Genomic DNA, 71835 nt, shown 5'->3' with positions numbered 1-71835 from the left:
AGGATCCGAATTTAGCAACGAAAATCTTGCCCTCAGATCTGTGATAGAAGGTGTACCCAATAGTCTCTTTTGGGTATCCTATGAAGACACATTTCTCCGATTTGGGTTCGAGCTTATCTGGTTGAAGTTTCTTCACATAAGCATCGCAGCCCCAAACTTTAAGAAACGACAACTTTGGTTTCTTGCCAAACCACAGTTCATAAGGCGTCGTCTCAACGGATTTTGATGGTGCCCTATTTAACGTGAATGCGGACGTCTCTAAAGCATAACCCCAAAACAATAGCGGTAAATCAGTAAGAGACATCATAGATCGCACCATATCCAGTAAAGTACGATTACGACGTTCAGACACACCATTTCGTTGTGGTGTTCCGGGTGGCATGAGTTGCGAAACTATTCCGCATTGTTTCAAATGTAAACCAAACTCGTAACTCAAATATTCTCCTCCACGATCAGATCGTAGAAATTTTATTTTCTTGTTACGATGATTTTCCACTTCACTCTGAAATTCTTTGAACTTTTCAAATGTTTCAGACTTGTGTTTCATCAAGTAGATATACCCATATCTGCTCAAATCATCTGTGAAGGTGAGAAAATAACGATACCCGCCGCGAGCCTCAATATTCATTCGACCACATACATCAGTATGTATGATTTCCAATAAATCAGTTGCTCGCTCCATAGTTCCGGAGAACGGCGTTTTAGTCATCTTGCCCATGAGGCACGGTTCGCAAGTACCAAGTGATTCATAATCAAGTGATTCCAAAATTCCATTAGTATGGAGTTTCTTCATGCGCTTTATACCGATATGACCTAAACGGCAGTGCCACAAATAAGTTGCACTATCATTATTAACTCTGCATCTTTTGGCTTCAACATTATGAATATGTGTATCACTACTATCGAGATTTAATAAAAATAGACCACTCTGTAAGTGTGCATGACCATAAAAGATGTTACTCATATAAATAGAACAATCATTATTCTCTGATTTAAATGAATAACCGTATCGCATCAAACAAGATCCAGATATAATGTTCATGCTCAACGCTGCACAAAATAACAATTATTTAGGTCTAAAACTAATCCCGATGGTAGATGTAGAGGTAGCGTGCCGACCGCGATCACATCGACTTTGGAACCATTTCCCACACGCATCGTCACCTCGTCCTTAGCCAATCTTCGCCTATTCCGTAGTCCCTGTTTCGAGCTGCCAATATTAGCAACAGAACCAGTATCAAATACTCAGGTACTACTGCGAGCATTAGTAAGGTACACATCAATAACATGTATATCACATATACCTTTGTTCACTTTGCCATCCTTCTTATCCGCCAAATACTTGGGGCAGTTCTGCTTCCAGTGTCCAGTCTGCTTGCAGTAGAAGCACTCAGTCTTACGCTTAGGTCGAGACTTGGGTTTCTTCTATTGAGTAGCAACTTGTTTGATGTTCTTCTTGAAGTTCCCCTTCTTCTTTCCTTTGCCCTTTTTCTTGAAACTGGTGGTCTTATTGACCATCAACACTTGATGCTCCTTCTTGATTTCTATTCCGCAGCTTTTAGCATTGCGAAGAGCTCGGGTATAGTCTTGTCCATCCCTTGCATATTATAGTTCATCACGAAGCTCTTGTAGCTTGGTGGCAGTGATTGAAGAATTCTGTCAATGACACTATCATCAGGAAGATTAACTCCCAGTTGAATCAAGTGATTATTATACCCAGACATTTTGAGTATGTGTTCACTGACAGAACTATTCTCCTCCATCTTACAGCTATAGAACTTATTGGAGACTTCATATCTCTCAATCCGGGCATTTGCTTGAAATATTAACTTCAACTCTTGGAACATCTCATATGCTCCATGACGTTCAAAACGTCGTTGAATACCCGGTTCCAAACCGTAAAGCATGGCACACTGAACTATTGAGTAGTCATCAGCTTTGCTCTGCCAGATGTTCTTAACGTCGTCAGTTGCATCTACAGCAGGCCTGGCACCCAGCGGTGCTTCCAGGACGTAATTCTTCTGTGCAGCAATGAGGATAATCCTCAGGTTACGGACCCAGTCCGTGTAATTGCTACCATCATCTTTCAACTTAGCTTTCTCAAGGAACGCATTAAAATTCAACAGAACAACAGCACGAGCCATCTATCTACAACAAACATAGACAAGCAAAAATACTATCAGGTACTAAGTTCATGATAAATTTAAGTTCAATTAATCATATTACTTAAGAACTCCCACTTAGACAGACATCTCTCTAGTCATCTAAGTGATCACGTGATCCAAATCAACTAAACCATGTCTGATCATCACGTGAGATGGAATAGTTTTGAATGGTGAACATCACTATGTTGATCATATCTACTATATGATTCACGCTTGACCTTTCGGTCTCTGTGTTCCGAGGCCATATCTGTATATGCTAGGCTCGTCAAGTTTTAACCTGAGTATTTTGCGTGTGCAACTATTTTTCACCTGTTGTGTTTGAACGTAGAGCCTATCACACCCGATCATCACGTGGTGTCTCAGCACGAAGAACTTTCACAACGGTGCATACTCAGGGAGAACACTTCTTGATAATTTAGTGAGAGATCATCTTAAAATGCTACCGGCAATCAAAGCAAGATAAGATGCATAAAGGATAAACATCACATGCAATCAATATAAGTGATATGATATGGCCATCATCATCTTGTACTTGTTATCTCCATCTCCGAAGCATCATCGTGATCACCATCGTCACCGACGAACACCTGATCTCCATAGTAGCATCATTGTCGTTACGCCATCTATTGCTTCTACGACTATCGCTACCGCTTAGTGATAAAGTAAAGCAATTACAGGGCATTTGCATTTCATACAATAAAGCGACAACCATATGGCTCCTGCCAGCTGCCGATAACTTCGGTTACAAAACATGATCATCTCATACAATAAAATATAGCATCACGTCTTGACCATATCACATCACAACATGCCCTGCAAAAACAAGTTAGACGTCCTCTACTTTGTTGTTTGCAAATTTTACGTGGCTGCTACGGGCTGAGCAAGAACCGTTCTTACCTACGCATCAAAACCACAACGATAGTTCGTCAAGTTAGTGCTGTTTTAACCTTCTCAAGGACCGGGCGTAGCCACACTCGGTTCAAATAAACTTGGAGAAACAGACACCCGCTAGTCACCTGTGTGCGAAGCACGACGGTAAATCCAGTCCCGCATAAGCATACGCGTAATGTTGGTCTGGGCCGCTTCATCCAACAATACCGCCGAACCAAAGTATGACATGCTGGTAAGCAGTATGACTTGTATCGCCCGCAACTCACTTGTGTTCTACTCGTGCATATAACATCAACGCATAAAACCTACGCTCGGATGCCACTGTTGGGGAACGTAGTAATTTAAAAAAAAATCCTACGCATACGCAAGATCATGGTGATGCATAGCAACGAGAGGGGAGAGTGTTGTCCATGTACCCTCGTAGACCGAAAGCAGAAGCGTTATGACAACGCGGTTGATGTAGTCGTACGTCTTCACGATCCGACCGATCCGAGTATCGAACGTACGGCACCTCCGAGTTCAGCACACGTTCAACTCGATGACGATCTCCGGACTCCAATCCAGCAGGGTGTCGGGGATGAGTTCCGTCAGCACGACAGCGTGATGACGATGATGATGTTCTACCAAAGCAGGGCTTCGCCTAAGCACCGCTACGATATGACCGAGGTGGAATATGGTGGAGGGAGCACCGCACACGGCTAAGGAACGATCACGAAGATCAACTTGTGTGTTCTGGGGTACCCCCTGCCCCCGTATATAAAGGAGCAAGGGGGGAGGCCGGCCGGCCCTAGGAGGCGCGCCAAGGAGGGGGGGAGTCCTCCTCCTAGTGGGAGTAGGAATCCCCTTTCCTAGTCCAACTAGGAAGGAGGAAGGGGGAAGGAAAGAGAGGGAGAGGGAGAGGGAAAGAGGGCCCCCCCTCCCCTTGTCCAATTCAGACTCCCTATGGGAGGGGGCGCGCCACCTCCTGGGCTGCTGCCCTCTCTCTCCCCTCAGGCCCACTAAGGCCCAATACTTCCCCGGGGGGTTCGAGTAACCCCTCCGGCACTCCGGTTTTCTCCGAAATCACCCGGAACACTTCCGGTGTCCGAATATAGTCGTCCAATATATCAATCTTTATGTCTCGACCATTTAGAGACTCCTCGTCATGTCTGTGATCACATCCGGGACTCCGAACAACCTTCGGTACATCAAAACTTATAAACTCATAATAAAACTATCATCGTAACGTTAAGCATGCGGACCCTACGGGTTCGAGAACTATGTAGACATGACCTAGAACTGTTTCCGGTCAATAACCAATAGCGGAACCTGGATGCTCATATTGGCTCCTACATATTCTACGAAGATCTTTATCGGTCAAACCGCATAACAACATATGTTGTTCCCTTTGTCATCGATATGTTACTTGCCTGAGATTCGATCGTCGGTATCTAATACCTAGTTCAATATCGTTACCGGCAAGTCTCTTTACTCGTTACGTAATGCATCATTCCGCAACCAACTCATTGGCCACATTGCTTGCAAGTCTTATAGTGATGTGCATTACCGAGAGGGCCCAGAGATACCTCTCCGTCAATCGGAGTGACAAAAACCTAATCTCGAAATACGCCAACCCAACATGTACCTTTGGAGACACCTGTAGAGCTCCTTTATAATCACCCAGTTACGTTGTGACGTTTGGTAGCACACAAAGTGTTCCTCCGGTAAACGGGAGTTGCATAATCTCATAGTTGTAGGAACTTTGTATAAGTCATGAAGAAAGCAATAGCAACATACTAAACGATCAAGTGCTAGGCTAACGTAATGGGTCAAGTCAATCACATCATTCTCCTAATGATGTGATCCCGTTAATCAAATGACAACACATGTCTATGGTTAGGAAACATAACCATCTTTAATTAATGAGCTAGTCAAGTAGAGGCACACTAGTGACATTATGTTTGTCTATGTACTCACACATGTATTATGTTTCCGGTTAATACAATTCTAGCATGAATAATAAACATTTATCATGATATGAGGAAATAAATAATAACTTTATTATTGCCTCTAGGGCATATTTCCTTTAGTATCCTTGCAACATCAATCAAAATACTAGAAAGGAAACTAACATCCATGCTCTTCAAAAAAATAAAAAACTAACTTCCTTGCTAATGCATCTCAATGATTAGCAGATCAGAGCTCATATTTACATCACAACTGAAGACAAAGTTGTGAGAAGGTGTTAAATTAAAATTGATCCATGCTTTCATTGGCAGCAACTTCCCCCCAGCTCTGTCTAAATCAACAAGGCATGTTGGGAAAAAGTAGTTGTCAGGAGCATGCAACATCACGATCATTTTGTGCAGTTACACTAAAATAGAGTTGAGCGTCCCTGTTCCAAGGATATTAAGTGTGATTACAATAACAGAGGACTATTGATGAAACAATAAACACACAAATAAAAGCCGGACACCTTTGTAGTCTCTCTTAAGACTAACTAGTTGGAGAAGATTAAGCAAATAGTTGGAGAAAATTAGGTTCGGAGTTGGATGAGGAGGATAGAGCAAAACCAATCTCCCTTTGTGCAATCACACTAAAATGTAGAGACGTTGCCTGTGTGACATCTTAGTAGAACCGCAAAAAACACTCTTAAGAAAAAAGGGATTTGCGTCGTTCACCAAAAGGTCGCTAAAGCAATGAGGTGAAATGGATAGCTCTGTTTGCAAAAAAAGGTAGCAAGGAAACAATTACTGGCCAATAACAGTTGATGACACATACGACGACAAAAAAGAAGCATATTCCTTTTCCTAAGGGAAGATAATAGCATGGTTGTGTTTATCTAAAACGGTGTGAGGACGAGATTTTAATATGAAAAGTACGCTGGACGAGCTACGTTTTGGGCAAAGAACTAGGGAAGATCCACATGCAAGATTTTCCTCATGCAGCGACGTGGGAAGATGCGCAATGGAGCAAGGCTGGAGGGGAGGAAGTTGTACTTGGGGTCATTGGGATATAACTAGGAGGGCGGCGGCGGGCGGGATCTGCCCATACCGCGGTAGCGAGCAAGTGGTATAGGTAGTACCACGTCGGAGCTTGGTCAGAGAGAATGGAGGGTACCGCAGATCAGGACATGCTGCCTCAACGCCATCAAATATAGAAACGATGCACATCCTCCCTTTCTGCCAGCGGACAGGATGCGGCCAGATCAGTGACCAATGGTGAGAGAGAGAGGCCACCGACGCCTTGTGTGAGATAGTGTGACGAGAGACAAACCCCGACAGGCGGGCTCCATTGTATAGTGGAGCGGATTTATTTTTTCTCGATGACAATCTTTTTATATTCTGTATGTGCTATTGAGGAATATAACTTTATTTAATACTAACACAACAACTCGAACTTTGTTTCGTGTACGCATGGTACACGACCCTCCTTCAAGTAAACAACTGCTACACGCATCAAATTATCACGTGGCCTGCTTTTTCATACAGAAATGAGCTCAACCGTGTACCCGCACGGGTGTGGTCGGGAACGAGAGGTGAGTACGTGCGTCATGCGTGCACCTCTTCTTTACGTGCAGGTACACACGTGGGTATCTGTGAGAGAGATGGTTTGTGCGAAATAGAGGCAATGTGTCGATGACATCTCAAACAAAAAATGTAACATATACAATGTGTGTGAAGCAGAGGCCTAGATATATCATATATAGAGGGAGCGATCCACGAGAAGAGAGTGGAGGGACCATCAGCGTGAGATATCGATAGAATCGAAAACAGGGATGAAGTGTGTGGGTGCGCGATCGATGAAGAGTGTCGTCGAATTTGTGTTTGCCCATGTCAAAGATACATGGCGCTGGCCTACTAGAATGTGAGAGGGCAGAGGTGCAGTTTGTCTCTGTGGCATGGATTCCTACCTACAGTGTTCGACTATCGGTGTGTGTGGGGAGGGGGAGGGGCCATAGAACTAACTATAGAGAGGTAGATCGACTGGTATGTGCGTGGAGAAGGAGAGAGACCTAGCATGTATTGAGGGAGATCGATCGGCATCCATGCATATGTGTAGCAGAGGAATAAGGTTGGGAGGGAGACAAAGGTAGAGTGTTGGAGGGTTGTGGTGGAGTTGTTTCTCACAAATGGTGCGACAGGCCTGCTAGACAAATGAAGGGTATGATTGCAACATTAATAAGAGAGGGGATGTATGCCTGTCTGTGCACGTGCGTGTGAGAGATGGGTCGGGAGGCATGCAAGGATGATGAGGGGGGACAATATGGTTGTGATAAGCAGGCGTAACTACATAGGAAGATCAATCATCGTGTGTCAGAGAAAGGGAGAGACATAACTAGTGAGGTACGTCGATCGTTGCGTGGGGAAAAAGACTTATAGTCGACCTAGCTATATGTAGGGAGATCGGTAGATATACCTGCATGCATGTGTTAGAAGCAAATAAGGTCCAGAGAGACGGACAGAGAGAGAGAGGGATGCAGCTATGTGGTGGTGTGGGAGGCCTACTATATCGAGGGGGAGGAGCGTGCGAGTATGAGATCGATGAAAAGAGGGGAGGGAGTGTGCACGTGCGTGGAACAGTATTGGACATAGGGGCATGGATGGTGAGAAGAGAAGAGGGAAAGTGTGTGTTTGTGGTAGGCACACTTGGCTAGAGAGGTATATCGACCGGTGTGTGCCGGAAAGAAGGAGCCGGGGGGCCTACACACACTGCGAGTTAATGACCTAAAGAGAAATAACGAATGTGCGCGATGGAGGGGACGCTGAGGGGGCGTGAGAGGGGGGCTGGCGTGTGCATGCACGAGAGGAAGTTAGCTCTAGATACAAAGAAAAGAGGATTGTGTGGGTGTAAAAGACAACCATAGATCATAATTCATTATAAAAAGTGGATTCGGATATTTGAACAAGAGATCATAGTGATTTAAACCGACACATGCATGAATATATATAATGGTGATACACATGGTGTGGTTAAGAGCATGTTATACTACATATAAAATATAGAACACTAGCAAGAGGTCCATGCGTTGCACAGAACATCAATATGCATTTATACAAGTTTTTTATTTTGTGGGAGACGAAGATGAACGAGGGAAGGCCTTATCTGCAAATGTGGAGAGGGGTGCGGGTATCTTTTTGTATATTTGCCATAGTTTTCTTTCTATCCGTCAGATATAGATCAGACGGTCTATATTGCAGGATGGCAGGCACACCATCATCACCAACTCGTTTTTTTATAAGAGTAGAGATTTATTTGAATTTGTGATAATGTGTGGCTTTTGCAACTCAGGGCTAAATACTTGTCATAATGTAGGGGGTGGGGCACTATACTTTGTGGGATAAACACAGTGTACGTATGAAACATGGTTTAGATTATGAAGATCTAGTTAGTACATCAAATGTACTACTATTTGGAATCAACATCAAGTGTATTAAAAATTTTGAATTCGAGTTCATATAGTACACATAGTTCAAATATTCTCTATAGTAATCATGTGGTGTGTTGTTAAGATAATATACGGATGATGGTTTAACTTGGCAACAATCATGATTGTAGATTCTTATTCAAATAGAAAAATGATGACCCACAAGTATAGGGGATCAATCGTAGTCCTTTTGATAAGTAAGAGTGTCGAACCCAATGAGGAGCAGAAGGAAATGACAAGTGTTTTTTAGCAAGGTAATATCTGCAAGCACTGAAATTGTAGGTAACAAGTTGTTTGATAACAAGATAATTTGTAACAAGCAAGTAACTTTAACGGTAACAAAAGAGCAACAAGATAGCCCAATCCTTTTAAGGCAAAGCACAGGCCAAAACGGTCTCTTATGATAAGCAAAGCGTTCTTGAGGTCACACGGGAATTTCATCTAGTCACTTTCATCATGTTGGCTTAATTCATGTTCACTACTTTGATAATTTGATATGTGGGTGGATCGGTGCTTAGGTGTTGTTCTTACTTGAACAAACCCCCTACTTATGATTACCCCCCTCGCAAGCATTCGCAACTACGAGAAAAGTATTAAGATAAAATCTAACCATAGCATTAAACTTTTGGATCCAAATCGGTCCCTTATGAAGTAGCGCATAAACTAGGGTTTAAGCTTTTGTCACTCTAGCAACCCATCATCTAATAAATACTCCACAATGCATTCCCTTAGGCCCTAATAAGGTGAAGTGTCATGTAGTCGACGTTCACATGACACCACTAAGGGAATCACAACATACATATCAATATAGAACACATATCAAGTTCACATGATTACTTGCAACATGACTTCTCCTATGATCTCAAGAACAAAAGTAACTACTCACAAATGATAATCATGCTCAACATCAAAGGGGTATTGAATAGAATAATGGATCTGAACATATAATCTTCCACCAAATAAACCATATAGTAATCAACTACAAGATGTAATCAACACTACTAGTCACCCACAAGCACCAATCTAAGGTTCCGGTACAAATATTGAACACAAGAGATGAACTAGGGTTTGAGAGGAGATGGTGTTGTTGAACATGTTTATGGAGATAGCCCTCCCAAAGATGGGAGAGTTGTTGGTGATGATGATGATGATGATTTCCCCCTCCGGGAAGGAAGTTTCCCCGGCGGAATCGCTCCGTCGGAGGGCAAAACTGCTCCTGCCCAAGTTCCTCCTCGAGACGGTGGCGCTTAATCCCGAAAGTACCCCCTCCCCCTCATTTTATCTAGGTCAAAATGACTTATATACCACAAGAGGGGCACCGAAGGTGGGCCGAGGAGGGCACAACCCACCAGGGCGCGCCTGGGCTCCCTGGCGCGCCCAGGTGGGTTGTGCCCACCTGGTAGGCCCCCTTTGGTAGTTATTTGCTCCAATAATTCTTAAATAATCCATAAAAAATCTCTGTGAAGTTTCAGCTTATTTGGAATTGTGAAGAATTGGTAGCTCTAATGTGCTTTGTCAGGTCTAGATTTTCAGCTGCCGATATTCTCCCTCTTTGTGTAAACCTTGCATATTATGAGAGAAAAGGCATTAGAATTACTCCCAAAAGCATTATTGTGCATAAAAACATTATAAATAGCAGTAAGAAAACATGACGCAAAATGGACGTATCAACTCCCCAAGCTTAGACCTTGCTTGTCCTCAAGCGAAAACCGAAATCGCAAAACATGTCCAGATGCTTGGAGAGAGAGGTGTCGATAAAAACAAAATACAGACGTAGAAGCATCATGCATATTATTGTAACAACAAAGAAATTTAACATAAAACTTTATCAAATAACTTTTATCACATAACTTCTATCATATTGCTCCTCATGAACAAGTAACAATTCATCACAACATCGAAGTATACAGCATAAACCTTATTGAAAACCACCAAACTATGTTCTCAATCAACTTTGCAACTACAATTCATTATATTTTCAGGAAGGGTCACATATCGGAGCCTTTAGGCAAGTCCATATACTCAACCATCATTTAATCTTCTATGATTGCTAACACTCACAACGTAGCCATGAACAAAAAGTTTCAACCGAACACATAGAAAGATAGGGGCTTATAATTTTGCCTCCCAATGTATTCACCTTTGATGTCACCAATAATAACTCATGCCTACTCATATCTAACTGGATATATGTGCCTAGATCTTTCCTCACCACCTGATGATTGCAAAAAAATAAAAATAAAAAGGAATAGGGAAGAAAACTTTGACTCTTCATAAAAGTAAATGCATAAAAGTAAAGGATAGGCCCCAGAGGTTGTCATGGGCTTATTTGTTTGTATGCCAAATCCCTTAATGCAAAAGAATGTCATGTTATATTTCCCCTTATGATAGCAACCTTTATATGTGGTTTGTCGCTTTTATTCTTTGCCATCACAAGTTCGTACAACGCTCAATTTTCTCTTACACTAAATGATCCAACACTTTTAGAGGCAATTTTTATTTCCTTATTGCACTGATGAAAATTTACTTGAAAGATATGGTGGACTCTCAAAATAAGATTTGGGTTAAGGGTTTTTGGATGCACAAGTAGTATCTTTACTTAGTGCGGAATTTTTGGCTAGAAAAGTTATTGAGCAAGCACCACATGTTAAAGGATCTATGACAATATAACTTCTATGTGAGTATGAACAAACATAAATCATTATGTTGTCTTCCTTGTCCAACATCAACTATTTTGACACAAAATATTTAATGGGGGCTCACAATCATAAAAGATGTCCATGATAGTGTATTTTCATGTGAATCTTCTCTTCCCTTATTAATTCTTTCATGAGTTGCATCATTGACCAATGCTATGTTTGTCAATCTCCAAGAAATTTTATCACTTGTACTTTTCCTTATGTGATGTCATTACTTACTATAAGATTAGCATATGATCTTTTTCATTTATTTTCCTTTCCTTTATTGAAACATTAAAGTAAAGAAACAACACTCAAACTACTCTTTATTATATATCTCGAACGCGATTACATCAAAAGATCGCTAAGCAAGCACTCAAAAAGAAAGGATCGAACTAAACTTTTATTCAACTAAATCATAGGAAAACTAAAGATCAAACTAAAATAGATGAAACCAAAGATAGTGGTGGTGATACGATACAGGGACACCTCCCCCAAGCTTGGCACGAGCCAAGGGGAGTGTTCATACCATGAACTCAAGTCTCCTTTGGTGATGAAGAAGGTGGTGGTGGTGATGAAGTAGTAGTGGGCTTATCCTTTTCCTCCAGCTTGCATCAGAGAATAAAATTATCTATCCTCAAATCATCATTCTCCATCTCAAACTTTATTATCCTCTTGCATAATGCCTCCTAGCTTTCTTGCTCGAACCAAGGAGGGACTGGCTCGTCTTCATCTTCCTCATCGGTGAACCATATATAGGGATAGGTGTCCTTGAAGATATTTTTATCTAAAGGCTGGTAAGAAATTGGGCTCTCCTCCTCTAAATCTTGAGACGGCATATTTTTAGATCTGCCAGAAAACAGCGAGAAAGAAAAATATAAGATTTCTCCGTGATATGGTGTTCAATACATTCGGGGGGGGCATATAAAGATTTTTTATCTTGGGAAACAAGCAAACGGGAGGAAAACGAAGTCGGGAAGGTTCCCGAGGTGGGCACAACCTACTTGGGAGCGCCGGGGGGCCCTGGCACGCCCTAGTGTCTTGTGCCCTCCTCGGGTGCCTTCCTGGTTGTTTCTTATTTCCCTAATTTTCAAAATATTCCAAAACTGACTGGAAATATTTTTGCGGACTTTTCAGAGTCCGTTTACTTACCCAATCACGTACATCCTCCTTTTTAATCATTCTGGAGTGTTCCGGAAGGTCTCCTTTATGTGTTCCTCAGGTGCCATAGTTTGAATAATATTGCTTTCAACATTAATAGGCGTACCTGAGATATAGTGTTTAAATTCTTTGACCATTGACCACCTTCGGGGTAGTACCCTCGGCATTATTGATTTTGACAGCTCTAGAGTGGCAAACCTCCTCGATGATATATGCTCCTTCCCATTTAGAGAGAAGTTTTCCTGCAAAGAATCTGAAATGCGACTTGTATAGAAGAACATATTCTCCAACTTTGAATTCCCGCTTTTGGATTCTTCTATCATGCCGTCTTTTAACCTTTTCTTTAAATAGTTTGGCATTTTCATAGGCTTGGGTTCTCCATTCATCTAGTGAGCTAATATCAAATAACCTCTTTTCACCGGCAAGTTTGAAATCATAGTTGAGTTCTTTAATTGCTCAATATGCTTTATGTTCTAACTCAAGAGGCAAATGACAAGCTTTACCATAGACCATTTTGTAGGGAGACATACCCATAGGATTTTTATATGTTGTTAGATAGGCCCAAAGTGCATCATCCAATTTCTTGGACCAATTCTTTCAGGACCTATTAACAGTTTTCTGTAATATTAGTTTTATTTCTCTATTTCTAAGTTCAGCTTGACCACTAGATTGAGGATGATAGGGTGATGCAATTCTATGGTTAACATCATATTTAGCAAACATTTTACGGGAAACACCATGGATAAAGTGTGAACCACCATCAGTCATTAAATATCTAGGGACTCCAAACCTTGGGAAAACAACTCCTTTAAGCATTTTAAAGGAAGTGTTATGATCAGCACTACTAGTTGGAATCGCTTCTACCCACTTAGTTACATAATCAATAGCAACCAAAATATGTGTATACCCATTAGAGGAAGGAAAAGGTCCCATATAATCAAAACCCCAAACATCAAATGGCTCAACATCAAGTGTATAATTCATAGGCATTTCTTAACGCTTACCAATATTACCAATTCGCTGACATTCATTACAAGACAAGACAAACTTACGAGCATCCTTGAAGAGAGTGTGCCAATAAAAACCGGATTGCAATACCTTATGTGCAGTTCTATCTCCAGCGTGGTGTCCTCCGTAAGCCTCGGAGTGACACCTACGTAGGATCTGTTCCTGTTCATGCTCAGGTACACAACGTCTAATAACACCATCTACTCCTTCTTTATAAAGGTGTGGGTCATCCCAAAAGTAATGTCTTAAATCATAGAAGATTTTTTTTCTTTTATTGGTATGTGAAACTAGGTGGTATGTATTTAGCAACAATGTAATTAGCATAATTAGCATACCAAGGATGTTATGAGAAACATTTATTGCGGCTAATTGTTCATCAGGGAAGCTATCATCAATGGGTAGCGGGTCATCAAGGATATTCTCTAACCTAGATAAGTTATCACCTACGGAGTGCTCAACTCCTTTTCTATCAGTTATATGTAAATCAAATTCTTGTAGCAAGAGAACCCACCTAATGAGTCTAGGTTTAGCATCTTTCTTTTCCATAAGATATTTAATAGCAGCATGATCGGTGTGAACAGTGACTTTAGAGTCAATAATGTAAGATCTGAATTTGTCACAAGCAAACACAACTGCTATTTTTTTAGTGGTAGCATAATTTCTTTGGGCACTTTCTAGAGTTTCGCTAGCATAATGAATAACATTTAATTTCCTATCAACTCTTTGTCCTAGAACAGCACCGACAATATAATCACTAGCATCACACATAATTTCAAAGGGCAAGTTCCTATCAGGTGGTTGGACAATAGGTGCAGAAGTTAAGGCTTTCTTAAGTGTTTCAATGGCTTCTACACAATCATCATCAAAAACAAATGGAACATCCTTTTCTAAAAGATTTGTAAGAGGCCTAGAAATTTTAGATAAGTCTTTAATAAATCTCCTATAGAAACCAACATGACCAATGAAACTACGAATACCTTTAATATCCCTAGGACATGGCATTTTCTCAGTTGCATTAGCTTTAGCTTTATCCACTTCAATGCCCCGTTCAGAAATTTTATGCCCCAAGACAATACCTTCATTAACCATAAAGTGTCACTTCTCCCAATTCAAGACAAGATTAGTTTTCTCACATCTCTGCAAAACTCGATCAAGGTTGCTGAAGCAATCATCAAAAGAAGATCCATATACAGAAAAAGCATCCATGAAAACCTCAACCATCTTTTCAAAAAAATTAGAGAATATAGCAGTCATACATATTTGAAAGGTAGCAGGTGCATTGCATAAACCAAAAGGCATACGTCTATAAGCATAAGTTCCAAAAGGACAAGTAAAGGTGGTTTTCTCTTGGTCAGGTTATGAAACAGGTATTTGAGAAAAACCAAAATATCCATCAAGAAAGCAAAAGTGTGTATGGTTAGATAATCTTTCCAACATTTGATTGATAAAAGGCAAAGGGTAATGATCTTTTCTAAGTTTTGTTATGTCTTAAGGCTGATGTTTCCTTGTACTAACAATGCAGCTGAATATGAGGCTTTGCTTCATGGCCTCAGAATGGCTAAAGAGATGAACTTAAGCCAGGTCGGGTGTTTTGGTGACTCAGATTTGGTGGCTCAGCAAGTTTCAGGCACTTGGGATTCTAAAGACCCGCTCATGGCGGCTTATCACCGGGTGGTTGATAATATCGCTGGTCACTTCAAAGGTTATCATGTCGAGCATCTTTATAGAAGGAAGAATGAGGCGGCCGATGCTTTAAGCCTGCTTGGTTCTTAGCATAAGCTGGTACCCCGCTAATGTTTTCCTTGACGTGTTGAATAATCCTTTAGTCAAATTGCCGCCAGAAGAGGATCTTGATATTCCTGATCCGGAGGCACAACTATTGGTGGCTCTCCATGTAATCCCTGATTGGACAGTTCCATATTTGGCTTATATGACCGGGGTGAGTTGCCCGAGGACGAAACTTTGTCCAGGCAGATAACCCCGCGGTCTAAGTCCATGACCATTGTTAATGGACTGTTACACCAACGCAGTGTCACGGGCGTGTTCCAGCATTGCGTTTCTCCTGAAGAAGGTCATGAGATTCTAAGGAAAATCCATGTCATCACGATGTTTCTAAATATCCGATAGCTAAAGCTTTTCGTCATGGATTTTATTGGTTGACGGCTCATGCTGATGCAGAGGACCTTGTTAGTAAGTGTGATGGTTGTCAGAAATTTTCTTGACAAGCTCATGTGCCGGCTCAAGAATTGCAGATGATTCCAATCACTTGGTTGTTTGCAGTCTGGGGGCTTGATATGGTTGGGCCTTTCAAAAGGTCTAAAGACAAAAAAACACCTCTTGGTGGCGGTTGACAAATTTACCAAGTGGGTTGAGGTAGAGCCGATCAGAAAGTGTGATGCGGCAACGACGGTTCAATTCATCAAGAAAGTAATCTTCCGTTTTGGCTTTCCTCATAGTATCATAACTGACAATGGTACAAATCTATCCAAAGGTGCTATGAGAGAGTTCTATCAAATAGAGCATATTCGTCTTGATGTCTAGTCAGTAGCTCACCCACAGTCCAATGGTCAAGCTCAGAGGGCCAATCAGGAAATTTTGAGAGGTATAAAGCCCCGGCTTATGGTTCCATTACAGAGAACGCCAGGTTGTTGGGTTGAGGAGTTACCTCAGTAATTTGGAGCATCAGTACTACTCCCAACAGGTCAACAGGCTATAAGCCCTTCTTCATGGTATATGGGGTAGAGGCGGTTCTTCCAAGTGATATCTGTCATGACTCGTCCCGTGTGGTGGCTTATGTTGAAGCTGTTACTGAAAAAGCATGTCAGGATGCAGTTGATGTGTTGGATGAGGAGCGTGACCTTGTGATGGCTCATTCGGCGATATACCAGCAAGATCTGAGACACTATCATACCCGTCGGGTTAAGACCCAGACCTTTCAAGAAGGTGACCTGGTACTCCGGTTAATCCAAGATAAAACAGATATGCATAAGTTATCCCCACCTTGGGAAGGACCTTTTGTGATTAGCAAGAATCTGAACAATGGGTCATATTACCTCATTGATATACAAGAACATAAAGAGTCGTGTCAGCCGAAGGAGGAGACCCGCCGGCCATGGAATATTGCCCATCTTCGGCCTTATTACACTTGAGCCACTAGCTCTTATGTTGTACATACTTCTTTCACTGTATATATTATGATCAATATAATAAAGTCCACATCCCTGATAATTTAGGGACTCTATCATTTCATTTATAAGCATCTAAGTCTTTGTTATTTGTTCATAAGGTTACTTGGGGGCTTCCAATCCAGTGGGTTTAGCTTTCTTACCCTCTTGACCAGGCATAAAACGCTAAATCCCGAGTTTTGACCTGCCTGTCTGCTTGATACTTCTCCACCAGTTAAATCTGAATGACCCGTTCTACTCTTAACAATCAATCTTTTAAACAAGACCCTGAACTCGCTAAGGTTAAAACGGTGGTTTGTCATGTGAGGGTCGGCTTACAGTAAGAGAGGACGACTCTAAGGCTGTGCGGCCTATGAAAGCACTCGAATCTTAGCGGCTGTACGACCCATGAAACCACTTGAATTTTAAGGTTGTGCGGCCTATGAAAGCACTTGAATATTTTCTGAATTTCTTTTCTGGACATTTTGGATTTGCACTCCCTGCAGATTTTTTTGCTTAAGTGTACTTTGTACAATTTAGGCCACGTAGCCTTGATTATCTGACTCATAATTGAGCATATTTGGGTTTGATAACCCTCCCTAATAGCGGATCATAAGCCGCCAGGATATTTGCCTTGAGCAATCAACATCATGATATTTCGTGTCTACTGCTTATCATTATCAAAGGAGTTACCATGATATCAATCTACAGGTATGTTTTTCTATGATGATATGAATATTAAGGGTTTGGTAAACTGCCCTGATTTTTGACTTTAAGTCGCTAGCATATTTCCGGCTTAAATATCCTTTATTATAGTCAAAGATTATTATATCAGGATTTGTTACCCGCCTTGGCTTAAACTGCCAGGGCGTACACTGCTTACCTTGTATGCAGAAAATATGCATACATCGATCTGTCCCACATGGATGATGATACTATGAAAAGGAGCAGCGGCAAATCATTAAATGATTATACTGGCGGTTCAAAAGTTAAATGGCTAAAATATGCACGATGGCATAACAGATCATGGTTTGTAAACCTAGGCTATTACAAGGCCACAGTGGACCTACAAAATGGGACTTAAGTGTTTTTCAACACATTGTGCTCATGCTCTAATCTAAGAGCCACCTGGTATCAATGGACTTCTTCATGGCGGGTTGATGTCTCCGAGGTATCCTGCTCCGGCTCTTCTTCTTCGCCGGTCTGGGGGTCAGGAAACATCTAGTCGATGCCAGTTAAGGCTTCAAACACAGCTTCATCATTCATAATTGGTGAAGAATCGACATCAGGAGCAAAAGAATGCTTACTGTTGGAGGGGTGAGATCCACGATATCATAAGCCGGCGCTTTCACCTTCGCATTTTCCATAGTGTAAGCCGTCTGGTACCTGGATAGGTCGGTTTCCTCAGCCAGTTTGCACACCAAGGGATGCATCTCCTTCACGCACTTAGCAAAAGTCTGTCTGGTCGAAAGGAGGCCCATCTTCTTTAAGGTAGGACAACTGGTGACCATCTCTAGTGGGTCTAACTCTGCTTGCCATGCTTTGGCCCGGGTTAGAGCTGTAATAGCACCAGCACGGGCGGCTGATCGCTTTATTTCTTCCAGTTTTTTGGGCATTACAGATAGTTTATCTAGCACCTCCTTGAGGAGGGTAGGTGCTCGTTTGCCATTGGAGATAGCCACCATAGTATGTTGTGTGCCAGTGTATAACTACTCCACCAGAGTATAAACCGCCTTCAACTTCAGCAGCATGTCTTGCCCAAGATTGGAGCTCTTGGGGCCTATTGAGTAAAACATACAGGTGAGTCGTCGAGCGAGTTACAATTCAAAAGATTGAGAACGGTTAAAATGTTAAGAATTACTTACCGAAGATAACAGATGTCAGCGGTGAGATATGGCGTTGTAAGCCGGTCAGCTATGGAGTGGTCTCCTTCAAGGAAGCTTCAGCAGTTTCTGCCCTTTGCAATAAGGCGGCTTTTTCTTCCTCCCAGGCGGTTCTCTCCATGGAAAATCCGGCTTTGAGCTTCTTGTTCTCATCTAAGATAAACTTAAACTTGGATTCAGCTTTGCGTGTTTCAGCTTCTTGGTGCTCAAGACCTGCGAAGTTAAATTTAAGGCATCCTGCAAGAAAGCAACACATGGTTTAAACATATTGGTCAGGCCATAGTTTACAATCAAGTCCCAAGCACATTGCAAGCAAAGAACTTGGCACTTTGGGGCTAATGTATGAGGAAGTTCTTTTCACATTGCATTGCAGGAGATCCGGCTCATCTTTATCAGATATGCCGGCCTATGAGGGCTATGAGGTGAAGTTCTCCTTTGAAGATGGTAAAAATGATCCGGCTCATCTTTATCAAGACAAGCCAGTTCATGAGGGCTATGACTCGAAATTTGCAATGAAATATTGATTAAACTCTTAACCATACTCAATGAATCCTTTCCTATGGCTAAGACTTGGGGGTTGGATGACTGTATAGACAGAGGAAGCAGATGTTCATACCTTGTATTTCTGTCGCATTCTTTTGACTATGTTTGCTTCCAGATCATGACCAGTATGCAGACGGCTTAGATAGCCGGAATATAGCTCATTGACATCCAAGTTTGAGTAGCTCGCAATGTCAAATTTGGTTTTGCTCTTCTAAATTAATTCTTCCTTGGCAGAATGCTTAGCCAAAACAATGGGATTCCCCGGCTCTACATAGCTAGTGCTAGTAATCAAGACATCCTCAATATCTTCCTCGGCAGGCTTGATGGGTCTTGGCGGCTTAGCACTTGATGGATCAACGCTCATGGGATCCATGGGGGTGTCATGAGTCATCAACAGTGTCTTTAGAGTTCTGATTTGAAGCTTCTGATGTTGGGGTCTGATTCTCCAGCTCATGGACCTTGGGATCTTTGACCGGCTTGTCTACCTTCAACTTATTGCTTGGTTTGGCTATACCACTGAAAATAATACATATGAGGATGTGAATATATCAGTTTTAAAAGAGTTAAATCAAAGAAGTAAAAATGTTCTTACCCAAGGGCAATCTTGGAGGGAGGCATCTGAGACCCAGTAGTCGCTAGAGGATGAATGAGAAGTTCCCTGATAATTAGAGTCGGGAGAATTAAGTGGTGGACGAATAATACCCGCCTTTGGAAAGAATGGGATTGAACTCTGAAGCACCTCTTTTCTATGTTTGTGAGGGACTGGCGTGTTGGGTAAGCCGGCAGAAAGGTCTCCGCCTCCGTTGTCCCAGGTTGTGCATCGGGCTTCATGCTGTTGTTTCTTCAAAATAAAGTTTGGATCCAAGTAAGCTAAAGGGTGAGAAAACCTTACTTTCCAGGTCACTTGTCAAACTTTCTGTCTTGGCAAAGGCTCTGAGTCGGAGGAAATAATAGTTACCTCCTCAACATCTGCTTGGCTGGTCTCCGCGTCATCCTGAGAGGAGTCAACATCAATAAGATGCATAAAAAGGAACCAAGAGAATCAAGTTCTACCTCTGATGCATTGTCCAGGGCAAATAGTTCTGATGTGTCTGATTTCTTCTTGTTTTTCTTTGAGGCCTTGGTCTTTGCCCTGACCTTTTTGGCCGGTTTATCCTGAAGTTTCTTGCTCCAGAAAGAAGAGTCGGCCTGCAGAAAGCAAATGATGATAAGGAGAGTGAAATTTACGTGAATAATGAATAAAGAAAATGGGTTTGATCACTTATATCTGGAGCCGGGTTAAGAGCGCAGAAGGGATTCAACCCCGTCTTGCTGCAGCTTTCTAAACTTTCTTCGAGTAGTGTTTTAGTCATCTCATTGATCTCTCTATCATTCAGACGTACTTGGCAGTGATGCTGAGAATCTTTGACATCGCAAGTGTATTTACACATTAAGTCGGGTCGGCGGCTCAAAGGTATGACTCTCCAAGCGACCCAACACCGGACCAAATCAACTCTGGTTAACCCGTTAGCTGATACGTCTCCAACGTATCTATAATTTATGAAGTATTCATGCCATGTTTACAATAATTTTATATGCTTTTGGTATGATTTGCATGGAATTAACCCGGATTGACGTTGTTTTCAGCAGAACTACCGTGGTGTTGTTTTTTGTGCAGAAATGAAAGTTCTCCAAACAACGCGAAACTTTTTGTGGATTTTTTATGGACCAGACGACTACCAATGGGCCAGAGCAGCACCTGGGGGTGCCCCGAGGGTGGCACAACTCACCAGGGTGCGCCTGGGCCCCCAGGCGCACCCCGGTGGGTTATGCCCACCTCGGTGGCCTCCCGCACCCCCTCTTTGCCCTATAAATTCTCAAATATTCCAAAAACCCTCACGGGGACCCTAGATTAGAAGTTCCGCTGCCGCAAGCCTCTATAGCCACCGAAAACCAATCGGGAGCCCGTTTCGGCACCCTGCCGGAGGGGGAGATCATCACCGGTGGCCATCTTCATCATCACGGCGGCCACCACGATGAGAAGGGAGTAGTCCACCCTCGAGGCTGAGGGTTTGTACCAGTAGGTATGTGTTTAATCTATCTCTTGCATGATCTTGAGATGTCACGATCTTGATGTATCATGGGCTTTGTTAACATAGATGGATCATATGATGTTTATCCCCTCTCTACACTTGTTGTGAGTAATTGAGTCTTTACCCTTTGAAGTTTTGTCTTGTCGGATTGAATGTTCAGATCTAAGAACACATGATATATGTCTTGCATATGAATACCCGTGGTGACAATGGGGTATTATTTTGATTCACTTGATATATGTTATGGCATTCAACTTGCGGATTCCTGAGGTGACTTGGGGATAATTTATGCATACCGGTTGATGCACGTTTTTATTATCTTTTCTCCGATAGAAACTTTGGGGTCCCCTTGTAGTTCTTTGTGTGGATTGAAGTATTATGAATCTGAATTTTTTTGATACATATCATATAATTAACTCACGGGTACTCGTGGTGACATTGGGGTATCTAGGTGACATTAGAGTTGGTTGATATGCATCATATGGTGTTATTTTAGTATGAACTCTTGATTAGATCGATCGAAAAAAATAGCTTGCTGTTATTTTAGTACGAACTCTAGGATAGATTGATCGGAAAATAGCTTTGAGGTGGTTTCGTACCCTACAAACAATTTCTATCTTTTGTTCTCCGCTAATAGGAACTCGAGAGTGATTCTTTATTGCACTTTGAGGGATAATCATATGATCCAACTATGTTAGCATTGTTGAGAGATTGCACTAGTGAAAATATGCACCCTAGGCCTCATTTTCCATCATTGCAATACCGTTTGTGCTCCGTTTACTATTTACTACCTTGCTGTTTTTTTATTGTTCGCACTACAAAAACTCATATCTACTATCCATACTACACTTTTATCACCATCTCTTCGCTGAACTAGTGCACCTATACAATTTCCATTGTATTGGTGTGTTGGGGACACAAGAGATTTCTTGTATTTGATTGCAGGGTTGCTTGAGAGAGACTATCTTCATCCTACGCCTCCCACGGATTGATAAACCTTAAATCATCCACTTGAGGGAAAATTGCTATTGTCCTACAAAACTCTGCGCTTGGAGGCCCAACACGAGTCTACAAGAATAAAGTTGCCTAGTAGACATCATTAGCCAACAAGGGTCTTACCTTCGAAAAGGTGGGCATATACTTAGCCCGTTCAGTGATGCTGATCCGGTCCGGAAGTGGATGTTTTGGGTTACCAGCAGTCGCGGAAACCCGACAGAGGATTTTCATCAGATGGAGATGTGTCTTGCCAGTAAAACTAGGTCTGATTCTAGTCTTTAGGGTGACTGGAAAGTGCGGCTGAAGGGAAGGTAGCATCTCTTTGCCTTTGAATCAAGATTCTACCAAGTTCTAAGCTCGGTCCGTCTGTAAATTCAGTTTGGCGGTTCAAATAATAAAACTCTCTGAAAAGATCAACATTGGGCTCTTCCTAAAGGTATACTTCACAAAAGACTTGAAAGTTGCAGATGTTGGAAACAGAGTTGGGTCCGATGTCTTCAGGGTGAAGTTGAAAGAAGTTCAGTACATCGCGAAAGAATTTTGACCCGGGCGGTGAGAAGCCACAGTTTATATGGTCGGCAAAGACTATGACTTCGCCTTCTTTTGGCTGAGGTCTAACTTCTGTCCCTGGAACTCGCCAGCGGATGACCTCTTTGGCGGCTAGCACGCCCGCCTGAACATACTCATTAAGATTTTGTTCCGTAATAGTTGAAGCAACCCAATTGCACGAGGTGACAGTTTTAGTCATGTTTAGCCTGAGAAGGAAATATTGGCGGGTTAAATTTGTGATGGTAAGCCGCCCAATGGTAAAAGAGAGCAAGTTCATTATGCAGAATTGGTTATGGGCAAAGATTGATTGCTATGGAAGAGGAAAATTAGAGGCATGGTTAAACCGGCAAGGCATAGCCGGGTAATATCGACATTGGATAAACACTGGCAATTTAAAAGTTCATAAATGAGCAGGTTGGTACTTGGCGGGTTACAAAATATCATTTAAGCCACCCATACAGCATTGATAAAGCAGCTAGCTACAGATCTGGAGTTGAGTGAAATTTCACCAAGTGCTGAATAAACAGGTTTCACAGGTTCTGCTTATAATTTTGGATCTAAAGCAATTCAGAAAATGGGAATAATTGTTAAACCTAAAATACGGCGGTGGAAGAACATGCGAGTTGAGATTGAATCTTGGATAGAGGGGGTGCATCTACGATTGGAAGGAGATGCTTAAACTACTATCACGCAACTTCAGTACCGTTTTCAGATTGAACTAAGTGCTTGAGGAACAGACTACGACGAACTTGGATGAACACCGACGACTAGGGCATCTTGGCGTAGAGAGGAAGTGAAGAAAGATGTGAACCTGTTGATGCTGATGATCAGCGGAAGGGCACCGCGATCTCTGGTTACGTTCAGGTTGATGCAACGGCCTAGGTCAGGGTTGCTTGACGAAGGTCGATGGCAGCGGCGGAGCTTGAGCTGCAGCGGTCGGCGCAAGGAAGACGAAGAAGAGAGAGGTACGGGGGTAAAAGCGAAAAAGGAGCCCCCTGCTTATTTATAAGGGAAAATGTGAATAGTAAAATGGTAGCCGCGGAAATCAAGGAGATGTGATCATTATTTCAACAACAGAGGCGCCTTGATTCTCAGACAACCAGTTAATGCAAGGATCCGTTGTGAGGTCATGGATTTTTTATAAATTTACTTTGTATGACGTCATGGCGGGTTATAATATTTTTCAAGACTGAGCTTTGGGGAGACGATTCGCCAACTGAAGCAGTGAAGATTGACATGAACAAGTTCAAGTCAATCTGGGACCTAATGTTGGTGATATAGCTCCAAGGTGTGACCTGCTCGGAAGGGGTTGGGTTACACCGTTGGCGGTTTAATATGAAGAAGGCCCAAGGAGGCCCAAGGTGTGAAGACAACGGCTCATGGAGACAGGCCTGGTGAAAGCCCAAGACCCGGGCCTGTGAGCCGCCGCATGATGACTTGCCTTGTAAGGCATGATTAGTTAGAAACCGAGCCAGCCACGGTGTGTGAGCCAGCCGGGACTCTGTAAGCCTTTGGGTCTCAACCTGTGTATATAAAGGTGAGACCCGGCAGTAGGTTAACTCAAGAAACAAGCAATCAAGAACTAGGTCAAGCGTATTCACTCCCTTGTAATCGAAACTCGAGCAATACAACTAGAAGCAGGGCGTAGGCTTTTACCTCCACCATGAGGGGCCGAACCTGAGTAAACTCTTTGTGTCCTTTGTCCCATTCAACCCCTTCAAGCTAACCTAGTCGCGATGGCTCCACACCTAAGTCCTTTCACTAGGGCATCTGCCGTGATAAAACCATGACAGCTCCCGCCCCTCTGCTGCCATGAAGGCCATGGACCAGAGGGGAAACCCTCCTCCCATATAGGGCGGGGGAGGTTAAGTAAGAATAAGAAGGAGGGGGTTCTCTCCCCTTCTCTCCCGGTGGCGTCGGAGTGCCGCCGGAGGAAGGATCGTGATGGCGATCTACACGAACAATCTCGCTACCATCAACACCAACTTTCTCCCCTCTATGCAGCAGTGTAACACCTTTTCTCCCTGGTGTAATCTCTACTTAAACACAATGCTCAATGCTATATGTTATTATCCAATGATATGTGGCTATCCTACGATGTTTGAGTAGATTCATTTTGTCCTATGGGTTGATTGATGATCATGATTGGTTTGAGTTGTATGTTTTATTTTGGTGATGTCCTATGGTGCCCTCTGTGTCGCGCAAGCGTGTGGGATCCCCGATGTAGGGTGTTGCATTACGTTCATGATATGGTGGGTGCCTAGAGTTACAGAAGCTTACGCCCAAGTAAGGGGGTTGTTGCGTATGGGAGTAAAGAGGACTTGATACTTAATGTTATGGTTGGGTTTTACCTTAATGATCTTTAGTAGTTGCGGATGCTTGCTAGAGTTCCAATCATAAGTGCATATGATCCAAGAAGAGAAAGTATGTTAGCTCATGCCTCTCCCTCATATAAAATTGCAATAATGATTACCGGTCTAGTTATCGATTGCCTAGGGACAAATAACTTTCTCCTGTTACAAAAGCTTTCTACTAAACAACTAACTTATATATTATCTTGCAATTTACTCGTAGTTTTATTCTCGTTAAGTACATCTAGTTTTATCCTTGCAAACCTATCCTATCACCTACAAAATAGTTTCATACTTGTTCTAGGTAAACGGACGTTAAGTGTGCGTAGAGTTGTATTAGTGGTCGATAAAACTTGAAGGGAATATAAATCCTACCTTTAGCTCCTCGTTGGGTTGGACACTCTTATTTATTGAAAAAGCTACAACTGATCCCCTATACTTGTGGGTTATCAAGCTTCATCTTGCAAAGGTGTATTTGTGATGAAGGTAAAAGCCTGAATCTACACATTTACTTCCATTAGTTCCTGTGGCAAAGAAAGGTAGAATCCAATTCCAGTAGCAGCAGAACCCTATGAAAATCCTGGAATTATTTTGCACTTAAAAGATGCATCAGAATATACTCTTGGTCTTGCTACAAGAAGATCAAACTTAATTGTGTGACCCCGCAAAGGAAGTTGATTAGTAGGACTTGAGGTACAGATAAGATTTTGAGGCTGGAGCTAATGAGAATTATGAACAAGATCGCAAGATTCATTAGTCAGAGAAGTAGCAGCAATATTAACATGGTAAGGGAGAGTTTTTTTCCTATCAAATAAATAGCCATTCCTAGATTTCCAAAGACACCACATAAAATTGAGAGTATTGGGAACAGAGGCATTTGGATGATTCATATTAAGCAAAGCTAGGATAATGTTATGAATATTAGAATAGTTGTGAACTAAAACATTTGTTTTAATGAACCATGGATGGGAAAACCAAGCAGCTCTAGCAAAATCATAAAGGAAAAATAGGTGCATTTCATCCTCTTGCTGACCACATCTGTAGCAAAGTTCAGAAATATGAATAGAGAAGTGGCCAGCCCTCAAACTTGTGGGAGAACTTTTCAAAGGAGTCTCCGAGCGAAATTTTGGACCCTAGGAATCATCATGCTTCCAAATCACCTTGAGCAGATTTTTGACCTGCAAAGAAACTTGAGAAGGAGCATATGTCGGATTGGCATGAATATCCTACAAACACAACTTGTAAGTGGATTTCAAAGTAGAAGTCCATTAGGAGTAAGACCAACAAATAATATATGGGCCATCCTCATGAATAATTTCAGTCTGGATAATAGCAGAAGCTAGAGGCTGCTGAAAGAGAGAGTTAAAGAGATTATTGTTCCAAACTTTTCGATCGGGAATCCAAAGATCATTAAGAAGAGAAGGGTAAATGTATCCTAGAGGCTGAATAATGAGATGATCATAAACAGAAGTCCAAAGAGGACACCAAGGAGTGCTCTAAAGAGAGATGGTAGAAAGAATGAGTTTTAAGTTTAGGCAACAGTTTTAGGATGGAGGACCAGAAAGCTGATTTTGGAGTGTTAGGACTAGCAGTCCAGATAGAGACATCATAGAAGTATTTGGACTTGAGCACAAGATGAAGATAGGAACAAGGAGCTTTGTCCATCCACCAAGTAGCTGCAAGAATCAAACGCTCATTAATAGCTTGCAAATTCCTCATACCAAATCCACATTCTTGCTTTGACTTGCAAATGTCCTTCCAAGCCCTAAAACAAGGGCTCCTGCTAGAATTATTCTCTCTACTTCATGTCCACCGGAAATTCCTGATAATAGCAGTGAGTTTGGCTATAAATTTTTTTAGTAAACAAAATGTTAGCCATGTAGTACACATGAATAGGAGAGGATACATATCTAATCAGTTCAAGCCTAGCCGTATGAGAGAGCATGTTCGCCTTGTAAGGAGGCAACCAGTTCACAAATTTATCAAGAAAAAATTTATTTGCAACAGTACATCCTTCGCAGGGAGAATAAGAGGATGATGATGGTCATGAAAGTTTGATCGAGAACCATAATTATGGGATGTTGGAACATTTGGATCCAAAGAAATGGAAAGATTTTCATATTGCAGCCGTTCTCCATTCAGTCCTGGAAAAGCTAGTTGAAGAATGATTTGCTCCTGCTCAAGCACAGAATTAAGAGCAAATTTGAAGCTACACTTTCAAGTTGGGTTGATCAGTTTTTAAGCTAAGATTCTTACATCATGTTGGGCTTCACTAGAACTGGGTTAGATAGACGATTTCTTTTCTCCTTTGTATGTTTTAATCTGTACATATTAGACACTTTATTTTAATCGCTTTTGCTTCGGTATACCCCCTAAACATATGGATGGCTTAGATTATCTGATACTCCTTCGTTAGCAAGGGCAATGCGAGTCATATTTATAAAATGGCCCGCCCGCCCGCCCGCCCGTGCACTAGTATACATATTCGTACGTCCGCGGCGCGAGGCAATTTTTTTCATCCACGGGGGTGGCCCGATTTGTCTGTGAGAAAGTACAAAGGGTAGGCGCGATTTGTTTGTGAGAAAGTACAAAAAGGGGGCATGCAAAGTCGAACTTGCAACCTGTTGCTCGGGGGCGCATTAGCACATTTGTACTAGCTAATACGGCGGGAAGGCGGATTATGACAGACTCTAGGCATTTCGCTTTTCATTCGCAGGCAGCCATGATTTATGTTTTATTTTCGTCTGCGCCGGGTCACGATATATGTGTTGTGTGACGTGTAGTGCCGCGCGGGATGGTTCAACGTGACCGGCCCGCAATCACGGTTGCACCCCTGCCGCCTGCCGTTGCCGCGCCCCATGCTGCCTCGGCCCACCCCACCATTAAGTCATCGCATCTCACCGCCTGCCTCCGCATTCACACTGATGCGGCGTATTCCAATTGACCCCCCACCCCCCCTCCCCCCACCCCTCCCGCGCGCGCCCGTAGCCCCTAGCTATAAAAAGTCGGGGCCGGACAGCCGGCGCACGTCGCCCCTTTTCCTCCACCTCAGACCCCCATTCGCCCGTTTCTCCCTTGTCGCCCCTACTCTACTCGATGGTGAGCTCCGAATCCGAAAGCGACAATGAAAGATCTTGGTCGTCGACTCTCTCGTGGCCGCGGCGGAGTTGAGCCGCTTCGCGCTGCTCATTACGCCGTCCATGCGGCTGCCGAAGGAGTGTGGCACATCCCCGCCGACGGATACACGACGTTGGGGCCTGACGCAACACCGTAGCAGCTTCACTCCCACGCAAAAATGAACAAATTCGGACACCGAACATGTTGCGTCACGTTCGGCCTATGTTTAGGGCTTTTTCACCAAGAAACCCATAGAAAATGCATAGAATGCCAGAAAATGGACGAAACTTCGCATGCATTTGGCCATGGTGATGTCATTATGTGGAAACCAATTGGGTATGTCTGGTGGAGGTGGAAAAAAGTGCATATAGAGTTGCCCTACCGGCAGACCCGAACGGTCCTGGTTGAACATGGTGTATTTGTTGCCATGCACGAAATGACAACAAACTTTGCCAACATGTGAGCATGCCAATGGTTATCCCCCACGCAAAAATTGAAGGAATTCGAACACCGAACACAAGTTGCGTCACGTTTGCCTGTGTTTTAGAGGGTTTTCATGGGGAAACAATAGAAAATGCATAGCCAGAAATGAATGAAACTTTGCATGCAGGTTGGCCATAGTGATACCATTGTGTTGAAAAAAATTGGGTATGTTTGGTGGAGGTGAAAAAAATGCTTCGAGACTTGCCCTACCAGTAGACTCGAATGGTCCCGGTTGAACATGGTGTATTCGTTGACATGCACGAAATGATTCCGAAAAATTTCAGCATGTGGGCATGCCCATGGCAGTCCCCATGCAAAAATTGAACAAATTCGGACACCGAATGCACGTTGTGCCACGTCCAGCCTGTGTTTTAGAGTTTTTTCACCGGGTAAACCATAAAAATGCATAGAATGCCAGAAAAGAACAAAACTTGGCATGCATGCTGGGCATGGTGATGCCATTGTGGGGGAAAATTGGGTACATTTGGTGGAGGTGAAAAAAGTGCTTCAAGAATTGCCCTACTGGCAAACCCGAACGGTCCCAGTTGAACATGGTGTATTTGTTGCCATGCATGAAATGACACCAAATTTTGCTTGCATGTCCCATGACAGTCCCTCACATAAAATTTGAACGAATTCGAACACCGAACGCACATCCCGTCATGTCCGGACTGTGTTTTAGGGTTTTTTCACCGGAAACCCCCTAGAAAATGCATGAAATGTCAGAAACCAAACAAACTTGGCATGCATGCTTGCCATGATATTTTCATTGTGTGGAACAAATTGGGTCCATTTGATGGAGGTGAGAGAAAAAGTGCTTTGAGACTTGCCCTACCGGCATACCCGGAAGGTCCAGGTTGTACATGGTGTGTTTGCTGCGATGTCTGAAATGACACCGAATTTTTCCAACGGGTGAGCATGCTCATAGTAGGCCCGCATGCAAAATTTAACGAATTCGGACACCGAATGCATGTTGTGTCACGTCTGGCCTGTGTTTTAGAGTTTTTTCACCAGAAAAACCCTAGAAAAAACATGAAATGTCGGAAACCAACGTAACTTGGCATGCATGCTTGCCATGACGTTTCCGTTATGTGGAAAATTTTGGGTCCGTTTGGTGGAGGTGAAAGAAAAGGTGCTTCGAGACTTGCCCTACCGGCATACCCGAAAGGTCCATGTTGTACATGGTCTGTTTGGTGTCATGCATGAAATGACATCAAATTTTGCCAGCGGGTGGGCATGCCCATGGTAGCCCCCACACAAAATTTGAGCGAATTTGGACATGGAATGCACGTTGCGTCACGTTCGGTCTGTATTTTATGTTTTTTTTCACCGAGAAAAACCTAGACAATGCATGAGATGTCGGAAACCAATGAAACTTGGCATGCATGCTTGCGAAGGTGTTGCCGTTGTGTGAATTTTTTTTGGCTACGCTTGGTGGATGTGAAAAAAAGAGTGCTTCGAAACTTGCCCTATCGGCAGACCCGAATGGTCCCTATTGAACATGGTGTCTTTGTTACGATACACGAAATGACACCAAATTTTGCGAGCATGTGGATTGATAACAATTTGTGTTCAACATCAATTATTGCGAATTTGATAACAATTTTGCAAAAGTTTTCAAGTTTATATAATTTTCATACACAATCTAAAATTCTAAAATCACTGACAAATTTCAAGAAATGGTTAGGATATAAGAAAATGTTCATGTTGATTGTTAATGACGGAAATTGCAAATAACTGAAGCATTTAAATTAGAAAAAACTACATGCTCACAGATACACCCATGTTACCTAGTCTAGCACACCCCTTTCAAATAATGGTTTTTTGGACTATATATAAATGACCCCAACTTCTTGCGGCAATCTGGCACAAACATATGAGGCATCAATACCAGGTTTGAACGACTTCCAACACTACAAGTTGCGTCACATTTGGCCATTTATCGACCATTTTTCACCGAAAAATACTACAGAAAATGCAAGAATTGTTGAAAACTCAAACAACTTGGTATGGTGCCTTGAATTGTACAAGGCCATGGAAAAAAATATTGAGGCCATTTCAACGATATCAGGAAATATTGTGCTCTCAGACGGAGCCTTCTGGCCTACTCGAACCCTTTTCATTGAACATGGTGTTTTTCTGGCTTACCTGTAGGCAGCATACTGTTCCATTCATGGTTTTAGTTCCATTTCATCTGGTTACACGGCAGGAGGCATGAATCTAGGCTATATGATAGGGCAGTCTGGTTACACAGTTGCCGGTCAACCAAACAATCCGACCCATGGGTGGCCGAGGCTCATGGACACCCGACCCGAACGGGTCGGGTATGGGTCAACATCTTCACCCTAAATAACATCGCAACGATGCAATATTTCATCTTATCGGACCTCCAAAGGCTGAAGGTGCAACACACATTGTCTAGAAAAATGCATGCTACCCTAAAAAAAGTCTATTGCATTCATGTCAGTGAATTGATCACGGGAGCATGTTGTTTAGTACCACCTCGCTTGCTCTAGCGTCTAGTCGGTGGAGCTCTAGTGCTCTACTATATAAAGGAGACTAGGAGGGTGTTGGTTCAGAGGAAATGCATCAACCATGACATGTATTGAACGAGTAAAATGAAAACGTAATAAAATGCCAGAACCGATGGGTGCCCGGGTTGGTCGGATTACTCGATGGGTTCAGGCATGGGTCACCCATGTGTAGGGTCCTCGGCGGGCGATGGACCCGACAAGGGATTCGGGCATGAGTCTGGGAGAGGTTGATCCGAGCAAACCCGACCCGATTGCCAGCTTGAGTTGCCGGTTTTAAAATTTTAAAAACTGCCAGCCTGAGTTGCCAGTTTTTAAAAACTTTAAAAAATCTTCACAAACTAAAGAAAATTTACAAGTTTAAAAAATGTTCGTCGATTCGAAAGAGAGTAAACGAATGTGACAAAAAAGATCACGAAATTGAAAAAAGTTCATGAGTTTGACAAAAAAAAAGTTCACCAATTTAAAAAAATGCGAAATTGGAAAAAGTTCATCGATTTGAAAAAAACTTCACAAATTTGCCAAAAAAGTTCATGAAATTGATAAAAGTTTTACAAAATAAAAACATTTGTTCATTTGAAAATAGTTCGCGGATTCAAAAAATAAGTTCACGGATTTGAAAAACGTTCATGAATTTAAGAAAATGTTCATGAATTTAAGAAAATGAAAAAGAAAAGAGTGTACGTAGTTTTTCTAAGGATTATTAATTAAAAGAAAAGAGTGTAGGCAGCTAGTCACTGAAACCACGCGTGGACCAAACGGCGTATGTTTCCTTCATTCCTTGAAACGTGACTCATTTTTTGTTTTGCATTTAATTTTTTTAAAGATTGAGGACCGACATGGCGACTCATGCGACGAGAACCTGTCCGTCATACGTACAGAGTAGGCGTAATGAATTGTCCATCCATCTTGTGCATAGGGGCGTTTCCTTCATTTATTTACTGAAACACACTCACATGTTGTATTTAATATATCTTTTGTTTGCATTAACTATATGTGTTTAACACCACGTGTGCGACTCGATTTGTTATCACGGGGACGAGAACGTGTTTTATGAAGAAAAACAAAAAATGAAGAATAGAAGGGTCAAACAAAACAAAACAAAAACCAAACTGAGAAGATGCACAACAAGAAGAATAAAAGAATACTAGGCACAGCAAGTTAGTTATCCTAGTTAGTTACAGCGTGTGGAAGTAAACTGAGAGCTTGTGAGTTTGAATCGTACCTTGTGCATCTATTTTTTGAAGGTTGGAAAACAAATCGGCCTAAGACGGAGGGGTTGTGCCCCGGTGGGTATACATTATGGTCAAATGACCATATTATCCTTGTACAATTTGTGAGGGAGGGGTGTATTATTTTCGGTTCAAAAAAAAAAGTTTGATCGAGGATAGGCAGGAACTGAAGTAAAATGCACGCTTGCTTTTTATTACAAGAAGAAATATTCTACGTGCTTAAGGAACCTGCGTGCAACAAGGGTTGATGTGTAAACTATGTTATTAAGTGCGCCACAACGCCGTGAATTAGCAAGGTGATGTCTACTTGATAGCTCAATACAATACTGCTTGCAGCCCTCTGGTTAATTAATCTGCGTCGAAAATGACCCGATCGTTGCAACTAGTATAAAAGAAGATGGATCGGGGACAGAAGAATGTAGATTTCACGCCGACTAAGCCGATCGGTAGAAGAAGAAACTTGTGCGTATGGCCAGATTAACCATGTGGAGAGGCAGCAGCTGCATCCTTAGCCTGTTGGTTGTGATGTGCGTTGGGGCCTCGGCAGCACGACCGGCTCCGGCGGAATCGCTGGCGGCGGCGAACGGCACGTGCCGGTCCAGGGTGGAGCCCTTCGGCTACGGATGCGAGGAACACACGGTACTAATTACTACTCCTACTACAGTAACCAGGCGCGTGTGTTCATCTCATCATGTCTGATTAACTGACGGAAGATTAATTTGGTGGTTGCGTACATGCAGGTGACGACCCAAGACGGATATATCCTAAGCCTGCAGCGAATCGCGAGCGGCCGCGGCGGCGAGTCAGCGACGGGCGGCGGCGGGAAAGTGCCGGTCCTGCTGCAGCACGGCCTCATGATGGTATACATACACATATACTACTAAAAAGCAACTGTTGGATGTTAATTATGCTTGCGATAGCAAGTGCAAGTGATGACATATGTTTTGTTGGCATGCCATGCAGGACGGGATGACATGGCTGATGAACTCGCCCAACGAGTCCCTGGGTTACATCCTAGCGGACAACGGATACGACGTCTGGATTGCCAACACGCGCGGCACTGTCTACAGCCTCGGCCACACATCGCTTTCTTCCAGTGATCCGGTGCGTTCCGTGCACGTACATCCTCTCATTAGAATATGATTTGACGTGCACTCTCTTCTTTGTTGTACTATAAGTAATTACTAATACTAATGCTGGATGAGAACCCCCACAGGCCTACTGGAACTGGTCATGGGACGAGCTAGCCAGCAACGATCTCTCGGCGATGCTGCAGTACGCGTACGACCAGTCAGGCCAGCAGAAGGTCCATTATGTGGGCCACTCGTTGGTAAGTCACAAAACGAAACAAAATACGTGCTCACCATGATCTCATCTCAGGGCATCCCGAGTAAGAAAACCTGTCTGCGAATGCAGGGGACGTTGATCGCGCTGGCTGCCCTGAGCGACCAGCAACAGCACGTATCGATGCTGCGTTCGGCTGGCCTGCTCAGCCCCATCGCCTTCCTCAACAAGGTGTCGTCGCCCTTGGCGCTGGCGGCGGCCGACGTCTTCCTCGCCGAGGTAATCAAGTTTGATCCCATTCCGAGGGTATCACATCACACCACATGAATCAATCAAGAATAACACTCATGTTTCTGATGGCAGGCTCTCTACTGGCTGGGAATCGATGAGTTCGATCCAACAGGGTAATCTAAGCACACGTTCTGTTTCCCGATTCATTCTCTTCTTCTGAGGTTTCGTTTGTTTTGCAACTCCAACTCAACTGACGATGGCTGGGAACTAATGATCTCTATCTATGCAGGACTGCTGTTCACGGTCTGCTCACTGACATATGCAAGCTACCAGGGGTGAACTGCTACGATCTCATGTCATCGTTTACAGGTATCAGCTTCTATCTCTCCGTTTGTTATTATCATCACTGACTGAGTAACTGGTCGGCGTACTGAAAGAAACTATTGGTCGACCAACAGGCGATAATTGCTGCCTCGACAACTCCTCTGTCCAGACCTTCCTTGCTCATGAGCCACAAGCTTCTTCAACCAAGAACATGGTCCATTTGGCTCAAAGTGAGTACGCTCTATCTCTTTTCAGTTTCAAAAAAAAAAGTGAGTACGCCCAGCCACAGTCGATACACCCTTTTTTCCCGTCGAAAAAGAAAGAAAGAAAGAAAGAGATGAAACAAGATTTCTGCTGTTAACTAAGGTGGCACATGTAATTTGACCCAACAGTGATCAGAAGAGGTATAATCGCCAAGTACGACTACGGCGACGCGAGCGACAACATCAAGTACTACGGCCAGGCGACGCCGCCCGTGTACAACGTGTCGGCCATCCCCGACGACTTCCCTCTCTTCCTCAGCAGCGGCGGCAGGGACAGCCTCTCGGACGTGCAGGACGTGCGCCGCCTCGAGCAGGCGCTCAAGTCGCACGACAGCGACACGCTCACTGTCCAGTACCTCGCGGACTACGCGCACGCCGACTTCGTCCTGGCTGGGAACGCCAAGGAGAGAGTCTACGGGCCTCTCATGGCCTTCTTCAGGCTCCAGGACAAATGACATGGACTCACCACCTGATTGCACTTTATGTGTAATTCATTCATTTGGGATACGAGTGGTCATACTTGTAAACCGTGTGATACTAGCAAATAACTAAATTTGTTCTTCTCACATATTTTTATGTACATATATACTCCTAGAAACGACAGAAATTATAAAATGAACAAGTTTATGTACCTTAGGAAATGATTGTAAACTGCATACTGGACTCTTCAACTTGAGAAGAGTACATCTGGATACGAGAATGTGGTGGCCTTTGAAATTGTTCTCTAAGTGAGGCATACTTTGCTTTTCATCAAGATCCCAATCAGCATAAGCTTCTATCAAACTACGTACCGAACGATACTGAGCAGTAAATCGCCTACGGCGTCCCTCCTATCTCGCACATCCTGCCAGTGTGCCATCTCTTGGTAATTTCGATTTGACAGCCAATCCGATCACGTTTTTGCCTACACACCATCGTAGGTGCTGCTTTGAACCGTATCTAACCTACTTGTACGCAGCGGGCATGAGTCAGAGCGAAACAAGAATCACCAGAAGCGCCACGATACCGAGACTTGCACGGGCACCCACCCTGCCCGCAGCGTCCCCGGTGTCATCATCCGCATCGGGCGCATCCGCATCGGGCCCATCCGCCGCCGGGCCGTCCGCGTCGGGCCCATCCGCGTCGGCAGGTGCGTCAGCGCTAGAATCGTCGTCGGACGGGGCAGGAGCAGGGGTCATTGGCTTCTTGCTCTTGGACGGCGCCGGTGCTGGCGCAGGAGTCCTAGTATGGGCAGGCGCCGGAGCGTGAGCTCTGCTGTTGTCGACGGAGCCGATGCTGGGCGGCACGATGGCAGAGCTGACCTCCAGCACGGAGATGTTGTAGGGGCGGGACATGACGGGCTTCACCATCTGGGACGTCAATGGGGCGCCGGGCTCGGCGGAGCCGAACATCATCACGCCGTCGGCGGCGCGCCTGGTGTAGTTTATAAAACCCATCCGGTTGGTGGCCTGGCCGGTGGACTGGAAGAGCGTCGTGAGCACGGCCGAGCGGTTCTTCATGCTGCCCAGCTTCTCCGTGTCGTAGTAGTCCAGGACCACGTGCACGGCGAGCACCTTCCGCTGGACGTCTGAGGGGAGCGAGGTGATGCCGCCCATCCCTCCATTGTTGACTGCCAGCACCGTAATAGTCTGCCGGCGGTTGATCTCGTCGGCGAGCTTCGTTTGACTGAGGAGGCCGTTGAACGTGGAGAAGTCGGGAAACTCGCCAAGGATTCTGGTGATGTTGACGCCTGCCGCCGGTGACGCCAATGCGAGGAGTAGAAGCACCGCCGCGGCAAAGGAGGAGACGATCGGAGCCATGGTGGTGCAATTTGCTTCGCCGGAGATTGAGCGACTTGTCGCTGGTTAAGGAAGACAATTGTCATTCAAGTGTGGTTAGGATGCTAAACTTGGACGTCCATGACTGGACACGGTGATCCTAAACTTAGACGTCACTGGCTGCACATGGTGATGCTAACCCTGGACATCTGCATCTGCATGGTTTGGCGCAACAGTCTGTCTGCGAGTAGGCTCAACCATTGCAACATCCGATCACTGTGTGTCGATTTTCGATTCAGAATTCATGTGTCTCGACGGTGCCCATGGTGCTCTGGCAGAGATGCTCGACTCAGGCAGGCCTTATGCGAGCGAGCAGATGCACCTAACAAGGTTGACATGCCACATCTATTATCATCTTTATTTACAGGAGTCCAAAGGGTCCAACTTATCTTTTTCTTCTTGCTCTTTTTTTTCGTTACTTTGATTTATTAGTTCAAAAATGGAGCTCCGTTTCAAATAGTGCCCCCCTTTTCTTCATGAAAACAATCACAGTTCATCAGTCCATTTGTAGAAAGGCTATGTCAAGAATAAACTCTGACAGCACCCTGTATAACGTACATCCTCTTTATTTTCAGTTAGCACTCGCAACTAAGCTACAGTATACCTGTGGTATGCATGACTTTACATGTCAACTCCGAAACTAACACCATGATTTTATATGCACTAACCTATCAATAAACTGTCAAATGATTCGGTTCATCAACCATGCCAAAACATCTGGAAATAAAGAAAAATCCCTGCAAAAAGGATAAAAGATGATGTCAGAGTCAATGTTGTGACTTTTCTGAGCGCACTCTCAAAGCAGCACTACATACTGGCGTGGTTTGCTTGAGTCAATTTTGTGACTTGTTAATGACGTCTTTTCTGGTATAGTGAATACCCAACAAGAGCGGACAGTAGTATAGTCCATAAAACCTGCAGAAGAACAAATATTAGTTAAATATAGATTATCTATTCAATTATTCAAATACGCTTATAATGTAAATTGAATTAAACATCCGTTTCGAAAAAAAATTGAATTAAACTGATGTCAACAAAGTTAATGGATCTAAAAGCTAACAGATGCATAACAATCACCATATTTATTGTATTCCATCTCTCAAGCCTCTTTATTCTGGATTGCAGATCATCAAGCACACCATCTGTTGAAGAATTTTCTCTTATAGGTGAAGATAAATCAGAATTGAAGCTCCCTCCCTGCATTAGAGGGTATTTTAATATATAAGAATAGAAAGAGCTGAGCATAAATTGAGAAAAAGAACAGCAGCCACAAAACCTGATTACTTTGATATTAAATCGTCATTTGATTTTAAATCCAATTTACAACTAATCTACTATGTACAGTATTAATTATTTCAAGTCTGATGAAATTGTTCATAATACCAGCTGATCAGCCAAACCAACACTTTCTTTGGGGGAATTCCAGGAGCTACATGATCTATGATTAGGGGCGGCGTTCAAGCGCGATTTTCCCAAGCCGTTCAAACCGACAAAATAGAACTAAATCACACATGCATCTGAAAATACTCCCTCCGTCCCAAAATAAGTGTCTCAACTTTGTACTAGCTCTAGTACAAATTTGTACTAAGCTCAAGACACTTATTTTGGGACGGATGGAGTACAAAATTACTACTCATGCTTCAACAACGGTTTAGCCAACCCACTGGGAACAGTGATGAACACCTCTATTAAAACCATTATAATTCTTGATTATAAAAGCATTATCAGGGTGATGCAGTGAACTGTTAATTTGATGACGTTCAGGAAGTGGCAGAGCAAGGAATTCTTGGGACCCGAGCAAAGTCCAACACATATGCAGAAAATAAAAACATCCTGAGGAATTTGATGTTCAAGAGGGCAAACGTGATGCTGCCATGCTGGTAAATTCAAGCAGAAACTGCAGGCTACCAGATACTGGAACAAATTCGCCACCAGTATCCAGAGAAAGGGCCATCTTACAATGTCCTTTCTCTATTATGATCCAAATTACCACAAAAAATACCTACGCTCCCACAGAAGACAGTTCAAGTACCAAGCTTTTCTACAATAGAGTATGAAACGGGCAAACAAGATTTGTTGCAATGCAATCTGCTCCACTGCTGGCCTGCACCCTGTTGGCATTCAAGCCTACCAATGGGGGTGGACAATTGGGGGTTTGGCAATTGGGGAGTTAGGTATTTCTCTTTTCTTCTTGTCCGTTTTCAGACAAAAGTAACTGGCAGATATGATGCTACATAGATTTAAACCACGAAGTGCAAGTGCTAAGCAATCTAACTGTCAGCCATAAGGTAAAGGTCAGCTCACAATCATATCTTCATATCTCCTGTGCCAACAAGTTTAACCAGAATTTATATTCATTAGTCTACAAGTCATTCTCATGTGACTTGAAAACAGAAGTTAACAAATCATCCATGGAACACTAATAATGTAATATTGGAGATTAAAGATACAAGTAGGTACTGATGCTTTGGTTTACCTTGAAAAATAGCTATCAAGACAGGTTCCTCAAAAAGATGCAACAGGAATATAATGTACAAATAAGATGCAAAGTGTTGTCTTCCAAGTTAACATACTTGTGACTGGATGAACTCAACTAGTTCCTGTAGCCTAGCAGCTTGTTGGTTATGAATACCAGCAGTAACATTATCATCCACTGGTAAACTCTCCAGAATAATTTGAAGATAGCTCTGCAAAGCACCAATAAAACCATGAAAAATACACGCAGAATGTACATATACGATTAAGATGAACTAGCTAAAGATTTTTAAGACCTTTGTTGTGTAAGAACCATCTAGGCTGAGAGAAGAGGCAGCAGAGGAAACTATCTCCTTATTTGTTCCTTTAATTTGAATATATGGGTTTGTCACGCCTTGTAAATGGTCAACTTCTATAAGAATCTTCATTTGAATAAGATAATGTGTTAGTAGATAGCTCTTGCAGAGCCAATGATGATTAAGGCAGAAAGAATGAATCTATTGTCACAGGCATTGTTGATAAAAATCGAAGAAATCAAAATTGGTGTGGAGAAAAAGGTAAATGGTAACACAATGCAAATCAGTCCTAAATCAGGTAAATGTGAGGAACGAGCTAAATCATACTCCCTCCGTTCCAAAATAGATGACCCAACTTTGTACTAACTTTAGTACAAAGTTGGGTCATCTATTTTGAAACGGAGGGAGTACTTTTCTTCCAAATTGTATGCGATTGGAATTGTCATGTTCAGAAAAGCACTGTCACAGGGAGTGCCAGCATGGTATATGACCTTAAATATGAATCAGTATAACTACCAGTTCAGAAAAGCACTGTCACATCGTTCTTTCATCGACAATCCACGTAGCGGCGCCAAAAGAACAGGATCCACAGCATCCTTGTCGGCGAGGACGTGATCACCGACCCCTCGGAGATGGCTGCCGCGGCCTATGCTCACTTCAACGCGCCCCTGGGCTCGGAAGCGCGCCAAGACTGCACCCTCGACCTCTCGGAGCTCATCACCCCCACCAGCCTGGAGGACCTGGACGCCCCCTTTGACGCTGAGGAGATCTGGCAGGCGGTTAAACGGCTCCCCGCGCGCAAAGCCCCTGGCCCCGACAGCTTCACGGCCAAATTCTTACGCGCATGCTGGCCCATCGTCCGGCAGGATTTCGTCGACGTCTTCAGCCAGCTCTACGCGTTGCAAGGCCGCGGCTTCAGCTGCCTTAACCAGGCGCTGCTCACCCTGCTCCCCAAGCGCGCGGACGCCCACGCCCTCGGTGACTTCAGGCCCATAAGCCACATCCACTTGGTCGCCAAGATTTTCGCCAAAGTACTGTCGCTGCGTCTTGCGCCCAAGCTCAACTCCCTCGTCAGCACGAGCCAGAATGCCTTCATCCCAGGACGCAGCCTACACAACAATTTCATTCTCGTGCGCCAGTCTGCCCGTCTGCTACATCAGCTTGGCGCCCCACGCGTACTTCTGAAGCTGGACCTGGCACGCACCTTCGACTCGGTCAGGTGGCCATTCCTGTTCGATGCCCTTCGCCGAGACGGCTTTGGCACCAGGTTCCTACATTGGCTGGCCATCTTATTCTCCTCGGCAAGCACCAGGGTGCTCGTCGACAGAGAACCAGGCCCAGTAATTTGGCATAGATGTGGATATGAGGATACATAGCTTTATGGGGACATTTTTAGTTTAATGGGAACCAGGCCCAGAAATTTATACTCCAATTCTTAGTTTAATATGAGGATACATAGCTTTATGGGGACATTTTTAGCAAGTGGGATGTTCCGACTGAGAACACTGCAGTTACATCTGTGAGAAATCTTTTTCAGGTCACAATACTAAACTACCACATTAAAAAAATACCCTATTCAGCATATTTCAAATCGTGTGTAAGTGTTAACTCAATGCTAAAAATGTGTTCAATGTGTCTGTCCTTAACTATAGACCACTTAACTATACATCAACGGCTCAAACATGGTGATTATTGCACCACAGGTTGCCCGTTGACGAACAGCACTAGCCGTTCATTAGAAATGCACACCTTTTGAGTTATAAGAAAACTCCTAGGTATACAATGTTATAATATGAGAGATGCATTCCAAAAGGCTGTTGGCTCTGCAGTGACATCGCGTGAGAAATATGTTGTAGAAAGCCCCAGGGTTCAGAATGTCAATGTGGACATCTTTCTGCCAACTTGCTAATGGCGTTCTAGGCAAATACGTCTTCAATGTGCTACAATTGCTATCCCCTTTGGTCCTTAACCACAACTCAGCAATAGTCATAAGCTTATAGAAGAACCATCAACCAGAGATCATGGGGCATGCATATTCCAGTAAATTTCTTTCCAAGAAAGGAAAATGAGTATAACTCTGAAGGAAAATAATAACCTTTCCATCTTGGTAAATCACGGCAGAAGCTTCAATGTATGCAACAGCTTGGTAGCTACAAAGTGGGAAGCAAAATAATAAATCATACTACTTCACTTCCCAAAAAGCTGAAAATAATTTCGCATGCAGATAGTAAGCTTTTGGTGTATCAACTGAGAATTTAACTGCCTAGAATCACACATTTTCGTGAGTGATCACACAGCAGAAGTTTTAGATTTCTAGATATATTGCCACAACATTCTTTTACCAACTAATATCTCCTAAAATTTCCAGCAACCATATGCAACAAATCAGTTCCCGACTGATCAACTACTGAACTGTTATGAACGGAGTCTGTTGTATTGCACAGCACAAAGGAACAAAGATGTAGTCAATGCCACAATGACTCATGACTATTACCTACTCCCTCTGTCCCATAATATAAGAGCGTTTTTGACACTAGACGTTTTTTACACTAGTCTAGAAAAAAAAAACATAATACTACTAACATCCCTCCTCAAAAAACAACACTAACTATTGCAGATCTACAAACTACCAAGCCGGCGGCATAAGGACCACTGGACGGATCATCCTCATGTTGGATACTGGAGCATATTTCAAGAAGATAGGAAAATGCACTTGGTTACAAAATTAATGAAGATAAAATTGTACAGTGGGTCCCTAAACTACACATAGATCTCGATGCATCAGAAGTCACAACTCAGGCCACTTTTGAACAATGTTCTGCTTTTGTTATTTGCATGCATTTAGCTATATGTTTGAATGATGTGGTTGAAGGGTCTAGTGATGGCAAGTCGATGTGGAATTTTAGAGGGAAGAGGTCATATTGTCGTTATATGATATAGCATCTTATTACTAATCCATCTGTAACATTAGTTATATTAGAAATGATCCCACTGGCCCATTAGACAAGCATAGGAACTTTCCAAGACAATCTGCTCAAGTATCACATGGACTTCACGAATTTCTTATGAAAGTATGACAGGTGAAGGAAAATGCCATAGAACACATAACGTACCCAAGCTTAAGCAGTCCCGCCACAGTACTGGCACTAATATCAAAATCAACCTTTGGCTGGATAATAAAATTCCCTTCCCTTATAGGCTGGATAAATAGAAGAGATGAGATGGTAACATGCCATTGAGCTGAGTCAATAAAACAGAACGAAAAATGGAAATGTGGAAGGTACACAAACCTCTCGTATTAACACTGCAAATCTTCCTTCACATATTCTGACCCTAATACACTCACCTTCTGTCAGCTGTCCATTTGATGGTATGCCGGGAAGTCTTAAGTACACATCAGTAAAATTCTGGACAGAGCTGCAGACCTTACTAGCATCAAGCACTTTTAGTATGTCTTGGTAGGATACCTATTTTTAAAATAAATAGAAGGGAAAAAACTCAAACCAATGGAAACATGAAGAGTGACAAATAGAGCTGCATAACTTACCTGTTTTGTGCTTTTTAATACAAAAGGCGAGCTTTCAGGAGAAAGCACAGGATCAAAATCATTTTGAATCTTAAGCTGCAAAGTACATAAAGAAGAAATATTTCATGAGTCCAGACCACCTTCACATATGGCATAAATCAAATAAGTTAACACTCATGTCTCTTGTACCAACATGAGCATCGACAAGATGTGGTTCTATGTATTGCTGAAACAGCGGAAACACAGTGGTCATAATTTCATTCTGGGAAATAGAAAAGCCAGCACGATTCTTGTCTCTCTGTATTCTTGCAATAAGATGAGAATGAACTCCCCCAACCTAGTACAGGGAATATAGTTAATCTCCAGACATAAATATAATGAAGTAGCAGATAATGCGACTAGGCCAACAATTCTTCAATATTTAAAACACGGAGTCTTACAACTGCAATCCACAAATCCAGTGATTTCCTTATGGCAGGATGCAAAGTATAGACACCTTCAAAGATTACCTGGTAGTCGAAAAATGCAAGGCAAGAAACAATTTAGGCTAAGCTGTATATGTGTAAAAATCTAAGGGCATGAACAAACAATGTTGGGCTGGAAATCTGAAACATAGCACTACAGTGATTTTTTATCATCTAATGTGATTTTTATCTGTGGCAAAGCATTGGGATCTTAACAAGTACTCCCTCCGTTCCAAAATAGATGACCTAACTTTGTACTAACTCTGTACTGAAGTTAGTACAAAGTTGGGTCATCTATTTTGGAACGGAGGGAGTACCAAGCTACAGAGACAGTTATTAAGAAATAAGAACTGGAAAAATTGCTCCCTGCTGAACTCATTATTCACCAAGGCAGCAAGGCGCTCCCTGCTGAGCAAAATGAACCATAACAAAAGGTACTCAAATGAACTACACAAGTGTTAGATGAGTTAGTTTACCACTCCACATTCCTCGGACACTTGGAACTCCTTGAATCCATTTCTTTTGAACTTCTCAAAGTCAAAGCAAGGGACTTTTGCTTTATGAGTATTTCTAATCTCCTTAATATTCTGCAGTGCAAAGAAAGGATTCATTAACGGGCAGGAAGGGAGAACATACTACATACTTACTCAAACCATGTGTACAAAGAATCTAAACTGCATAAGTGAAAAACAAAATGCCGAAACGGCCGCAAACAGAATGATGTGATCCTTGATACATATGTTGACTAAAAGAACATTATTTTCTCCCTTTTGCTACAAACACCGCCAAAACAATGAAGTTCATTGTATTTGTACGAAGGAGCCTGACAATAGGCACAAAAATCTGATGAAGATCACATAGCAATGGCCCAATTTGAAACGAAAGGGGCCAGAACCCAGACATCTGAGTGAAGAAGATACAAAGAGGGGAGTAGAAACATTGTGCCTGGAAAGGCAGGGGAGTTGTGCCTGCTCACCAAGTTTGTAGGTCGTAGCCAGACACAAGACGTGATCCACACAGGTGACCAAAACGTTTGTGCCAGTGAGCAAAGCTTCACATGGTGGTGGTATCAAAAGCAGTGACAGTGTGCAAGGAAGAAGCAATGGTATGCGATGTACCGGAAGCGAAAGAATGTGAAGTCAGCCAATGATGTAGTGTTATCACGGATCTCAACAGCAGCAACCACCAACCACTACCAACTAGTGCTGCTGTTTGACAGAAGAAAGCAGGAGCTGCCAAACCAAGATCAGAAAGATGGTTGATAGAGATAAGCTGCATAGCAAGCTCAGGAATATGGGAAACATCACAGGTAGAAAAATGAGGCAAAAGAATTCTGGCAGGTGCAGGCATCGATTGCACGATCACATGTCTGAAAAGACAAGTAAATAGCTAGAAGATCATTATGACCCAGAGAAGTGTCTCATGCCTGTCGGCGTCCTGGGAACCGGGGTACCCAGACTTGCCTGCCTGCGGCCCACGGCGTGGCTCCATCGACGGCCTGGCACGGCCCATCTTCAACATCGGCAAGACAAGACCCTCGCGAGGGGCCAAGCCTCGCGAGGCGGACGACGCCAAGACCTCCAGAGGGAGCGGCCTCCCTGGGCTGGCTCATGAGGAGCGGAGTTTCCTATGCAAGCGCCCATCTCAGGAGGTCCAGATGACGTAAGCCGTGACGACTACGGCCAGGCGGGCTCCAGCGGGTGCAGAGCAGCAGGTTTCCTCTTTGGTGCAAAGGAGGCAAGCGCGGGTGCTTTGTCCCGAGGAATCAGCCAAAGGTTTCCATTCCCATGCTACAAGACCAAGACCGTCAGGACGGCAGGACGGAGGTCATCGCCGAGCCCACCATGGCGTCAGCCTTGCAGGCGAAGACCACCTTACCTTTCGTCAGGATAAGATGTAACTTCTTGTCCCCTTTCAAATTGGCCGCTGTGGTATCCCTTCCCGCCTTCGTTCCGGTGGAAGAGGACCAAGGCCACTATAAATATAGGTTAGCCACCACCAAGGAGGGGGATCGGATCCAATCGAGTCCACTCCTCCATTAGCCACTCGCACACAAGAACAGACCTCCTGAGGTTATTCTTCCTCTGTAGTAGTTGTACTAGTTCATCCTCAGCCCACCGCGAGGCTAATCCACCACAAAGCAGGAGTAGGGTCTTACACCGCAAGGTGGCCCGAACCTGGGTAAACTGCCGTGTCTCTTTCCTTTCCCGTTCATCGAGCTAGGCTGTGAGAACAACGAGCTGGTAGGCTGGGGAGATTGAGTTCTTCGCACACGCCCCTGAGTTCGAACCTTTCTTGGGTCTGCGGAGCCGTGAATCCGACATTTGGCGGGCCAGGTAGGGGGCGTGTCGAAGGATTGCCTTCTCGTCGGCTGCGCTCCGTCCTCACCACCTAGCTTCCATGGCCTACGCCGCTCCACTCGCCGCCCCGCCGGGCGCGCTCGGAGACGCTCCGGGCCTCCGAGCCCTCTCCTCCGCCCTGCGACGGGTGCGGTGGCCTCCGAAGTTCAGGCCGAACTTGCCGCCGCGATACGATAGCGTGGCGGACCCCGCGGAGTTCCTCCAGGCGTACTTGGAGGCCGTTTGGGCGGCCGGCGGCGACGACAAGGCCGCGGCCAATTGGCTCCCTACGGCTCTCAGGGGAGCACCACGCGCCTGGCTCCTCGACCTGCCAGAATCCTCGGTGGACTCTTGGGAAGAGCTGCACAACCAGCTCATCGCGCGCTTCGCGCCGCCGGCGCCCCACGCCGTCGCGGCCATCCTTGGCGGGTCGCAGGCCCCGGCCTCAAACCGCCATGACAAGCAGTTCTTCCGCCAGGTGGGAGCCGCCCGATCGCCACCGGGCTGGGTGGCGCCCGAGGCCGACCTCACCTTCGACTCCAGGGATCATCCCGAGGTCACAGTTGGCGCCGGCGCACTTCCTATGCTTTGCACCCCTACCATCTGCAACGTGGCAGTCACCAGGACCCTAATCGACGGCGGCGCCGGCCTCAACGTCCTCTCCGTGGAGGCGTTCGGCCTGCTCCATGTACCTCATGGCCGGCTCCTCCCTACCAAGCCCTTCTCCGGGGCCGTTGACGGCTCCATCCATCCCCTGGGGCAGATCCGCCTCCCCGTCACCTTCGGTACGCGCAGCAACTACCGCACCGAGCTCATCGACTTCGACGTCGCCCACATTGGGCTCCCGTATAACGCCATCCTCGGGTACCCGGCTCTCGCCAAGTTCATGGCGGCGACTCACCCTGGCTACAACATCATGAAGATGTCGGGGAGCGGCGGAGTCCTCGCCGTAGCAAGAGACACCAAGGACGCACTCGCGACCCTCAAGCTCGCCTTCAAGGCCGCGACGGCTGCGCAGCCAGGCGCGGAGGACGCTCCGGGGGGCTCGGGGGCTGCGCCAACCAAGAAGAAGCAACTATTCTCTCAAGATCGGGCCGAGACAAAGTGTGTGCCGGTTAACAAAGACGAGGAATCAGGCCCTACCTTCACCATAGGCGCTAGCCTCGCCCCGGACTAGGAAGAAGCATTGGTCGGCTTCCTGCGCGCGAACAAAGACATGTTTGCGTGGGAGGCCAAGGACCTGGTCGATGTTCCGCGCGGAGTAATCGAGCACCACCTAATGGTGTGCCCCAACGCGCGCCCTGTAAAGCAGAAAGCGCGGCGACAAGCTCCGGAGAAGCAATCCTTCATCATCCAGGAGACCCGCAAGCTGCAAGAGGCCGGCGTCATTCGGGAGGTACGGCATCCGGAGTGGCTGGCAAACCCGGTCATCGTCCCCAAGAAGGGTGGGAAGGAGCGCATGTGCGTCGATTTTACAAGCCTCAACAAGGCTTGTCCGCAAGACCCTTTTCCCCTCCCGCGCATCGATCAGATTGTCGACTCCACTGCCGAATGCGATCTGCTGTGCTTCCTGGATGCCTTCTCAGGCTATCATCAAATCAAGATGGCGGTACAAGATATTGAGAAGACGGCGTTCCTAACCCCGTGCGGGGTGTACTGCTACACTTGCATGTCGTTCGGGCTGCACAATGCCGGAGCAACCTTCCAGCGGTTGATGCGCATCGCTCTGGATCAGCAGCTCAGGAGGAACGCCGAAGCATATGTCGACGACATAGTGGTCAAGTCTAAGGAAGCGAGAACCCTTGTCGAGGACCTGGAGGAGACATTTGCAAGCCTGCGCAAGGTAAACATGCGACTCAACCCGGAAAAATGTGTGTTTGGCGTCCCGTCTGGCAAGCTGCTGGGTTTCCTGGTGTCGCACAGAGGGATCGAGGCCAACCCGGAGAAGATCAAGGCCATAGAAAGGATGAGTCCGCCGCAGACCCTCAAGGAGATGCAGAAGCTGGCGGGATGCGTGACCTCGCTGGGACGTTTCATCGCCAAGCTGGGCGAGCGCGCCCTCCCTTTCTTCAAGCTAATGAAAAAAAAGGGCTCGTTCGAGTGGACTCCGGAGGCCGAAGCAGCCTTCCAAGACCTCAAGAGGTACCTCACCAGCCCGTCGGTGATGGTAGCACCACGCCCCCTCGAACCTCTGGTGCTTTTACCTGGCCGCCACGCCTCACTCTGCAAGCCCCGCGCTTGTGGCGGTCCGGGAATAGCGTCAGCACAGCGCCCCGCACCCGACCGAGACGCCGCAGCCTCAGGACGGCGCTCCGGAAGCCTCGGCCACCCCTCCAGTCAGCGGGACTCCTGACGGTGGCACCCCTGAGGTCATGGTTGCCCCATCAGACGACAAAGCCCCTAAGGTCCCCCAGTCTCAGGAAGCATAGGACCCCACCAACATCAACTCCCTCGTCGAGCACCCCGTGTACTTCGTCAGCACAGTGCTACGCGACGCGTGGGCGCGCTAACCCATGTCGCAGAAGCTCCTGCTCGCTCTCCTTGTCGCCTCCAGGAAGCTGCGCCACTACTTCCAAGGCCGCCCCATCAAGGTTGTCTCTGCCTACCCCTTGGAGAGGGTGCTCCGAAGTCCTAACGCCGCGGGAAGGGTCGCCGAGTGGAACATTGAGCTGCAGGCGTTCCAGCTGGAGTTCAGCACCACCAAGATCATCAAGGGTGCGGCCCTCGCCGACTTTGTGGCGGAGTGGACCGACGCCCCTGACCGAGAAGAGGGCGAGGACCGTTCTCTCGCGCCCAGAGATGAAGCACCGGATGGTTAGGTCATGTACTTCGATGGCGCGTTCGCACGCCAGGGCGCGGGGGCTGGAGCCGTGCTCATCTCGTCCACCAATGACAAGCTCTACTACACCGTACAACTCTGCTTTCAGCACGGTGAGAAGGTCTCCAACAACATCGTGGAGTACGAGGGCCTGATCGTTGGACACAAGGTTGCGGCAGCTCTGGGAGTCAGGCGCCTCACCATCAGGGGCGACTCCCAGCACCTCGTCAACTTCTCCAACAAGGCATACAAGCCGAAGGACGAGCACATGGAGGCATACCTTGAGGAGGTACGCAAAATTGAGAAACGATTCTTGGGCTTGGAATTGCAGCACGTGTCGCGAGGCACGAACAAGGAGGCGGACGACATCGCCAGGAGGGCGTCCCGGCGTCAACCTCAGGAGCCTGGCGTCTTTGAGGAGCGGCTCTTCAAGCCGTCGACAGCTCCCCCCGCTGCGGGACCAGCACCACCTCAGGAGGAGCTCCCACCGGCTCCCCCCTCGGGCGCCCCAACTTGCGGCCCAACCTCAGGAGCCCGCTGCTCCTTGCGCTCGAGCCTCGGGAGGGGTGCTGGACCGAGGAGTTCAAAGGCGTACCTGCTCCTGGGCACCTTGCCGGAGGAGGAGGAAGACGCGGAGCGTGTGGCCCGCCAGGCCACTGCGTACTGCATCCAGGACGGTGAGCTCTATCGAAGGCGTCCGAACGATGTTTCTTTACGATGCATCTCCAGGGAGCAGGGATGCGAGCTGCTGGCCGACATACATGGCGGGAACTGCAGGCATCACTCCTCATCGCGCACCCTCGTGTGCAAGGCGTTCCGCAGCGGATTCTACTGGCCCAGGGCGCTCAATGATGTCACTGAGTTGGTAAGATCCTATGAGGCCTGCCAATTCCATGCCAAGCAGATCCACCAGCTCGCTCAAGGCCTCCAGACCATCCCACTCTCGTGGCCGTTCGCGGTCTGGGGGTTGGACATCCTGGGCCCGTTCCCTCGAGCGCCCGGGGGCTACCGCTACCTTTACGTAGCCATCGACAAGTTCACCAAGTGGGCGGAAGTGGAGGCCGTCTGCACCATCCCAGCCGGCTCAGCCGTCAAGTTCGTCAAGGGCATCGTGAGCCGTTTCAGGGTTCCTAACCACATCATCACCGACAATGGCTCTTAGTTCACGAGCAACCTTTTCAAAACATATTGTCCTAACCTTGGAATGCAGATATGCTACGCTTCGGTGGCACACCCACGGAGCAATGGCCAGGTTGAGCGCGCCAACGCAGAGGTCCTGAGGGGCCTCAAGGCGAGGACCTTCAAGAAGAAGCTCCAGGCATGCGGCAGGGGCTGGCTCGATGAGCTCCAGTCCGTGTTGTGGTCCATCCGCCCCACCGCGCCAAGCCCACGGGCGAGACCCCGTTCTTCCTCGTCTACGCACCCGAGGCGGTCCTCCCTCACGAGGTCAGGCATCGCTCCGCGCGGGTCTTGGCGTTCGACGAGGCACGCCAGGACGCCTCGCGGGGAATGGACCTCGTGCTAGGGGAGGAATGACGTCGCCAAGCCTCGCTCCGTGCGGCGAGGTACCAGCAGACGCTGCGGCGGTATCACTGCCGTAGCGTCCGCTCCAGGACGCTCGAGGTGGGTGACCTCGTCCTGAGGCGGGTGCTCTCCAGGGAGGGGCTTCATAAGCTCTCACCCATGTGGGAGGGCCTGTTCAGGATCGCCCGTGTCTCCAAGCCTGGCGCCGTGCGCCTGGAGACGCAGGATGGGGTCCCCATCCAGAACGCCTGGAACATCCAGTACCTCCGGAAGTTCTACCCATGACCAAGGCCCAGTGCCTATGAAGATCTCCGCTCGTGACACTCTCACGTAATAATGAGTTGGGGTTGTACACGCTCCGGAGTCTCCTGAGTGCCGCCCCGGGGCCTCACGGGGGCTCCCACCCAAGTCCTAGTGGAGGCCCCATGCTCCGCGCTGGTGGGAAGACAAGAAGACTAGTATAGGTGCCGGACGCGGCTGTTATTTTGCTTGCTTTCTGTAGCTGGTTTCTTACTTCTTGAATGAAATTTGGAGCTTTCGTGTCTCTCTCTCTCGAGGGTTTGGAAATCTCTTCTTCTTGCACCATTTTTGCTCTCCCAGGTCAAGCCTTAGGAGTGGTAGTTGCCTGTCGCTCTTCCTGCGCGCGGGGGCTGGGCAGGTGTGTGCGCTCGGGCCTCCCCGCAAGCACCTCGCCAAAAGCCTGCCCTGGCCTTTTTGCATCTTCGTCCTCGCGTGACGCTCTCAAACGAGCTCACGGGCACGACACCTCTGGAGGGCTCCTAATCCTACAATTGCAGGGTGCCTATAGGGGCTCAGCGACTCCTGAGCCCCCTTCGTGACAAGGCGCGCACTCGTCGCGCGAGCGGAGCACAAGCCCCGGACAGGCGCGCCCCCGCGGCAGGGAAATGCACACAAGAATGCCAAGCTAAGTTGTTCTAACCCTACTCAGCAATGACGCAAGTATCGCAATGCAACATGAAAACGATAATATAATGGCGTGAGCGCCGCGGTTCATTACATAACCCCAGCAGGGCCTTCCATCTTTTTCAGTACAGGAGGAGGAAAGAAGCAAAAGCAAGCCGCGCGGCTATAGCGACTCTCGGCGCCCGGCTCCAGCAGCGCCCGGACTCTCGGACTCAGCAAGTCCCCTTCCCGCTTCACCGAGGCGCGGTGGCAACGCGACGCGCTTCCTTCCCCAGTCCGAGCTCGGCGGCGTGGCGGTTCGTCGTAGTCGCCGTCGCTGGTGCTCACCCCGAAGGAGGAGCCGCCGCTGCTGGAGGTAGCACGGCCGTCGCCAAGGGCAAGCTCACCCTCGCCGTCGTCGCGGCCGTCGCCAAGGGCAGGCTCATCGTCACCGCTGCCATCCTCCGGGCAGCACCCCGCACGCCGGCCGTCCTCCCCAAACACCCTCACATAGAGGGTCGCGAGGCCGTCGTACTTGAAATGGAGGGTGCACCTCCCGCTCAGGCCCCGCGCGCGGGCGAACGTCTGCCACCCACGGTTCAGGAACACGTTGCCCACGGCGGTGACCTCGACCCCCACCCATGAGGCTTTGCTGCAGCAGCCGCCGGCCTGCAGCCAGAGGCCGTCAAGCCCCGCGGCCGGCAGCGCGCCCGCGAAGAAACACGGGAGTGGGAACCAGATGCCCGCGGGCCTCTCCGACCACACGACGAACTCCGGGAACGCATCGGCTGAGTGGGAGCGTGGACGTGGTGGCCGAGCGACCGTCGGACGCCTTCCCCCGTCACAAGAGCCGCCCCGTCCTCGGCTGCCTGAGGCAACGCCGGCTTTCGAAGAGGTGCACGCACGCCCACGAGGGGCCACTGCCGGGGTCGCGGCGTACTTGTGGGGGCGTCCGCGGCCTCTCTTGGCCGGCCGCGAGCCTGGCCCCTCCTTGGGGGCCTTCCCCTTCTCCGCAGCGGAGAACCTCCTCACCGACGCCATGGACTTCGACAAGGTGGCAGAACAAGGAAGGAGGAGCAAGCAGCGAGAAGACGGAGATGAGCAGGGGGCTCCCCCCCCCCCCCATTTATAACCAGAGGGAGGCCAACCGCCGGACTCCCACGATCCCCAGTAATGATGATCTTTTTGCATGCAGCAGGTTGTTGTCAAGTCGAACGGTTGTCGAGGCTGCGTGGGGAAGCGGAGACGCCCGCGTCCCATCAAGCGCCACGCGTCGATTCGGTCCGCGGGCGATTGGGGCCCGCGGAGCTTAGCCCTTGTCGTTTGGCTTCGCTCTGAAGCCAAGTCCGAGCGCGCCTTGGGCCCGGGGGCTACTGTCAGCGTCCTGGGAACCGGGGTACCCAGACTTGCCTGCCTGCGGCCCACAGCGTGGCTCCATCAACGGCCTGGCACGGCCCATCTTCAGCATCGGCAAGACAAGACCCTCGCGAGGGGCCAAGCCTTGCGAGGCGAACGACGCCAAGACCTCCAGAGGGAGCGGCCTCCCTAGGCTGGCTCCTGAGGAGCGGAGTTTCCTATGCAAGCACCCATCTGAGGAGGTCCGGATGACGTAAGCCATGACAACCACGGCCAGGCGGGCTCCAGCGGGCGCAGAGCAGCAGGTTTCCTCTTTGGTACAAAGGAGGCAAGCGCAGGCGCCGAGTCCAGAGGAATCAGCCAAAGGTTTCCATTCCCATGCTACAAGACCAAGACCGCCAGGACGAGGTCATCGCCGAGCCCACCATGTCGTCACGGCCAGAAGCTTTGCAGGCGAAGACCACCTTTCGTCAGGATAAGATGTACTTCTTGTCCCCTTTCAAATTGGCCGTTGTGGTATCCCTTCCCGCCTTCGTTCCGGTGGAAGAGGACCAAGGCCACTATAAATATAGGTTAGCCACCACCAAGGAGGGCGATCGGATCGAATCCACTCCTCCCTTAGCCACTCGCACACAAGAACAGACCTCCTGAGGTTGTTCTTCCTCTGTACTAGTTCATCCTCGGCCTACCGCGAGGCTAATCCACCACAAAGCAGGAGTAGGGTCTTACACCGCAAGGTGGCCCGAACCTGGGTAAACTGCCGTGTCTCTTTCCTTTCCCGTTCATCGAGCTAGGCTGTGAGAGCAACGAGCTGGTAGGTTGGGGAGATTGAGTTCTTCGCACACGCCCCTGAGTTCGAACCTTTCTTGGGTCTGCGGAGCCCTGAATCCGACAATGCCATCCAGGAGGAGGCACCATGATCCAAAATACAGTAAGTCTTATGACTCGATGAGGCCAAGTGAGCAAAGATGGTGGAGCAAGTACTGAAGCGGGAGACAATACACATTACCTAATACCGTCGGTAGTGTTACAGCAAGAGCCATTGAGGTAGTTGACAACAGTTGCCAAGTATGACCTGTAGAGAGGCAATGGCGGCATTCCTCGAGCAGGTGAAGCCATGGCAACCCTCAAATGGACCCACAACAACAACGCCAGCATCACCTAAACCAGACCAACTGGTGGCCAAGTGCTGCCCAAGGCAGGAGAAGAGCCGAGACGGAGCTGACGTTAGAGTAGCCCCAGCGGCAGTGGCGTGACTTGGAGGACCGAGTGGCCAATTGGTATTACCAGCACAATGTAGAGGAAGACATCTTATCTTGATTGATATACAGGGGTGGGAAAAATAACCATTAAACCGAAACCAAGTTTGCTGTTGATTCGGTTTTCGGTTTTGCATTTATGATGAAGCAAATTTATTTCACTTAATTTGGTTTTTGGGTCTTGAAAACGAACTTCGCTGATCCAACCAACATAGCTCCAACAGCTTTACTGCCGAACCTACTAAAAGGCTACTACTTGGCAGCCCAATGGCCATCAATCAGCATTTTGCTAGCCTAAGCACATCGCCCTCCTAAAGTCGTATGCCCATCAGTCTGAGACACTCATCGTGCCGCCACCAAGCTTCTGAGTCCTGACATACCCCAAAGTCCCACACCTTAGCAACACCGATCCACTCTAGTTGCCGGTGGCCACGCTCCAGCTGGCGGTGGCATCCCCCCCTTGTTCCCCATGCAGCCACACTAGTCACAAAGTCACCCAGTGTTGCACCTTGGTGGGTAAATGGGCATGGTAGTGCCGTCGGGAGCATCACAGATAACATCAACAAGGATGAAGGCGGTTACTCCACGGAGGCATGGTCTTGGACGTGATATTATTCGCAACCTTAGTGGCAAGGACGGCTGATCTGATATTGTTCGGTTGACCAGTAAACTGAACCAACAAACCAAAAAAAGGATCGGCCTTTCTGTTTTCGGAGTCTCTGATTTTGGCAGCTATTTCTGTTGGAATTTGCTGAAAATATATTAGAATAGACCAAATTAACCTGACTAAATTTCAGTTTAAACCGAATGGTGAATGCCCACCACTGGGTGGATGCCCCATGGTGGCAGCACGAACAAGTTCCAAGGGAGCGGCGACCAGATTTGATATCACAACTACGGCAGCCTGTGTAAAGGCAGCATAGGCTATATTAGGGGCAACAGGCTGAGATGATTCCAAGGGAGCGACCACTTGAACCACCAGTTGAGGCAGTCAGACCTGTGTTTGGGGCAGCAGTCATGGTGCGGCTGGGCACGAGCTCTGTTCAGTTTTGTAGGCAACAAATCTGGTAAATCCGCTGATTACGACAAATTAACGGAATCCCAGCTCTTCAACTAAGTTTGCATGGCCGGAAATTTGGAAGCATGTTAAGAAATTTAAGATTAAGCAATCGTATATCTTCTGGCACAGGAACTCTAAATTCATTTGACAATACACAAAAAGTGGTGTTTTTGACAAAATTGACTCTTGTGGAAATATCGGTAAAAAGTGACCGTAGTCCAAAACTTTTAACCAAATCCAACCCACTTGCTCAGCACCAACCATTCCGATGATGGTCTTGGCTAGGTCAGCACTATACATCTTGCCATTGAGAAAAACTTGACTTTTTTGTGACCCAAAAGTCGTTTTGTAGGCCAGAGGCACTGTCACCATTCACACTGGAGCTGGGCAGGTAGTGAGCAAATCATGCAAAACAAATGCATGGTGAATTAAAAAAGAATACTGACTCAAGGCAGGAGTGCAGCTCCCGAGCAGAAACAATCGTGCGGGGCAAAGCATGGCGAATAAAGAAGGTAATGCTAACTCAGGGTAGCAGAATCGGGAGCCACGTTTCAGCAGGTACATAAAAATATGTAAAGCTGCTGCCTGCATGGTAGTACTAGTACTAGGGGGACAGGAACAAGTCAACAATAGTCACAGCCTACAAGTTGGGTCATCTATTTTGGAACGGAGGGAGTAGTAGGAAATGTCTTTTTGTGTTGCTCACTTGCTTTGCTCTGCATGATTGCTCTCACTACCTGTTCAGCGCCAAAGAGAAAGGCGCTGAGCACTCAAAGCTTAGCTCCGGCAACCGTGACGCTGACATGCGTATCATCGTTTGGCTCGCAAAAAATGCTAGTTTTTTCTCAGGACCGAGAAGCATGGTGCTGACCTAGCGAAGTTGAGAGCCAGGGTGGCTGGCGCTGAGCAAAAGAGTCAGATTTCGTTAAAGTGTTAGACTAGGGTCATTTTTGGCTGGAACTTCCAATAGAGGGTCAATTTTGTCAATTCGCACCCCAAAAATCTGTGGATTTAATTAATGAAAATGGCATCACCTTAGTCAGCAAAGCAATATCCAATGAGCTATACTCATCATATTTATAGTCCCTCACTTGCTCAGGCTTGTAATAGCTTTCCAAGCTTATAACTTCACAACCAATTATATTGGCCATCTTCTGAGCTAAACTTGTTTTTCCTGATCCACTAGGACCACCTACAAATAAGGGCAGGTAAATATTGGCAACTTAAACACCTAGAGAAGAAACTTTCAATGAGAGGGAGAGAAACATAGATCTTTGCTATATAGTTCTACTCCCTCCGTCCCATAATAAGAGCGTTTTTTACACTAGTGTAGTGTCAAAAACCCTCTTATATTATGGGACGGAGGGAGTAATAAACTAGTCATAAACCGGTGCAGTCCCACAGGCTAAAATAAAGAGTAACTTTCTTTAAGGCTATTATTTTCAATTACACTAAACTAAGATTATTATTAATTTGCATTTGTTTTCCACCTTGATTGATTTGGTTATTACCAAAAAAATACATATTGAATTTATTTTGACTGGTACGATTTACAAATTGTGTGATGTGAATTCTGACCTTCTAGCTGTTATCTAATTCCTTTTAACTTATCTTTTGACAGGTATAGTAGTTAGATTTAGTAAATAGAAAGGCTGCCTCTGTTTAGCAGACAGTTTTTCCAGTACACATCTATGTTTATTCGATTACCAGAAAGGTACAAGCAGCCAGTACTGGTATTAAAACACAAGCAAGAAGAGACACTTGAACACCAGTTATTCCTAAAAGAAAAACTGTACAGGCATGGACTGTAATGCGCCAGGAATCCAGCACAGTGGACATGACTTGTAAGCAAATGGCATAACTATCACATGTTTTTTTCTTAAAAACTATAAGTAGAATTTCCCGTATTGCGGCAGTCATGCAGTACAGTACGTGTAAAAGATATCGATTCAATTAGGATTAGGTGAAACTTGGGAGCAACTTAGGTTTCAAAAACACTTGAGTGATGGTGACACCATAAAGTGAACACGGAAATGTGAAATTGCTACCAAGAATATCTGAGGCAAAGGGCTTAACATTTTGAGTTGTGCCAGCAAAGTGGTATGGGTCTTAAGTACTTGTCAACAATCCTAAAGGAGATACTTGGCCTATAAATTTTACTTAAAATACTACATCAGTCCGCTAGATAAGGTAAGGCCAAAAGGGACATCCATTACCAATCCCAACAATGACAGGAAATCCTTTGGTCTCCAACACTGCCTGAAAGACAACGATTAATGGAACATTCTTAGATCTGCGTATGCATAAACTACTGCCCGAAAAAATATGTGTGGTACCTTACCTGAATTGCTTGAACTGATAGAAGAAGACCCCTATCTAAGTCATAAGAATCTGGCAGGGGTGCTAGCTGGATGTTACCTCTTGAAGAAGAATCTGACATCGCGTTAGAGATAATCATGAGATATTGTACAGAGGAAAACCCTGGAGTTGGTACTCCAACGAGAAGAAACGGAAAAACGGGCTTCTCCTTTTTCATATAGATAACGTGTGGAAAAATGCATCACAGATTTCTGGTCTGAAGTGAAAAGTTGAAAACCTGGAATAAACTGCCATTTTCCCAGAGAAGGTTCTTGGTCAAACTTTTTGGGTGGAGACCTAGTCCATGGTTGCACAAAGTCATCAAGATTTGCAACTCTATCGGTAAGAACACGAATTGGTTTAGGCACAGCAATTTTCTTTTCTTGACTGTCAGTCAGTAGTGTGCTGGAGACTGGTGGGGGTGTATTAACTCGTGGAACTCCTAAAAACAAACAAGATACATATTAGCAGACAGCTTTGACTGGAAACACAAAATAGTTAAACAAGACTTCTACCTTTGCTCTCCAGGATCATTTCCAGGTAGGACTTTGTTATCCACGGACCCTTTATGCCTAGATTAGAAGCTTCTGCTGCAACAATCTAAATTATGCAAGTAAGTAACATTTTCCAAATGCATCTAAAGTTCAATAATAACGAACATCAAAAGACACCTAAAGGTTCTAACATGTACTCCCTCCGTTCCTAAATATTTGTCTTTTAGAGGTTTCAAATGAACTACCACATACGGATGTATATAGACATATTTTAGACGGCAGATTCACTCATTTTGCTCCGTATGTAGTCACTTGTTGAAATCTCTAGAAAGACAAATATTTAGAAACGAGGGAGTAGGAGGAAAGAAATTCGAATAATTTAGAATTCAAAAGCACCCCTCCTTCACTTTAAAAGCAATAATAAAGCAACTTGAAGGAAATTTGAATAATTTAGAATTAAAAAGCACCCTTCCTTCATTTGAAAAGCAATAATAAAGCACTGTTAAAGCGCTAATCTTATCAATTGAGAACATAATTAGAAAGACACCTAAAGGTTCTAACATGTAGGACTTGAAGGAAATTCGAATAATTAAGAATTCAAAAGCACCCTTCCTTCACTAGAAAAGCAATAATAAAGCACTGTTAAAGCACTAAGCTTATCAATTGAGAACATAATTAGAAATTACAGCCATCTACAAGTTCAAAACAGCCTTATAGCTCAACTAGAAAGGGGGGAATCGTAGAACTTCAGCTCCATGGACAATTACAGTTTCGTGACTTTACATGTATCACCCTGTTGTAAACGGTTTGATGTACAAATACCTTGTACATGTAACCTAGGCCTCATGGTAGTACAAGTTGCTATTCCTTCTAACATGGTAACGAGAGCCAATTAAGGCCTCGGCCTCTCAGATCATTTTTTTAGCCGCTCTCACGATCGATCTCTTCTCTGGGCAGCGTGACACCATCTACTACCACCAACAGACCGTCGCCTCCTCTGCCTTGCACATTTCTGGAGGACTCGCTTAGCATTCCTAGCTCTTGCTGATGCATGACACATTCCCGTCGCTAGGATCACCACTCATCCTTGACTCTACTGCTGCTGCCGCCATCCAGCCATCCATGGCGATTCAAATTCGCAGGAAGGGATTCTTAATACGAACCCTGCCCTAATACGACTGCTAAACATACAAGTGACATATTCAACTTGGTCTAGGATCACTCCGGACGTATAGCTGGACTCGGGATGGGTGCACCTTAGCTGAACTCAATTCGGCTTGCACTGGAGGAAAATCGGGCGGTGTCGTAATAGCTTCCCCTGAACGAATCCACCGCATCATTGATGATGCAGGAGGATGTAGTATACAACTCAGTCATATAAATATATAGTATGTTCCAGATAAGAGGAGATTGGATCCATTGATCATTTAAAGGACCAAATTTGTTACAAGCCAGAAGCAAACAAACATCAGGCTTTTCTAGGGTGTCCACAAGCATGTACTGCAAGAGTCAAGGTTCCAGTTTTAGCACAAGAACTTTCAAAATTATTTAGAGTACCAGGATGAGGATATAGGCATGCAAGTACCAGAGATGACAGAGACTAGTTGTTAAGGGTGATCATGGTTTCCAAGTAATTGTTGTTCCATACAAGTATAATGTAAAAAAAAACTGTATGCAGGAGTTCATACCTTCCTACTTGGCCCTTTTAATACCAAAAAGGACTCGTTCAGGCTATCAATAGTCTCTGCTGCGATTAATAACTGATCTCTCTTGACAGTTCTGGACGTACGTTTAAAGCTAACAACAACACTATATCCCAAGGCCAACAATCCTCCAAGAGTTGTCCGTCCAACCTGAGACACATTCAAAAATTGCATAACACATAAGAGAGTCAAATCCAGTTGTAATTCCTGTAACTCTAGTACATACTAAGCATTAGAGATAGCCAAAAGGAGGGGTATGCCAAGCAAAAATTGGTGTGAAGTTATCTCGAAATGATACACTGACATGTATCTAAGAACAATTTTTGAATGCTGGAATGGCATCTATTCAGGAACAGACGGAGTATTCCTAACTATTGGGTTATTTTTAATTTTGTCCAAACAAATGAAGTTGAAGGCTTGAAGCTAGAGCTTCCAGTTATATATCTGGTAATGTGTTCTAAAGAAAGAAAAATTTGTTCTATTCCATTTGCCTGTTACTAGAAAATCTTGCAAGATAATACTGAAAACAAATTATTTAATCCTACATATTTCATATACACTGGAAAAATCTGAAGTTCTGAGGTAAGACATCCATCAGAAATAAATGGAACCAAAGTGGCACATAATTCAATTGATTTATGCCAGACATTCTTACAAATCAATAGCCATGTCAACTTTGATTTTGTTTATGCACAACAGCATAACAGTTCACAAAAACATTTATGGTAGTAACCAGCAACAAATAATACCCACTTTAACACATATCATTTTCTCTGTTGTATTTGCTATTTATAATGGATAAAATCAATGAAGAACAAATATCCTTCTCTTTTTCTTCCGCTTTCATCAGTGATGGAAGCCATGCAGAAGAAACTTCAAGTGAATATGCAATAATGCAATAGCCAAAACACCTTTAGTTGCGTCTGGCCTCTTCCAAACATTGGTAAACAGCCAAACACATAGTATTTGACCTCAGGCCATCTCCGGTGAATTGGTCAACATACAAAATGGGACCTACTTTGAATCAGCCTGTTTTGCACAATGTTTCAGATCGGATCGAGGGGGGGGGGGGATCCCACGTCCACAATCCTTTGTGCGCCTCTCCCTCATACGCCCTCTATCTCTCACACACAGTGTGGATGGTCTCACTAAGTCAACGCCAATTTTCTTCCTGGTAGTTGGGGCTAATTTGAATATTCAATGAAGATATCATGTTGTTATTATACGATTTAACAATTTCAGAAGTTTAGGATGATAAGATCATTACCTCAAACTCAGCTTTTGGACGGATAATGAAGAACTTGTCAACAATCCTCTGGTCCCCGAGAGACAGGTAGTATCTTATACCACATTGCGTAACTTTAATCCAATCATCAATTTTAATTTCTTCAGAAGCAAAAGGTGGCCTAAGGTACATCTCAATAAAGCTGAAATAGTTTAAGCAAACAATTGTCACAAACTGAAATGTTGAACAGGCATAAGCATGATAAATCTACCAGAGAACTTGATATCAACAGAACAACTCTGGATGAATGTAAATATGAATTCAGAAAGGAAGGAAGAAAGGATACGCACTTCTCAGTTTCTGATTTACTTTTATCAAAAGAATAGAATTTCTGGCCATCTGGTAACTACAAAGACAATAGGCAAAGTTAAAGAATCAAAATACAAGAAAACAGTAGGCATAACAACAATTAAGGCCCCGCTTGGATTCGGTGTAAGTTTATACAACCGGATTTAATTTACAGTTGTAAATTACAGGCCACAGTGTGTTTTCCGTCTGGAATAAAAACGACGGCCGGAGGTCTGTATCAATTACGGAGGTATTTGGGAAGCAACCGACAATCCAAGCGGGGCCTAAGCAACAGTAAGTCAGTAACTGCACATTCTGGTTGTAGGTTCCGTGTCAATATGTACAACTCCATTTCCTTTTCTTGTAATTTTGGACCAATGACAGTCTCCACACACATCCTTGATTATTACTAGTTCTAATAATATGAAACTACTACTTCTGATGACAAATATAATATTACCATTTTCATGTGACAAATCAAGATGGTTATATTGGTGGTCAAAGTTTTGAAAGGTTCATTTATCCCATGCATTTTAGGACATCAGGTAAGATGTACGATGAAGTAGTATGGTTGCAATTAATGCTGACTGGATGAAAATATATGGTTGTATCCATCATCGGACAATATATCAATGTTTGACCAATGAGGCAATGAGCATTTTAATTAAATAATACTATCCTACATCAAAATGCAAATAAATGACAATTCAAAAACTGATACGGTCTCCAAAGTCCAAATTTAACCAGCAATTTCCACTAAAATATATCTATAGAACCCAATAAATTTACTATTACATGCATTTTTTAAGGCTTATACTCACAATTTCATACATCTGACCAGAACATTCATAAAGACATTAATGGCCAAAGTTAAAGTGCTTTGACTGCATGCAGTCTAGACTGCATAAAAACCTAGCGATAAGCAACTAAAGTCCTAGCAATGATGTTATACACCTCAATCTACTATTCCACAGAGAAGTAGATTTGCACTGTCACATAGTAGTCATTTGAAACTGAAGAGGAACGGAATATTGTCAATATAAACAAAGATGACAAGCTATGCTGGTGGGCCGTTAAGGTAAACAGCACAACACCATGTTTCAATTTTGGTGCTCTGACACCCACTAGCAAAGAACAGGCTTTGCTCAACAGCTTGGGGTTTTCAGCCTAAGACCTTCCAATCAAAGGTAGTTTACATAACTAGAGCGTAAACAAAAGCTAATGCATTATATTACAAAAAACTGCATACACAAAATGCTATTAATCAACTGTAAACCATTGCTGACCTCATTTTTGCATTTCAGTTTGTAGTATGGCTCACGGAATGAGCAGACAAAGCTATTATCAATTCTAATCTGCACCAGCAACTCAAATAGGTTATGTCCAGACTGAATGTATAAATGGTAGCTACAAACTAAAGGAAAAACAGAGAATTACAGAAATTATATTTATACTTGAGCATGATGCAGGTCTGGCTCAATGTGCTTTCTGAACAGCGGAAATATGCTATCAATCAGATAGTCCAATGAACAAGAATCTCCAATATCATGCTGAACTTTAGAAAGCAGGCTAAAATGAACACCGCCAACCTGAAATTGTGTAAAAGATTAAACATTAACTTGGGCCATTGCTATTGTCATGTAACAAAAAGATTTCAAACCAATGTTTTACCACAGCAACACGAATATCGAGCAGTGACCTTAGTGTTGAATGCAGAGCATAAGCACCATCAACAATCACCTACAAGGATAACTTGTATCAATATAGCAAGATTATCTGATCCTAAGGTTGTCAATAATGTCTAGCATGTAGTCTGAGATATCACACCACTCCAGATGATGAAATCTTCAGTTGTCTCCATCCTGTACGTTTCTTCTCTTGAAAATCAACCAGTGGCATCAACGTATCTTTGCCCTTCACTAGATCCTGCTCAGCAAACATGATTGTAAGGATACTTGTCATACACCTAAATAAGCAGAAAATTGTCAATATAGCAAGCAAGCAAGAATATTAAACATTACCTAACAGTGGTTACAAACGGAATATTGATTTGATAAGAACATCAAGTGTAGATAAAAAGAACAATCATTACTTTTGGAAACATGGACAAAGCAGAAATTCCAATTTGTGTATTCCAGCTGGTAAAGCATGGCCCAACAGGACCAAATCAATCGGCTGCTAGATGCTCAATTAAAAAGTAATGGTACACCAGAGAGATTGATCTTTTAAGATCAGAATTGGAAACTCATTCACAAAAGGCATGTTTTGAAATTTCACCCAATGAAATGAAATTTGGTTTATTATATATTTGCAAATAAGCAGATCAGAACCTATGCAAAATTGGATTGTTGGGTCCCCGGATTATTTGAGCTATATTCTGATCATGCAAATGAGTGCTCCACAAAGATCATGCACTACATTTTGTATGTAAAACACCACAAAATGAAAAGTATAGAGGAAAAACAAGATCACGCAGCCCATACACAAATGCATAAGAACAAGACCAAGCCCAGTCAATACCAAGAGCATGCTCAACAGGTGAGATATGCTTTGTGCCAGTGGCCATGTTGATCAAGTTACATAATCAAGTAGGAACATATGCACGGAACTTAAGGATGGTAGGTAGCTCATGTATACATGTCTTCGTGCCATAAGCTAATATCTTTTACTAGTCAATTTCACAATATGAAGGGGAGCCTTGGCGCAGTGGTAAAGCTGCTGCCTTGTGACCATGAGGTCATGGGTTCAAGTCCTGGAAACAGCCTCTTACCGAAATGTAGGGAAAGGCTGCGTACTATAGACCCAAAGTGGTCGGACCCTTCCCTGGACCCTGCTGCACAACATTGAAATAATAATTGATGCAGGTGATCATGCTTGCTCTCATGAGATAGATTATTAACATATTTATCTGATAAAAGCAAGCATTATCCAGTTCCATCAAATATATTTTTTCTGCCTCTATTAATATTCCGGTAGCATTTTGGTCACTGCTGACATGATTCTGATCCCTTCTGAGAGACAATCAAGAGTCAGAAAGAAGCACTCCGAACCATTTGCCGGAAAACAGTCCTAACACAGATTTTGGTTCTTTTCTAACATGTGCTTACTTCCAGAGCCAAGACAATAAATACATAAACAATCAAACATTCTAATAACCCCTGCTGGTATGAGTATAAATATTCTGCAGCATCCAGATGTATGAGGGTTGCGGTGGAAAGCAATAGTGCAACAAAGATACAAATTAAAGTATTAAACCCCTTTCCCATGTTAGCTACCCCCATATATTCTTCTTGCCAAATTTATATGGCAGCTTCTCTAATTCAACTACATACATAGTATAAAACCGCTAGGCATGATCATAGCTTCCTCGACTTCTCGGGCATGTGCATCCTAAGTCGTACAGTTAGGTCAGACATGTGAATCATAAGTCATACAGTTAGGCTTGGACCTTACTCCTGAGGTGGCTAAAATATCACTAGCATGGGACGGTTACTATTTCAAATAATAATCTGGTTCGGCCAAATTTCACGGAGCATATGCGTCTTTGGACTCTGTTCTATTATTTGCTTGCATAGAGGACTATAACAGAAAGTGTCACTAACACTAGAAACTGGACACTCCTCTTTCTGGAAACAACTCCGCTTTACCCGTATGCAGCCACCCATGAAGGCATAAATTGTACTAGTACTGGTATTCTCCTTCAACAGCAACAACCAGTACACGCGCCTTCAATCGAGCAGGGAATCCACGCCCACCATTTCCGGCTGCACTCTGACCCGTCATTAAAGCAAACAAGCTGCACGCATCCAATCCCATCCGCATGTTGAACGGCTCCGAGAGAAGCGGACACGGACCTGGAGGTTGCACGCGAGGGCGTCGAAGTCGATGGAGTCGATGTCGCTCCCCTCGTCAGCCCCTGCCCCCGTGCGGTAGTTCTCCATGGACACAATCACGACGCACCCCAGCACCGATGCCACCTTCTCCGCCAAGCTGCGCAGCACGGCACCACCACCCCCAAATGAACCACCAATCAGCTCCTTACCAAAAGAAATAGATAGCATCGAACAGCCATCGCGACACGGTCGCAGGGGTGGGGGAGAATATGGTTCTAATCTACCTGGTCTTGCCGGAGCCGGTAGGCCCGCCGATGCCGACGGTGACGACAAGGCCATCCTTGCGCTCCCGCAGCTCCTGGATCGCCTTCACGAGGAGGTAGTAGCCGCGGTCGAATGACTGCATCAAACGCAGCGGATGGAATTAAGGGGGGAGTAATGGAGAAGAGAGAGGGGGGAGAAGGGGGAGAGGGTTTACCACATGGAGGGGGAGGGACTGGAGGATGGAAGAAGAGGAGGAGGAGGCGGTGGCGGCGGCAGAGGCGGATGTGGGGGAGGGAGGGGACGAAGGATGGTGGAGCAGGAAGTCGCGGCCGCCGGCCTCGAGGCAGCGGTGCAGGAGGTCTGCATCCATGGCGACGAGGTGGAGTGCGGACGAAGGAAAAGAGGGGGAGAAAAATGCTTCTCCCTCCTTGAGTTCTTTTTCAGAGGAGCTCGAGTTTTTTGTTTTCTTTTTTATTTTTGTTGAGAGAGAGGGAGAAAGGGTGTTGGAGCTTCTTTTAAAAGAAATAAACATCTGCCCAGTAAAAGGCACCAAAAGTGGTTGGAGTAAATTTTACAACACCCAAAACTTTTTATACGACATCAAAAACTTCCAACTCTAATGGATGCCCTAAAATAGTGCATTAGTGCTCCAATAGATGGCTAAAATAAAACTCAAATTCTCAATCGTGCAGTTGCACGATTCGGCGTTCGCCAGCACACACGTCTCAGCCGTCCATCACGCGCGATTGCAACGGAGCGATCTGCAGCGTCCCGACACAGGTGGCGGTAGGAGAGACGTCGGACGCACGGTGTAGTGGTGGGCCCCGCGTCCTAAATTCCCAGGTGAAACCACCTGCACGCCCCACTCGCCTCCTTCATATTCAAACTCCTCCCTCCTCCATTTTCGATTTGAAACCGTCATCCCATTCTCTGCTCCTCTCCGCGACGACGACCTGCGCGAGGCTGTGATCGTGGGTTCGCCGAGGATTCGCCGGCGTCGGAGGTCGTCCGTGGGCGCGGCGCGGCAGCGGCTACTGGCGGAGGTAATCCCGGCATCTCCTTGCGCCGGTCCGTCCCTGTTCCTTTTTGGCCTAGGGTTTAGGTGATGTGCCGGAGCGATAGGGTTGTCTCCATCACGCGCAAGGAGGGGCGAGCATGGGGCTTGTCCATGGCATCCGCGGGGCACGGCGTTGCCATGGCAATCGTGTCGCCTGGGGTTGGGGTCGGGGGGTTGAGTTTGGCGGTTGAGATTGGGGGTGTGGTGGGGGTTGGGGTTCGGGAGAAGGGTAGAGGCGTGGTTTACGGCAATTTGTCTTGACAAAATCCCTAGCGGTGTGGGTGTCGTGGAGTTGCTTGGATCTCCAGGGGCAGTTGTGTAGGTATGCGACAGTAGTTGCTCAATTTGGGGGGTGGGGGTACGGCAGGGGCTGGGGTTCATGAGGAGGGTAGAGGTGAGGTGTCGTTTGGGTGTCGTGGAGTTGCTTGGATCTACATGGGCAGTTGTATAGGTATATGACAGTAGTTGCTCAAAATTTTCTCACGCATCTGCAAGGAAATAGAACAGATAGTTGCCCATGTACACGGCATCACCCAAATGAGGGGGGTAATGGGACCTCTTCTTTTCTCTGGGAGTTGTAATTAAATAAAGCAATATTGCTTTTTTTCTACATCCAGTAGCACTTTTTTGAAGACGTTTTTTGTGCCGGCGCCACCACGTAACCGCCCATGTGCTTTTTGTTTATGATTTTCTGATGGTATACTATTTTTTCTTTAAGTTTCCTGATGAAAGAGTTACTTATTATTTGTTTTTGTTCTTATAAGTTGCTACAAAACACTCTGTAGTTGCCTAGATTCAGCACCAAGTTGCCCCAACAGCAGATGAGGTGTCATCAGGAATAATAGGCATTTTATAGTAGTAATGGTGATGAAGATGTTAAACAGGGGCACTTTTTTGTTTTACCCACCAATGACAATGAATTCACACATTTTTATCTAGAAGCAGAATTGAACATGACATTTTTCTTGTCTTGTGTATTTTGTTTTACAGAATGGCCCGAAAAAGCAAATGGATTGAAAGAACTGATGATGAAGGTGGAAATGAGGGAGAAGAGGGCTAGCTCAAACGACAAGGAATGTTAGACGCAAACGTGGGTGGACGAATCAGAATCATGTCCGGGGTGGACGGGCGGGGAAACGGGCATCGACTCCGCCCCTCGTGATGAAGAAGGGAGGCACCCTAAACGTGCGAAGAAAGGCGGACACGAGGTATTTTCTTAGAAAAACTTGAAATCAGTAGGGGGCTAGAGGTGGTTTGTTGTAGTTTTATTTGGATATATGTGGGTTTGTTCAAGGTAGGGACATTATGTGCTTTTTGAATATATAATGCTCCAACATTACTAGGTTTTGATACTGGTTTTGCTGTTTGTTTTTGTTCTTATTTTTTTATGCTTCTTGAATAATCATCATGTTATTTTTGTCTTCACCTTATTTGGGACAAGGAGCAGAATAGGATAGTAGTAGCAGTTGCTTAGTATAGTAGTAGCAGTTGCACTTTAATGTAGTTGTACTTGCTCGGTTTATCAGACACAATAGCCTGTTCTTATTTTAAACTTGTTTTTCTTTCTGTATTTTTTCCCGCATGTTGGTACTAGTGCGTCGCCACCAAGGAACAGGGTGTCACCTTCAAGACTATTCATGATGAATGTTTCTCTCAAGTCGCCGCAAAAGGATGCCATTGGTGATATAAGTTTCGGCGGCGTACTTGATATCGGCACAGGAACAATGAAAGGAGATCTTGTGAAGTTTGTCATGGAGTGTTATGACCCAGAGTTGTCGCAGCTTGTTATCCCTAATAGGGGGAAGATCCTAGTCGACTCAGCCAGTGTTCAAAGGATATGGGGATTGCCAAGGGGGCGGAAGAAGGTTTTGTACGAAATGGAGCCAGACATGGTTAGGGTTTTTAATGAGATGTTCAACATCCCCTCAGGGCCTGCGCCAATAGTGACCAATTGGTGCTTGATGATAAAGGAGATGGGAGCTGCTGCTGATGAGAAGTTTTTAAGCGCCTGGCTTGTCGTTGCTTTCAGTTGTATTCTTGCACCGACAACGATCTTGAAGGTGTCTCCGCGTGCCTATTCATCTGCGTTGAACCCACGCGATATCGTGAATTCAGATGTTTCCCAGTTCATTGTCCACCAACTTAGCATTGATTTCATGGGCTTGGAGACAAGAAGAATACTATATGTTGTTGCCTCTTCCACCTAGTGGCAAAATGTCCTAGATCCCCTGTTTTTTCTGATTTATTTCCTTTCCTTTTCATTCTTTTATTTTTTATTTTTTTATAGTTCTTGCAAACTCACATGCGTCCCCCCTTCTTTTTGTATGTTTTTTGTATGTGAAAGAGCTCGTTTACCTCGACTCTCTAGATGTGGACTATATGTCTATCTCCAAGGATTTTGTGGACGAGAGCACATCGAATATTCTTCCAAGGGTCAAAGCATGGAACGAGGGTCTCAATCAAGGCAGTTATGAAGAAGGACAGGATCCGGAATGGTGTATATGGAAAACTGCGAGTAAGTTTCTTGCTTTTGTTTTCATGGTTGTTCAGCATGTAGAGCCTCTTGTTTATCAAGTATGCATGTAGTTTTGGTCAAAACCATATTTGGAAATCATCCACAAAACCTTCACCATTTCTTTTAATTATATAGTTTCCCACCTCCAGGTTTGTAGTTTCCCACCTCCAGGTTTGTAGTTTCCCTAATTAGAGTTGGAGTTTCCCATCAGTAGAGCTGCAACTGCCCTATTTTTCAGTCCAGTAGGATACATTGGAGTTGTCTGTTGTTTAGTCCAAATAGTTATGGGTTTTTCAGTATTCATGCAGGCATGTACTGCTTTTGTCCATGTACCAAGATTTTTATTGGAGTTGCCCATGAATATGTGTGTTGTTGCCCTAATTTAGGCAGGTAGTTGCTAAACCTCTAAATTAAGCATCATTTTTTGGCTTTTTCGCAAACATTTTTTTCTCACTTTTTGTAATTGATGATTTCTCCCACTTGCCCATAAAAACAGTTGAAATCTGAGTTCTCAAGGTGCGCGGAAGATAGCCTATTTGGGAGCATGGATCATATTCAGAAGTTTGTTGCTGCGAAGCTGCCCAGAATTACGACATCAATGTATGTTCCTCCTTTTTGTTTCTATGATTCGCACTTATTCGTGAAGAGGACAATGAAATGCATGTATTTCCTAGTTACTCGTCATTTTCCCTTGTTTCTTTTGTTGTTCTGCAGAAACAAACGAAGTTGACGGTGCTAATACACGGCATGTGCTTTGAAATATCATCCCAGGTGGGGAAGTTTGTGCTAGGTGTTGGCAAGCTAGATGAGGAGGAGGATGTGGCAATTACCAGTGCTTCCAGGGGTTCAAATGCACATCAACCAATGAGGAAGGAAAGGCATGTAAGACCAACAGCAAGCCCTAAAGAGAAAAATGTTGCAAAGAAGAAGAAAGTAAGGGGCAGCAACTGTCATGACGAGGAGACGCTTCTATCATCTGATGATGATGAGGACATGGAGGATGAAGAGATGGAACTTTTGGATGAAGATACTGTATTCGAAGATAAGGGGGCATCTGAGGGGAAGGGGAAGTGATGATAACGACGATGATGGAGATGGATATGATGATGACCCTGTATACAACAGCCCACCCCCAGCTTTTGTTGTTGGTGACGATGACTCTCAGCGCATCGATGTCAATAACTCCACGGGCGCTGGTGGTGGTGAAGACAATGACGAAGAGGATAAGGAGGAGGAAGAGGGGGTGATGAAGAGGAGGAGGAGGAGGAGGAGAAGGAGGAGGACGAGGATGAGGAAGAGGAGGAAGATGGGGATAATTAAGAGGAGGATGATAAAGATGAAGAGGAAGATAATGAAGACAAGCACAAAAATGAGGAAGAGGAGAAGGGAAATGATAAAGAGGAAAAGGAAGCAGTGGAACAAGAGGAGAAAGAGGAGGATGAAAAGAAGACCCTATTGGTGTACCCTTTTGCCAGAATCTGAAAGATCACATTTGTCACCGTGATCGGGTGGAACTGACGGATGTCAGACGCGCCATGAACCTTGGGGATAAGCGAGATCGTCCCGTAATTAAGGCGCCCGAGATCGATGGACCCAACGTAGAACTCGTCAAAGATTGCCATGACCTCCGGCTTGATCACATTCCAGAAGGATTGGAAGAACTTAACCGGGAGGCCATCAGGACCAGGGGCCGAGGCAGGGTTCATGCCCTTGATGGCAGCCCAGACCTCGCTCTCAGAGAAGGGGGCCGTAAGAGCCATGTTCTCCGAACCGGAGACAAGTTGGCGGCCGGACCAACAGTCGGGAGCCAGAGATAAGACGCTCCGAGGAGCGGCTGTGAACAGGGATCTATAGAAGCCGTCGATGTGGGACCTAATGTCCCGCGGGGACTGCAGGAGAGTCGGGCCATCCTAGAGGAGGAGGATGGTGTTGCACCTACGGCGGCCATTAGGTATGGCTTGGAAATACGCCATAGAAAGATGGAGTGGATAATGATGAGGAGGAAGAAGTTGGTGGGGGAGGGAAGAAGTAGGAAGAGGATAATGATGATGGCCGGACGAGTGGTAATGCTAGCACTGACAAGACAAGCGGTATGAGTGGCCACGGTGAGGGAGGTGCAGAAACCTCGGGGTGGCGCATGGGCAGTGATGATGATGAGGTCCCGCTGAGTACTATCATGCAGAAGCTTAAGTGTGGTGGCAAGGACCAGCAACAATCACAGCCGTGTACGGGGAGCATGCAAAGTGCCGGTAGTTTATTTCGTAGCGAGTTTGTGCGGATGGACATGCAGAAGTAATCGGTTGAGGTAGACAGTGCGCCTACTTTGATAGTTTTAGATGTGGTCAAGATTGGAGAATCGCAACACGAGTAGACAAAAAGAGTCCCCGAGATGCGAGATATCCCTATACTACCGGTGCACGTGCTGCTACGTGAAGATTTCCTACCATCTGTGGATTTGCACTGTGAGGACATTGTTGGGTTCTACGGTAGGGTGCGTCAACTGCAAATTAAAATTTCCTACACGCAGAACAACCAAGAACATGCTACGGGAGATGGATTACAGTTCGTTACCACTAGAGCGCAGTGCCGTGCAGCGGAAGAAGAGTTGGGGCAGCGCGTTCGTGTGGATCGTCCCCTCCTCGTCCGATCTCCCTCGAACAGCCGGTCGTCCGATCCCACGTACATGTTCGCCGGAGCGGCACAAGTGCACCACCTCTAACGGTATCCGCGCGTGCAGGAGGAACACCGTGCGGTGGACTGCTAGGTCCGACCACACAGTCGGCGGCGAGTGGAGGTGGCTATTCGCAACACGTGCAAACCCTAGTCACACCGCCGAAGCGATCAACCGCATGAGTGTGCCGCACCTCCACTTTATATAGGCGTCCGTGGCAGGCTCAACACATGGGCCTCGCACGGACCCTAAAGCCCAAAGTCTACTCGGTCACGTCCCTAGTCCAGTTCGGATCACATCCAACCAGTCTATGAACCGACCTTGTAGGTTCCTTCCCTTAAGTGCGCGACCCCTTAGGTTCAAGTCGGCTTGGTCGCAGTTCGGATCACCTCTGACCTGCACGGTTGGTAGCGGCCTCTAGCAAGGCATGCCAACCACCAAGCAGACTATGAAGCTGGTTAGGCGAACCTGTACAACGTGTCACATTTCTGTTCCCTTTGCCTCACGATATATGTTGTCGGGCTCAAGGCGAGATTGTCATCCTTGTGCTAGCCCGACCTCTTTCTCGTTCCAGTGATACCGACCACAAATCGGATTATCTCATAACCCCTGTCGCATGGCCATGCTTATCCTGGTCGGATCACACGAGGGGCCCAGAGTATATCTCTCCTGATCGGAGGGGCAAATCCCATCTTGCTCGACCATGTCTCGCAGCATGAGACTGGACAAACCCGAAACCTACCTTTGTAACTACCCAGTCATGGAGTAGCGTTTGGTCGGCCCAAAGCAAGTCTGTCACCATCCCGAGTACATGCGTCAACTCAGGTCTTAGGACATAGAACATATGTTGTACTAGAGACTCACAGATGACATATCGTTGCGTCTCATAGTTGGGTCTGTCCGACTCGGACCTTATCTCGACTCGGATCCGACTACGTCGAATCCGACCAAATCTTTCCAAGTCCATATTATCCTGCTAGCATCCAATGCTCCATGGCCAGTGAGACCAAGCCATCGACCGTGTCATATGCTAGTCTAGTCGGCTGTGCGTCCACACAGCCCTTTCGACTAGGGACCTTTTAGGACAGTCACCATACAATGTATAGTCCCACAAACAAGTCACGTACTTGTCGATACACATCATTGATAATGTCCAAGGACTATCTTTATTCATAAACACATAGGAAATATCATCAT

General features: G+C 45.4%; 3 protein-coding genes across 4 annotated transcripts; 1 reads left to right on the top strand and 2 right to left on the bottom strand.

Annotated features, from left to right (window-relative positions):
- Positions 1–32714: 32714 nt before the first annotated feature.
- Positions 32715–34935, top strand: LOC123045179 (triacylglycerol lipase 2-like). The gene is made up of 9 exons (XM_044468129.1): positions 32715–32870; positions 32972–33091; positions 33195–33335; positions 33448–33561; positions 33648–33794; positions 33879–33919; positions 34036–34115; positions 34205–34300; positions 34463–34935. The coding sequence occupies exons 1-9, from the start codon at positions 32715–32717 to the stop codon at positions 34786–34788; spliced, it is 1221 nt and encodes a 406-aa protein (XP_044324064.1). The 3' UTR covers positions 34789–34935.
- Positions 34936–34977: 42 nt separating this feature from the next.
- LOC123045180 (fasciclin-like arabinogalactan protein 3) lies at positions 34978–36460 on the bottom strand. Its single transcript, XM_044468130.1, has one exon. It carries the CDS (start codon positions 36130–36132, stop codon positions 35302–35304), a length of 831 nt encoding a protein of 276 aa, XP_044324065.1. The 5' UTR covers positions 36133–36460; the 3' UTR covers positions 34978–35301.
- A 140-nt stretch (positions 36461–36600) lies between these two features.
- Positions 36601–64881, bottom strand: LOC123045178 (uncharacterized). 2 transcript variants are annotated; one of them, XR_006421114.1, is made up of 27 exons: positions 64610–64881; positions 64416–64531; positions 64153–64288; positions 62126–62224; positions 61970–62038; positions 61753–61887; positions 61585–61653; positions 60301–60356; positions 59993–60152; positions 58711–58875; positions 57044–57128; positions 56767–56970; positions 56512–56603; positions 56387–56429; positions 55205–55362; positions 43388–43498; positions 42888–42956; positions 42641–42784; positions 42469–42543; positions 42212–42388; positions 42035–42120; positions 41017–41071; positions 38922–39047; positions 38724–38837; positions 37228–37292; positions 36966–37065; positions 36601–36887 (listed from the first exon to the last, which is right to left on the bottom strand). XR_006421114.1 is itself a non-coding variant. In XM_044468128.1 (27 exons), exons 1-26 carry the CDS (start codon positions 64763–64765, stop codon positions 37000–37002), a joined length of 2886 nt encoding a protein of 961 aa, XP_044324063.1. In that variant the 5' UTR covers positions 64766–64881; the 3' UTR covers positions 36601–36887; positions 36966–36999. The 2 variants fall into 2 exon arrangements, 1 of the variants encoding a protein (XP_044324063.1); XM_044468128.1 differs by having other exon boundaries at positions 37228–37347.
- Between the last annotated feature and the right edge of the window lie 6954 nt (positions 64882–71835).

Source organism: Triticum aestivum, chromosome 2B, assembly GCF_018294505.1.
Source record: "Triticum aestivum cultivar Chinese Spring chromosome 2B, IWGSC CS RefSeq v2.1, whole genome shotgun sequence".
Classification (NCBI taxonomy): domain Eukaryota; kingdom Viridiplantae; phylum Streptophyta; class Magnoliopsida; order Poales; family Poaceae; genus Triticum; species Triticum aestivum.
This window is presented reverse-complemented; position numbering and strand designations above follow the sequence as displayed.

What these genes read in the sequence shown, in the direction of transcription:
- LOC123045179 (XM_044468129.1), top strand. Translation starts at nt 32,715, where the DNA reads ATGTGGAGAGGCAGCAGCTGCATCCTTAGCCTGTTGGTTGTGATGTGC. An exon ending in TGCAGCACGGCCTCATGATG is followed by an intron (nt 33,092 to 33,194) that starts GTATACATACAC and finishes CATGCCATGCAG; the next exon opens with GACGGGATGACATGGCTGAT. An exon ending in CGCTTTCTTCCAGTGATCCG is followed by an intron (nt 33,336 to 33,447) that starts GTGCGTTCCGTG and finishes GAACCCCCACAG; the next exon opens with GCCTACTGGAACTGGTCATG.
- LOC123045180 (XM_044468130.1), bottom strand. Translation starts at nt 36,132, where the DNA reads ATGGCTCCGATCGTCTCCTCCTTTGCCGCGGCGGTGCTTCTACTCCTC.
- LOC123045178 (XM_044468128.1), bottom strand. Translation starts at nt 64,765, where the DNA reads ATGGATGCAGACCTCCTGCACCGCTGCCTCGAGGCCGGCGGCCGCGAC. An exon ending in TATCAGTTCAAGCAATTCAG is followed by an intron (nt 56,430 to 56,511) that starts GTAAGGTACCAC and finishes GTTGTCTTTCAG; the next exon opens with GCAGTGTTGGAGACCAAAGG. An exon ending in TGATTTACCAAGATGGAAAG is followed by an intron (nt 39,048 to 41,016) that starts GTTATTATTTTC and finishes ATTCAAATGAAG; the next exon opens with ATTCTTATAGAAGTTGACCA.